Source organism: Macaca fascicularis, chromosome 14 (genome assembly GCF_037993035.2).
Source record: "Macaca fascicularis isolate 582-1 chromosome 14, T2T-MFA8v1.1".
Lineage (NCBI taxonomy): Eukaryota > Metazoa > Chordata > Mammalia > Primates > Cercopithecidae > Macaca > Macaca fascicularis.
Genome location: NC_088388.1, coordinates 17459766 through 17529671, shown reverse-complemented (window position 1 = coordinate 17529671; position 69906 = coordinate 17459766). Strand labels below are relative to the sequence as shown.

Here is a 69906-nt window from a genome sequence, read left to right as displayed (position 1 = left end):
GATTTTTGCACATTGATTTTTTTTTGTTTGTTTTTGTGTTGAGACAGAGTCTCACTCTGTTGCCCAAGCTGGAGTGCACTGGTATGATCTTGGTTCACTGCACCCTCTGCCTCCCAGGGTCAAACAATTCTCCTGCCTCAGCCTCCTGAGTAGCTGGGATTGCAGGCACCTGCCACCATGCCTAGCTAATTTTTATTTTCAGTACAGAAGGGGTTTTTCCATGTTGAGCAGGTTGGTCTTGAACTCTTGACCTCAGGTGATCCGCCTGCCTTGGCCTCCCAAAGTGCTGGGATTACAGATGTGAGCCACCGTGCCCAGTCTTGCACATTGGTTTTATATCCTGAGACTTTGCTGAAGTTATTTATCAGCTTATTGATTTGTGTATGTTGCTTACTCAGCAATCCCATTACTGGATGTGCTTTTGGACTGAGATGATGAGATTTTCTAGATATAGGATTATGTCATCTGCAAACAGGCATAGTTTGACTTCCTCTCTTACTATTTGAATGCCTTTATTTCTTTCTCATGCCTGATTGCCCTGGTCAGAACTTCCAATACTAGGCTGAATATGACTGGTGAGAAAGGGCATCCTTGTCTTGTGCTTCCGATTTTTGCCCATTCAGTATGATGTTGGCTGTGGGTCTGTCACATATGGCTTTTATTATTTTGAAGTACATTGCTTCAATACCTAGTTTATTGGGAGTTGTTAATATAAATTGATGTTGAATTTTATTGAAAGCCTTTCCTGCACATATTGAGATAATCATGCATTTTTTTCTTTAGTTCTGTTTATGTAATTATATTTATTGATGTGTATATGTTGAACCAACCTTGCATCCCAAGGATGAAGCCTACTTGATCATGGTGGATAAGCTTTTTGATATGCTCCTGCATTCAGTTTGCCAGTATTTATGACTCAGTTTAGATTAGAGACTGGTCTGTGTTTATCCAATGTCATGTGCTTTCTACTGAGCTGTCTTGGCTTATATGTAGGTGAATCAGTTGTAACCGGGGTTTTTTACTGGCTTGATGCATTTTGACTTTTCTACCCATGTAATTTACAGCTAATTGAGAGTGACAACGAAGTCACTCTTGTTCACTTGAAGCTGCCTTGGGAAAACTGCGGTTGATTAGATTTAGTTCAACACAGGGTGGAACTACAAATGTATGAACTACAGTGCCAACAGTGGGGTCACATAGATTCCCTGCTCGTTGTTCAAATGACACAGTTGATCTCAATTCCTAAATTTATGAGCCATCTAAAGCCCTTACTTTCCTATCTAATCTAGGCTTTGAACAATAGTTTTTGCTTCAAATTCAATATTATTTCCTGACGATAATCTTTGAATGCTCCACCTCATCCCAGTTTAAGCCATATCCTCATTACACAGATGTGTAGTGCTGTGTCCTTTTTGATAGTCCTTATCACTCTTTTCTTTTTCATAGTTATATTCTTGCATTGTGAGGGCAGACACAATTTCTGGGCTGTTGAGACAGGCACATTTAAACATCAGTTGTGCCACTTACTCTTTTTGCTCTTGTATATTTACTGAGACTCATAGTGCCTCAATTTTCTTATCTGTAAAATAGGAATAATAATAGTACCCATCATAAAGGGTACCCCATATAATGTGTCTAATATAGGGGTTGGTATTTAGCACTCAAGAATTTGTACCGTCATTATTATTGAACAACATTGTGCCTCATACATTTTTGATGTTGAATGAACCTTTGTTGAAAAATAAAAAAGAAATAAAGCATTCATGTTCTGACTGAAGCCAGATGATGATCCTAGATGAATTCTAACCCTTGTCAGAAATGTTTCACTGGCAAGAAGTATAGTTGAAAGAAGAGATAAGCATCTAGTTGCCATTTTGGCAAAGGCCAGTGAAATTAATTGCTCTTTCCTTGAGTAAATTGCTCTTCCCTTGAGTAAACAGCACAGATGTGAGTTTCCCACCTGAATGACACTGGTGTCTCTATATTGTGAGAACTGAAGGAAGTCGAGGAGGGTGCAGCTGTGAAGATTTCTGGGCAGAGCTAATCACAAAGCATTGCATCTCCCTGACATACTTTGGGTCTTCAGATTGGTTCTACTGAAATTTTGGAAGAAGGAAGGCTGAATCCCAAGGACCAAACTATGTGGCTAAGCACTGAGCATTGATGCTCTGAAAAAATACTTGGAAGAATTGGCTACAGGAGATTTCTCATCCAGGAGACCTTTAATCAACTTCTGTCTTGGTAATTGGATTTGTTTTTCTAGTTTTAACAATGGCAGTCTAGTTCTTATGTCCATATCAAGGCTTTCAGATCAGATTCTACTTAAAAATTATAATGCCTCTAAGATTTCTGTGAGTTCCATAGAGGTGTAAAGGGGCTAGAGCTACTGAAATCATCCCACTCTTTCCCAAATCCAAATTCCATTTTAGCACAAAATGAATGTGTTTACTATCTGTGATAATTTATTATCTGAACAAGTTCAGGCCAGAGTGAGGAGTCCTAGACACATGTAAAATTGGTATGTAGGAGAAGTACAGTTTTTCTTCTGTTAAGGTTTACTTCAGGTTTTTTTTTTTTCTTCTGGAAACACTATATATATATATATATATAACAAATTTGCAGTAAGTTTATGGTAAATTAACATGACCATTAATTGCACACACACTAAATTGAAGAAAACCCTGATTAAGTATTGTTGAGTTTGCAAAACATTAATTGATGACAAGTCAATAGTTTATAGCCCTTAATAGTGAGTTGTGTAAACTTTTCCTGAAGAGTTTGTAAGAACAACTTGTGACTTATATAATTGTACGTAGGCCCTTGTTGAGCTTAAGGGTGACAATCAGCAAGTGAGTTTGATAAAAAGTTTAGGTTTCAAGTACAACACTTGTTTGAAATGTTACACCACACCTATTCAATAAACAATCATTCTTAGGTGACTGTGTGTATGTCCATCTTTCTCTTCTTTTTTTTCTGAGACAGAGTCTTGCTTTGTCATCCAGGCTGAAGCACAGTGGCATGATCTTGGCTCACTGTAACCTCTACCTTCTGGTTTCAAGAGATTCTCCTGCCTCAGCCTCCCGAGTAGCTGTGATTACAGGCGTGTGCCACCATGCCCAGCTAATTTTTGTATTTTTAATAGAGATGGGGTTTCACCATGTTGGTCAGGCTGGTCTCAAACTCATAATCTCAAGTGATCCACCTGCCTTAGCCTCCCAAAGTGTTGGGATTATAGGGTGTGAGCCACCTTGCATGGCCCCTCCTCTTTCTTTTGTTCTTTCCTCTTTTTTATTGGTTTCAGCTTTTCTCCTCATCCTATTCCTTCTTTCTCTCTCTCCTCCTTCCTCTTCTCCATCTCTGTTTCTGTCCTGTCTCCTTCTCCCTTTTTTCTTCCCTTCTCTCCCTCTTACTTCCTCTCCCCACACCCTTTTTCTGTAAATGCTTTATAATATCTAATATTGGTCATCATTGTAGATATGAAAATGCATCCTCAAAGCATTTATTTTAATAGTGAAATGGGTTTAATGTTTCCTGGAAATCCTCACACTCAGTCATAAGAGTCAATTTTGGAAGGAGTAAGTTTTCTCTGTATTGAAAAATGGATTTAACTAGTTAATTAATTTATGAAAAAATAGGTTATAAATCCCACAAACAAGTAGGAAGTAAAGAATTATGAAATCATCATGTTAAATATTATTTTAATAGCTTGCTGTATTGTCTTCTTTTTTAATCTGCTGAGTTTTTTGATATTTATTCTTGTTTTCCTTGTTCTGTTTGTCTTCACTTGGTTAGCTTAAGTTTTCAGAATGTTTGACTTTTGGAGATTTAAGAAACGAATTTTAAAGTTTTTTTCAGTGATACTTCCGTGAATCAATAAAATCATATAACGACAATAATAGTAAGTTTAAAATTATGTCATTTTTCACAACAAGCCTGAAATGTATATTTAGTCCTCCTTTTTGGCAGATGAAAAACACTGAAGCACAGATACATAAAATCCATTAATATTTAGTTAACAGTAGTTATGGATTCAGGACTGTAAACAATATATTTGGATTTTAGGTCCGTTTCTCTTTCTTTAGTCTTTTATACATTTCTAATTTCCCCTTTTCCTTTTTCTCTCCTACTCTTTTTTTTTCTTCTCTCTCTCAGTTAATGCTTTATGAGTGTTTATGTTTTTGCCAGCACTAGGGATACAAAAATTAATATGACTAGGTTGTAGTAGGGCAAGACTTTTGCTCCAAGAACCCATAGTGTTGAACACAGAGAGATGATCATGAGGCTATGTGTACTGTAATGGCCATTCAACATGGCCTTTGAGGTTGGACAAATGTAGCAGCACCATTTTCAGCCTTGAGGACACCAAGAAGCTTCCAGATAGGCAACATGGAAAAAGGGATGGCTCAGGAAAGAAAGAAGTTCTCTATGTGCTTGGTCTTTTTGTATGACTTAAAATTGGCAGAGCAAATTGGAATTTTCTCTGCTAAGTATGTGCACCCGTTGTCAGGTGAAGTATATCCATCTTGGTGTACCCGTAAATGGGTTACACATATGGCCACATCATGGAATGGCTCTTGAAACTTGACATTTTGTATTTTTATTTTTATTTTCTGATTGTAAAAGTTACACATTTTTACTGTAGAAAATTAAAAACAAACCAGAAAATTATAAAGAAGAAAATGCATACTATTAATACTTACATTGTCAAATGTCAAATAGAAACAAATAAACAATTGACATGGTTTTGTGTTTGTTTTTACTTATTGTAAAGCTAGAAAACATATGACATCAAAGATATATTTATTCACTAAGTGAAAGCCTTATTGTTGAGGATGAATATGACTTATTTTTCAGAGCAGTCACCTGTCACCTGAACACAGCTGATGATGAGGATGAATAATGTGACTGAGTTTATTCTCCTGGGCTTGACTCGAAATATGGAGCTTCAGAAATTTTCATTTGTTGTGTTTTTGATTGTCTACTCGGTCACCTTGGCAGGCAACCTGCTCATCATCCTTACCATTAGCACCAGCAGGTCCCTGGCATCCCCCATGTACTTTTTCCTGTTTTACTTATCCCTCATGGATGGCTGCTGTTCTTCATGCATGACCCCCAAAATGCTAGCTGATACTCTTTCTGTGAAAAAAACCATTACTTTTAGGGGGTGCATGACTCAAGTCTTTGCTGGGCATCTTTTTGGTTCTGCTGAGATTGTGCTTCTCACGGTGATGGCCTATGACCGCTATGTGGCCATTTGTAAACCCCTGCACTACATGACCATCATGAACCAACAGGTGTGTAGATTCCTTGTGGGAGCAGCCTGGGTTGGAGGCTTTGTTCATGCAACAATTCAGATCCTCTTCACAGTCTGGCTACCCTTCTGTGGCCCAAACATCATAGATCACTTCATGTGTGACTTGATCCCTCTGTTGAAACTCGTCTGCATGGACACTTATACCCTTGGTCTCTTTGTTGCTGGCAACAGTGGATTTGTCTGCCTGTTGAACTTTCTCCTCTTGATTGTGTCTTATGTGGTCATCCTATATAATCTGAAATCTCACAGCTTGGAGGGGAGGCGCAAAGCCCTCTCCACCTGTGTATCTCATATCACTGTAGTCATCTTGTTCTTTGTGCCCTGCATATTTGTGTATCTACGTCCAGCAACCACCTTCTCCATTGACAAAGCGGTAGCTGTGTTTTATACCATGATAACTCCTATGTTAAACCCTTTAATCTACACCCTTAGAAATGCAGAGGTGAAAAATGCTATGAAGATGCTCATGGTTAATATGTAATTTCTCTGCCACTGCTGTGATATGTAATACTCTGATCTGACTGAAGTCTATAAGATTTTTGGGAGCTGGAGCACCTCCTAACATGCTCATTACTGTATTTCTCTCCTCCTGGTTTTCTAATCTCCTTTGGCCCTTTGTCTTTTGGTCCTTGAGGCTGATCCGTTTGTCAGTCTAATTCTATCATGACAAACCCTGTTTCAAGGACCAAAGAGTGACTTTATTATGAATCTGAAATCAACAAAACAGGCAATTAGAGTATGGATAGACAAAATAAAGTGAGAAATTTGTTCAGAAAAGGTAGTATGCTGCAGAGGTAAGAACAGATTCTAGAGTCAGTTTCCCGGGTTTGACTGTGACCTAGGAAAGTTATTTAACTTGTTTATTCTCACATTTTCTTCATTTGTAAAAATATTAATGATAGTATCTCTCTCAAAATGTTGTTGGGACATTTAAAATGGTTAGTATTTGTTAAGTGTTTATAACAGTATGAATGGTAAATATTGCAAAAGTGTTTTTTGTTTGTTTTTTTTGAGACAAGATCTTGCCTTGTCACCCAGGCTGGGATGCAGTGGCATGATCTCAGCTCACTGCAGCCTCGACTTCCCAGGCTCAAGCCATCTTCTCACCTCAGCCTCCCTAGTAGCTGGGGCTATAGGCATGAGCCACCACAGCTGACTTATTTTTGTGTTTTTAGTAGAGATGAGGTTTCACCATCTTGCCTAGGCTAGTGTGGAACTCCTGGGCTCAAGTGACCTGCCCACCTAGGCCTTCCAAAGTGCTGGGATTATAGGAGTCAGCCTAAAAGTATTTTTTAAAAGCCAAACATACTGACTAGTGCTGACCCAACTTCCATTTGGGGCCAATTTTGCCTTATGTCTCCTTCAGAACTAGCAGGATGTTTGTTTTTTTCTGGATCGGGATCTTTATGGGTCTCGCCCTGGTCCTCGTCTCCTTAGATGGAAAAGACACCTTCACGTGTGGCCAATATTATGTCATATCACTGTTTCCTTGGACTTCAGGCAAGGGCATGATTGACTTTTAGGGTGATTCTTTAACCTCTGGAAGTCCTGTTAACAGCAGAGTTTTGGATGATGTGGAAGAATTTGACTGTGGTGTCAATAGAGCTAGGATGGAACTCTATCTCACTAGTTCACGTAACATTGTATGTATTTCACATCTCTCAATATCTTATTTTAATCTTTGTTTATATGTACAATGAAATGGTAGTACATATTTCATAGGGTTATTTTAAGCCTTAGATGAGACACTATGTGCAAAGTGTCTAGGATAGTACTTGTCACTCAGTGGATGCTTAATAAATGTCACTGTTTTTGTTGCCTTTACTTCATCATCAGTGTCTTATTTCTGTCTGCTTTGGAAAAAAACTACATGATTTATAGATATTCAACTGTGTGTAGGTATTATATTAGGAAGTCATGAGGAACTTTCTGATTCCTGAGCGTAAACCTCCCAAAATTAATGCAGGATGGATGAGATTAAGCCTGAACAATTCACCTTAGAAGTCTGTCTCTTTTTGCAGCCAACAGACCCATGAAAAAATGCTCATCATCAGTGGCCATCAGAGAAGTGCAAATCAAAACCACAATGAGATACCATCTTACACCAGTTAGAAAGGTGATCATTAAAAAGTCAGGAAACAACAGATGCTGGAGGGGATGTGGAGAAATAGGAACGCTTTTACACTGTTGGTGGGAGTGTAAACTAGTTCAACCATTGTGGAAGACAGTGTGGCAATTCCTCAAGGATCTAGAACTAGAAATACCATTTGACCCAGCCATCTCATTACTGGGTATATACCTAAAGGATTATAAGTCATGCTACTGTAAAGACACATGCACAGGTATGTTTATTGTGGCACTATTCACAATAGCAAAGACTTGGAACCAACCCAAATGTCCATCGATGATAGACTGGATTAAGAAAATGTGGCACATATACATCATGGAATACTATGAAGCTATAAAAAAGGATGAGTGCATGTCCTTTGCAGGGACATGGATGCAGCTGGGAACCATCATTCTGAGCCAACTATCACAAGGACAGAAAACCAAACACCGCATGTTCCCACTCATAGGTGGGAATTGAACAATGAGAACACTTGGACACAGGACGGGGAATATCACACCCCAGGGCCTGTCATGGAGTGTGGGGTCAGGGTGATGGATAGCATTAGGAGAAATACCTAATGTAAATGATGAATTGATGGGTGCAGCAAACCAACATGGCACATGTATACCTATGTAACAAGCCTGCACGTTGTGCACATGTACCCTAGAACTGGGGGAAAAAAAGTCTGAATGTCTCCAAAATCAAAATCAGGCTAAAGAAGACATAAAAATTTAATAGAATCCTTAAGACAAACAAGAAAGTTATAGCATAATAATCAAAAATTTTAGTAAAGTTTATTAGTATTTACTACAACGTGGTTCATGCTAGAAAGTCATTGTCTTGTTAATCTGCACAAGAGCCTTATGAAATAGATACTGTTTTTCTTGATTTCTAATACAATTGGATGAAGCTGGGAAAATTTAAATAAATTACTTTAGTCACAGAGGAAGCAAATACCTGAGGTAGGATTTAAACTCATGTAGTTTTGCTTTAGAACTTACACTTTTAGGCAGTATGGTATATAACAGAAAAATGACACACATTTGAATAAAGAAAAATTCTAGTCAGGTCAAGGAGCAATAAATAAACATTTTTAAGAAAGAATAAATTTAGAGTGAAAAGGGCTTAAAAAGGTGAAACCTGTGACGTGATCGAGAGCAACTCAGAAGACAGGGTGGGGGTTCCTTCAGAATGGGTGTGAAAAAGATTTTAGTGCAAGAATTTAGTGTTTAACCTATCAGGGTGAGGAACAATGAACTGAAAGTCATAAGTAAAACAGTAGAGAGAAATTTATGTATGTTGAGGGGGAATATTATCTGACCTGATGCAACTTTTTTTTTTTTTTTAAAATTTATTTATTATTATTATACTTTAAGTTGTAGGGTACATGTGCATAACGTGCAGGTTTGTTACATATGTATACTTGTGCCATGTTGCTGTGCTGCACCCATCACCTCGTCATTTACATCAGGTATAACTCCCAATGCAATCCCTCCCCCCCGATGCAACTCTTGTCTTCAATTTCTCTCTTCTCTTTTGACCTTAATATCACCAACTAAATTTATCATATTATAATTAATTCATCTCTAATTAAAATCAGGATGAAGCAAAATCAAGCATATGCATCCAAGCAACCACTTTTCCCAGAAACCTTTGTGTGTGCCTCTGGCAGTTGCTGTTTTTGATGGACTTTTTGGTGTAGTCAACGACATTGATCTCCATTTTGCCTCTATGTGACTATTGTTTTAAAATTAATTTGTTTTTTCCCATGTAAAAAATTCACTTAGTGAAGTTGAGCTAGGTTGATTGGTAAAAGGAAAGCTATTTCACCAATTGTAATTGATGTTTTCATACCTTGTCAGAGTCTGTACAATTGTTTCCCACTCAAATATGTATCTAATCTCATCCAGCACCACTCTCTCACTTGTTCACTGTGCTCCAGCTGTAGTGACCTCATTCTTGCCCTCGGGCCCTTGTACTAGCTCTTCTTTATTCCCCAAATGCTCATCTTCTAGAGCTTCACATGGCTGTGTCCTTGTCATCACTCAGTCTGCAGTTCAATTTGTCCTCCTTAGAGGTATTCTTGATCCATCCGTGTAAAGGCATTCTCTATCTCTTTGAGTTATCTTCTATCACATTACTTTGTTATATTTTATCTACAACATTTTCACCATGCAATTGTCAGATTTAATTTTTTTTTTTTGGTCCATTTTTTCCAGTTAGAATTAAAATCCACGAAAGTAGACGTATTGACTGTTTTGTTCACTATGGCATTTCCAGCACAAGAAATGCCCATGCATTTATTCTATGTCAAGCCTATTCTGTGTCAAGAATGGGCTGTTATGAGCAAATGTAGTTTTCAAAGGGACCCTTGCTAACAAGAATGCTTCTGCAATTGATGGCTTTCCATTCTTGGTGACAAATTGAAATAGAGAATTTTAGATCAGTTTAGTATATCAACCACGCTTCTTAGGTGATGACACAGAATTATCTGTAGCTAGTTTAAGTAAAGGGATTTGTTATATGCAATTAAGTTGTTTAAAGAACATTTGGAAGGGTTAGAATGACAGAGTCTGACATGAATGACCAGGAATAACTTGCAGAAGCACATCTGTTGGGACAGGTGCTACAAAGGAGCCGCTGCCCCTCTGATACCATGGTTATGCTGCCATGGGCACATCTCCACAGGTGCTGCTCTGTTTCTGACCGCAGAATCACTTCGACTTTGTTGACATAGTCAGAACCCAGCCTCAGATAACTAATTTCCAACTCAAAGACTTGCACGGAGGCTCCTGGTTCGTATCTCTCAAGTCACGTGTCTAACCTTCTGGGACTAGCATTGTATAGCATATGATTTGGTAGCAAATCTCAAGCAGCTCTTCTACCTTAATTTGAGATGCTTATTAATGGAAGATTCCCTCAATTGAAAAAGTGCTTCTCACTTTACTTTCATTTTTACATAATATTTCTATTTTTTTGTATACATTTAAGTCATACAACATAATGTTTTGATATACATGTACATGGTGAAACTATTACTACAGGTATGTACTTTTACATATCCATCATCTCACATGGTTATCTTTTTGCGTCTTAAAATTTTTTTTTTTTTTTTTTTTTTGGTAAGAGGACCCAAAACCTCTATTCTGTTAGAAGATTTGCAGTATACTATTGTGAATAGTGCTGCAATAAACATACGTGTGCATGTGTCTTTATAGCAGCATAATTTATAATCCTTTGGGTATATACCCAGTAATGGGATGGCTGGGTCATATGGTACATCTAGTTCTAGATCCTTGAGGAATCGCCATACTGTTTTCCATAATGGTTGAACTAGTTTACAATCCCACCAACAGTGTAAAAGTGTTCCTATTTCTCCACATCCTCTCCAGCACCTGTTGTTTCCTGACTTTTTAATGATTGCCATTCTAACTGGTGTGAGATGGTATCTCATTGTGGTTTTGATTTGCATTTCTCTGATGGCCAGTGATGATGAGCATTTTTTCATGTGTCTGTTGGCTGTATGAATGTCTTCTTTTGAGAAATGTCTGTTCATATCCTTTGCCCACTTTTTGATGGGGTTGTTTGTTTTTTTCTTGTAAATTTGTTTGAGTTCTTTGTAGGTTCTGGATATTAGCCCTTTGTCAGATGAGTAGATTGCAAAAATTTTCTCCCATTCTGTAGGTTGCCTGTTCACTCTGATGGTAGTTTCTTTTGCTGTGCAGAAGCTCTTTAGTTTAATGAGATCCCATTTGTCAATTTTGGCTTTTGCTGCCGTTGCTTTTGGTGTTTTAGACATGAAGTCTTTGCCCATGCCTATGTCCTGAATGGTACTACCTAGGTTTTCCTCTAGGATTTTTATGGTATTAGGTCTAACATTTAAGTCTCTAATCCATCTTGAATTAATTTTCGTATAAGGAGTAAGGAAAGGATCCAGTTTCAGCTTTCTACTTACGGCTAGCCAATTTTCCCAGCACCATTTATTAAATAGGGAATCCTTTCCCCATTTCTTGTTTCTCTCAGGTTTGTCAAAGATCAGATGGCTGTAGATGTGTGGTATTATTTCTGAGGACTCTGTTCTGTTCCATTGGTCTGTATCTCTGTTTTGGTACCAGTACCATGCTGTTTTGGTTACTGTAGCCTTGTAGTATAGTTTGAAGTCAGGTAGCATGATGCCTCCAGCTTTGTTCTTTTGACTTAGGATTGTCTTGGAGATGCGGGCTCTTTTTTGGCTCCATATGAACTTTAACCTACAAAGAACTCAAACAAATTTACAAGAAAAAAACAAACAACCCCATCAAAAAGTGGGCAAAGGATATGAACAGACATTTCTCAAAAGAAGACAATCATACAGCCAACAGACACATGAAAAAATGCTCATCATCACTGGCCATCAGAGAAATGCAAATCAAAACCACAATGAGATACCATCTCACACCAGTTAGAATGGCGATCATTAAAAAGTCAGGAAACAACAGGTGCTGGAGAGGATGTGGAGAAATAGGAACACTTTTACACTGTTGGTGGGATTGTAAACTAGTTCAACCATTATGGAAAACAGTATGGCGATTCCTCAAGGATCTAGAACTAGATGTACCATATGACCCAGCCATCCCATTACTGGGTATATACCCAAAGGATTATAAATTATGCTGCTATAAAGACACATGCACACGTATGTTTATTGCAGCACTATTCACAACAGCAAAGACTTGGAATCAACCCAAATGTCCATCAGTGACAGATTGGATTAAGAAAATGTGGCACATATACACCATGGAATACTATGCAGCCATCAAAAAGGATGAGTTTGTGTCCTTTGTAGGGACGTGGATGCAGCTGGAAACCATCATTCTTAGCAAACTATCACAAGAACAGAAAACCAAACACCGCATGTTCTCACTCATAGGTGGGAACTGAACAATGAGATCACTTGGACTCAGGAAGGGGAACATCACACACAGGGGCCTATCATGGGGAGGTGGGAGGGGGGAGGGATTGCATTGGGAGTTATACCTGATGTAAATGATGAGTTGATGGGTGCAGCACACCAACATGGCACAAGTATACATATGTAACAAACCTGCACGTTATGCACATGTACCCTACAACTTAAAGTATAATATTAAAAAATAAATAAATAAAATTAAAAAAAAAAAAAAAGAGGTGTAACTTTTAGGTGATTAGGTCATGAGAGTTTTGCCCTTGTTAGTTTATACCTTTATAAAAGAGACTTTACATGGTGTTCTTCTCTTTTTTGCCCTCTCAGTAACAAAGCACTATCTTGGAAGCAGAGACTGGGCCCTCACCAGACACCAAATCTTCTGCTACCTAGATCTTGGACTTCCCAGTTTTTAGAGCTGTGAGACATAAACTTCTGTTTTTTATAAATTACTCTGTGGTATTTTGTTACAGCAGCACATGTGAAGTAAGACAAAGACCAAAATAAACAGAAACCCATCTACTGTTTATAGATGGAAGACTTAATATAATTAAGGTGACAATACTAGTAGTCAAGAACATTTAGTAGAAAATGAATTTTCTCTTCAGCAAACGATACTGGGACAACTGGATACCCAAACACAAAAGAATAAATTTGGATCCCTTTCTCTTGCCATATACAAAAATTAATCCGAAATGAATCAAAGATCCAATGTAAAATGTAAAACCATATAACTATTAGAGGAAAACAGAGGGTAAATCATCATGATCTTGGGATTAGACAATGGTCTCTTAAATACAGCCACAAACAAGCAACAAAAGAAAAATAGACAAATTGAACTTTATCAAAATTTAAAACTTTTGTGCCTCAAAGAAAACTATCTAGAAAGTCAAAGTCAATTCACAAAATGGGAGAAAATACTTCCAAATCATATATTTGATAAGGATCTTGTATAAAAATATGTAAAGAACTCTTTACATCTCAAAAATAAAAAGACAAGCAACTCAATTAAAAATGCACAAAGGGAGCGATGTCAAAGATAGAATAGGACGTTCCACATCACATTCCCTCACAGAAACACCAATATACATATCCCATCTGCACATGAAAATACCTTCACAAGAGTTCTAGATCACAGGTGAGAACTTACAGTACCCAAGTGGAATGCACAATCAAGAAAAGATGCGCTGAGTGGGGGAAGAACAGCTTTGCTTTACCGAAGTCACCCATTCCCCAAGCCCATGCCGCACAAGGCTAAGAGAGACCGTCTCTGTCCCAGGGCTCTCCTATGTGGAAAAGAAAAGTGAAGTGAGCATTGGCTTCACTGCAGATGCCTATTCAGGCCTACACCGACAGTCTCAAGTACAAGGCCTATTTGCATGAACTTAAGCACCAGGCTTTCCCCAGAGCCAGAGCAGGTTCCCACAGACCCAGGCTCCTAAACCACCCAGCACTAGGCCAACTCTCTTAGACCAAGGCACAAAACCAGTCCTAATACCAATTAGGCCCTCACTAACTCAAAGCCAGGCTGGCACAAGTAGATAAGTCACCAGGGCTGCACCAGTGTCACACCACCCCTTCACACACTAAAGCTTCAGGCCAGCCTCTTTGCAAGGCCATCTCATGTAGATACAGGAACTAGACCCACCCCACTGCCAGACTGGCCCCAGTTCCAGGTCTGGTCTATGGTTAGACTGCTATGTGGATCTAGGTTCCAGGCCTGCCTCAGTACCAGGCCAGTCCTCATGAAAATAGACTATCGGACCACCTCAGCACCAGGTCAGGAATGCAAACCAGGCACTAGACCAACCCCTATGGATTCAACCTACAAGTCTGCCCCAGTGAGCATCTGTGGAAGGCCAGTACCCATGGACCCTGGCACTAGGCTTAACACAGGTCCAGCTCCACCATGGAGGACTCAGTTTACACCCGACCCGGCTGTCCCTCAAAAATGCAGACTCAAGGCCTGTTCCAGTGCCAGGCCAGCCCACATAAACCCAGGTTCTAAACTCACCCTGGTGGACCCAGGCTCCAGGCTCACACCTGCAGACCCATGTGTCAGGTCTGTTCCCGCTGGACTCTAATTCTAACCCTGTGGAAACAGATAGCAAGGTTATCTGCCTAGAGACCTCCACAGTCAACCTGCCCATAGTGTCTTCAACTGTTGGCTCACATCGGAATTCTAGACAAGCTGATTGGTGAAGGGCTTTCCCAGCAGAAGCCAGACTGTAAAGGCTAGAAGAGATGACAACTTCTTCAAATGCAAAGACACCAAAGCAAGTTTATAAGAATCATGAAGGATCAGACAAACATGGTACCACCAAAGGAAATAAATACATCAACAGTAATTGACCCTAAAGAAATGGAGATATATGAACAGTCTGACAAGGAATTCAAAATAATTGTCTTTAAGTATTCATGGGAATACATGATAACACAGATAAACAACTTTAAAAATTAGGAAAATAATGCATGAACAAAATTAGAAGTTCAATAAAAATATATAAACCATAAAAAGAAATCAAACAAATTCAAGAGAGGAACACAAACAGTGACCTGAAAAATTCAATAGAGAGAGCTGCAAAGCAGACTCAACCAAGCAGGAGAAAGAATCAGCAAGCTTGAAGACAGATCGCTTGAAATTTGTCTCACTCAGAGGGAAAAAAAAAAAAAGAAAAATAAAGTTAAAAAACCCTTTGGTATTTCAGGAACACCATCCTGTATGTCAGCGTAAGTATTATGGGCTACCCAGAGGGAACAGAGAAAGAAAGAGAAGCTAAAAGTATGTTTAAAGAAATGATAATAAAGAAATGGTCCCCAAATGTAGGAAGGGATATAAACATTCAGACCCATGAAGCCCAAAGAACTACAAAAGTGAGGACATAAAAATGTCTTCATCAAAACACAACAGAATCAAATTGCCAAAAGTTAAGGACAAAGAGAGAACTTTGAAAGCATTAAGGAAAAACTGACTTATCACATACAAAGGAATGATAAAACTATTAGCAGATTTGTCAGCAGAAACCTTGCAGGCCAGGAGAGGGTCAGATAATATATTCAAAGTGCTGAAAGAGAAAGAAAGAGAACTGTCAACACAGAATACTCAGCAAAAGTGTTCAGAAATAAAAAAGAAATAAAACTTTCCCAAACATAATCTGAGGGAGTTCATCACCACTGGACCTGCCTTAAAGGGAATACTAAAGGAAATTCTTCATGCTTAAAACAAAAGTGAGCTGAAATGAAAGTACACTAACTAACAACATGAAAACATATGAAAGCATAAACTCATTGGTAAAGATACACTATTCTATCTCTATACTAGCCTAGAAATAAACCCATATACATCTATTAACTCATCTTTAACAAAGGTGCCAAGAACACACAGTAGGAGGAAGAAGAGTCTCTTCAATACATGGTGCTAGAAAAACTGAATATCCACAAACAGAAGAATGAAATTTGACCCTTATCTCACACCATATACCAAAAGCAAATGAAAATGGATTGAGATCTTAAATGCAATACCTGAAACTATAAGGTCAGTAGAAGAAAACAGGAGAAAGAAAATCTTGATTTTGGTCTGGGCAATGATATTTTAATATGATACCAAAAGCACAGGTCACAAAAGCAAAAATAAATGAGTAGTATTGCATCAAATGAAAAGCTTCTTCACAGCAAAGGAAACAATCAACAAACTGAAAAGGCAATCTAGGGAATGAGAGAAAATATTTGCAAACCATGTATATGATTAGGAGTTAATATCCAAAATACAAAAGGAGCACATACCACTCAATAGCAACAAAATTAAAAATGGACAAAGAATGAGAATAAACATTTCTCAAAAGAAAATATATGTGTCCAACCAGTATATGAAAGATACTCAATATCACTTATTATTATAGTAATGCAAATCAAAATCACAATGAAATATCACCTCACACATGTAGGATAGCTATGTCAGAAAAAAAGATAAATGTTAGTGAAGAAGTGGAGGAAAGAAAACCCTTGTGCACAGTTGGCAAGAATGTAAATTGGTACAGCCATTGGGAACACAGTATAGAGGTTTCCCCCAAAATTAGAAAGCTTCTGATCCAGCAATCTCACGTCTGGTTGTATATTCAAAGAAAATGAAATCAGTACCTTGAAAAGATACCTGTATTCCATGTTTATTGGAGTATTATTCACAATACAAAGATATAGTAACAACCTAACTGCCTGTTGGAAACTTAATGGATAAGAAAAGTGATTTTATATATATGTATAAATATTATTCAGCATTAAAAGAAAAGAAATTCTTGAAAAAAACTACTTTAAAGTTCATATGGAACCAAAAAAGAGACCGCATCTCCAAGACAATCCTAAGTCAAAAGAACAAAGCTGGAGTCATCACGCTACCTGACTTCAAACTATACTACAAGTCTACAGTAACCAAAACAGTATGGTACTGGTACCAAAACAGAGACATAGACCAATGGAACAGAACAGAACCCTCAGAAATAATACCACACATCTACAACCATCTGATCTTTGACAAACCTGACAAAAACAAGAAATGGGGAAAGGATTCCCTATTTAATAAATGGTGCTGGGAAAACTGGCTAGCCATATGTAGAAAGCCAAAACTGGAACCCTTCCTTAAACCTTATACAAAAATTAATTCAAGATGGATTAAAGACTTAAATGTCAAACCTAAAACCATAAAAACCCTAGAAGAAAAACCCAAGAAGAAAAACCCTAAAACCATAAAAACCCTAGTAGGCAATACATTCAGGACATAGGGGTGGGCAAAGACTTCATGTCTAAAACACCAAAAGCAATGGCAACAAAAGCCAAAATTGACAAATGGGATCTAATTAAACTAAAGAGCTTCCGCACAGCAAAAGAAACTACCATCAGAGTGAACAGGCAACCTACAGAATGGGAGAAAATTTTTGTAATCTACCTATCTGACAAAGGGCTAACATCCAGAATCTACAAAGAACTTAAACAAGTTTACAAGAAAAAATCAAACAACCCCATCAAAAAGTGGGCAAAGGATATGAACAGACACTTCTCAAAAGAGGACATTTATGCAGCCAACAGACACACGAAAAAATGCTCATCATCACTTGCCATCAGAGAAATGCAAATCAAAACCACAATGAGATACCATCTCACACCAGTTAGAATGGCGATCATTAAAAAGTCAGGAAACAACAGGTGCTAGAGAGGATGTGGAGAAATAGGAACACTTTTACATTGTTGGTGGGACTGTAAAGTAGTCCAACCATTGTGGAAGACAGTGTGGTGATTCCTCAAGGATCTAGAACTAGAAATACCATTTAACCCAGCCATCCCATTACTGGGGATACACCCAAAGGTTTATAAGTCGTGCTGCTATAAAGACACATGCACACGTATGTTTATTGCAGCACTATTCACAATAGCAAAGACTTGGAACCAATCCAAATGTCCATCAATGACAGATTGGATTAAGAAAATGTGTCACATATACACCATGGAATACTATGTAGCCATTAAAAAGGATGAGTTTGCGTCCTTTGTAGGGACATGAATGCAGCTGGAAACCATCATTCTGAGCAAACTATCAAAAGGACAGAAAACCAAACACTGCATGTTCTCACTCATAGGTGGGAATTGAACAATGAGAACACTTGGACACAGGGTGGTGAACACCACACACTGAGGCCTGTTGTGGGGTGGGGAAGGGGGGAGGTATAGCATTAGGAGATATACCCAATGCAAATGATGAGTTAATGGGTACAGCACACCAATATGGCACATGTATACACATGTAACAAACCTGCACATTGTGCCCTTGTACCCTAGAGCTTAAAGTATAATAATAAAAAAAAGAAAAGAAATTCTTCCATTTGCAGAAACATGGATAAATCTGCAGGACATTATGCTAAACAAAATAAGCCAGGCACAAAAAGACAAATATTGCATGTCCTCACTTATATGTAAAAGCTAAAATAATGAAACTCATAGAAACAGTGAATAGGAGGGCGGAGCAAGATGGCCAAATAGGAACAGCTCCAGTCTCCAACTCCCAGCGCGAGCGACACAGAAGACCGGTGATTTCTGCATTTTCAACTGAGGTACTGGGTTCATCTCACTGGGGAGTGCCGGACGATCGGTGCTGGTCAGCTGCTGCAGCCCGACCAGTGAGAGCTGAAGCAGGGCGAGGCATTGCCTCACCTGGGAAGCGCAAGGGGGAAGGGAATCCCTTTTCCTAGCCAGGGGAACTGAGACACACAACACCTGGAAAATCGGGTAACTCCCACCCCAATACTGCGCTTTAAGCAAACAGGCACACCAGGAGATCATATCCCACACCTGGCCGGGAGGGTCCCACACCCACGGAGCCTCCCTCATTGCTAGCACAGCAGTCTGTGATCTACCGGCAAGGCAGCAGCGAGGCTGGGGGAGGGGCGCCCGCCATTGCTGAGGCTTAAGTAGGTAAACAAAGCTGCTGGGAAGCTCGAACTGGGTGGAGCTCACAGCAGCTCAAGGAAACCTGCCTGTCTCTGTAGACTCCACCTCTGGGGACAGGGCAATAACAAACACAGCCAAAACCTCTGCAGACGCAAACGACTCTGTCTGACAGCTTTGAAGAGAGCAGTGGATCTCCCAACACGGAGGTTGAGATCTGAGAAGGGACAGACTCCCTGCTCAAGTGGGTCCCTGACCCCTGAGTAGCCTAACTGGGAGACATCCCCCACTAGGGGCAGTCTGACACCCCACACCTCACAGGGTGGAGTACACCCCTGAGAGGAAGCTTCCAAAGCAAGAATCAGACAGGTACACTCGCTGTTCAGAAATATTCTATCTTCTGCTGCCTCTGCTGCTGATACCCAGGCAAACAGGGTCTGGAGTGGACCTCAAGCAATCTCCAACAGACCGACAGCTGAGGGTCCTGACTGTTAGAAGGAAAACTATCAAACAGGAAGGACACCTACACCAAAACCCCATCAGTACATCACCATCATCAAAGACCAGAGGCAGATAAAACCACAAAGATGGGGAAAAAGCAGGGCAGAAAAGCTGGAAATTCAAAAAATAAGAGCGCATCTCCCCCGGCAAAGGAGCGCAGCTCATCGCCAGCAACGGATCAAAGCTGGACGGAGAATGACTTTGATGAGATGAGAGAAGAAGGCTTCAGTCCATCAAATTTCTCAGAGCTAAAGGAGGAATTACGTACCCAGCGCAAAGAAACTAAAAATCTTGAAAAAAAAGTGGAAGAATTGATGGCTAGAGTAATTAATGCAGAGAAGGTCATAAACGAAATGAAAGAGATGAAAACCATGACATGAGAAATACGTGACAAATGCACAAGCTTCAGTAACCGACTCTATCAACTGGAAGAAAGAGTATCTGCGATTGAGGATCAAATGAATGAAATGAAGCGAGAAGAGAAACCAAAAGAAAAAAGAACAAAAAGAAATGAACAAAGCCTGCAAGAAGTATGGGATTATGTAAAAAGACCAAATCTACGTCTGATTGGGGTGCCTGAAAGTAAGGGGGAGAATGGAACCAAGTTGGAAAACACTCTACAGGATATCATCCAGGAGAACTTCCCCAACCTAGTAGGGCAGGCCAACATTCAAATCCAGGAAATACAGAGAACGCCACAAAGATACTCCTCGAGAAGAGCAACTCCAAGACACATAATTGCCAGATTCACCAAAGTTGAAATGAAGGAAAAAATCTTAAGGGCAGCCAGAGAGAAAGGTCGGGTTACCCACAAAGGGAAGCCCATCAGACTAACAGCAGATCTCTCCGCAGAAACTCTCCAAGCCAGAAGAGAGTGGGGGCCAATATTCAACATTCTTAAAGAAAAGAATTTTAAACCCAGAATTTCATATCCAGCCAAACTAAGTTTCATAAGTGAAGGGGAAATAAAATCCTTTACAGATAAGCAAATGCTTAGAGATTTTGTCACCACTAGGCCTGCCTTACAGGAGACCCTGAAGGAAGCACTAAACATGGAAAGGAACAACCGGTACCAGCCATTGCAAAAACATGCCAAAATGTAAAGACCATCGAGGCTAGGAAGAAACTGCATCAACTAACGAGCAAAATAACCAGTTAATATCATAATGGCAGGATCAAGTTCACACATAACAATCTTAACCTTAAATGTAAATGGACTAAATGCTCCAATTAAAAGACACAGACTGGCAAACTGGATAAAGAGTCAAGACCCATCAGTCTGCTGTATTCAGGAGACCCATCTCACACGCAGAGACATACATAGGCTCAAAATAAAGGGATGGAGGAAGATTTACCAAGCAAATGGAGAACAAAAAAAAGTGGGGGTTGCAATACTAGTCTCTGATAAAACAGACTTTAAACCATCAAAGATCAAAAGAGACAAAGAAGGCCATTACATAATGGTAAAGGGATCAATTCAACAGGAAGAGCTAACTATCCTAAATATATATGAACCCAATACAGGAGCACCCAGATTCATAAAGCAAGTCCTTAGAGACTTACAAAGAGACTTAGACTCCCATACAATAATAATGGGAGACTTCAACACTCCACTGTCAACATTAGACAGATCAACGAGACAGAAAGTTAACAAGGATATCCAGGAATTGAACTCATCTCTGCAGCAAGCAGACCTAATAGACATCTATAGAACTCTCCACCCCAAATCAACAGAATATACATTCTTCTCAGCACCACATCGTACTTACTCCAAAATCGACCACGTAATTGGAAGTAAAACACTCCTCAGCAAATGTACAAGAACAGAAATTATAACAAACTGTCTCTCAGACCACAGTGCAATCAAACTAGAACTCAGGACTAAGAAACTCAATCAAAACCGCTCAACTACATGGAAACTGAACAACCTGCTCCTGAATGACTACTGGGTACATAACGAAATGAAGGCAGAAATAAAGATGTTCTTTGAAACCAATGAGAACAAAGATACAACATACCAGAATCTCTGGGACACATTTAAAGCAGTGTGTAGAGGGAAATTTATAGCACTAAATGCCCACAAGAGAAAGCAGGAAAGATCTAAAATTGACACTCTAACGTCACAATTAAAAGAACTAGAGAAGCAAGAGCAAACACATTAGAAAGCTAGCAGAAGGCTAGAAATAACTAAGATCAGAGCAGAACTGAAGGAGATAGAGACACAAAAAACTCTCCAAAAAATCAATGAATCCAGGAGTTGGTTTTCTGAAAAGATCAACAAAATTGACAGACCACTAGCAAGACTAATAAAGAAGAAAAGAGAGAAGAATCAAATCGATGCAATTAAAAATGATAAAGGGGATATCACCACCAACCCCACAGAAATACAAACCACCATCAGAGAATACTATAAACACCTCTACGCAAATAAACTGGAAAATCTAGAAGAAATGGATAATTTCCTGGACACTTACACTCTTCCAAGACTAAACCAGGAAGAAGTTGAATCCCTGAATAGACCAATAGCAGGCTCTGAAATTGAGGCAATAATTAATAGCCTACCAACCAAAAAAAGTCCAGGACCAGATGGATTCACAGCTGAATTCTACCAGAGGTACAAGGAGGAGTTGGTACCATTCCTTCTGAAACTATTCCAATCAATAGAAAAAGAGGGAATCCTCTCTAACTCATTTTATGAGGCCAACATCATCCTGATACCAAAGCCTGGCAGAGACACAACAAAAAAAGAGAATTTTAGACCAATATCCCTGATGAACATCGATGCAAAAATCCTCAATAAAATACTGGCAAACTGGATTCAGCAACACATCAAAAAGCTTATCCACCATGATCAAGTGGGCTTCATCCCTGGGATGCAAGGCTGGTTCAACACACGCAAATCAATAAACATAATCCAGCATATAAACAGAACCAAAGACAAGAACCACATGATTATCTCAATAGATGCAGAAAAGGCTTTTGACAAAATTCAACAGCCCTTCATGCTAAAAATGCTCAATAAATTCGGTATTGATGGAACGTACCTCAAAATAATAACAGCTATTTATGACAAACCCACAGCCAATATCATACTGAATGGGCAAAAACTGGAAAAATTCCCTTTGAAAACTGGCACAAGACAGGGATGCCCTCTCTCACCACTCCTATTCAACATAGTGTTGGAAGTTCTGGCTAGGGCAATCAGGCAAGAGAAAGAAATCAAGGGTATTCAGTTAGGAAAAGAAGAAGTCAAACTGTCCCTGTTTGCAGATGACATGATTGTATATTTAGAAAACCCCATTGTCTCAGCCCAAAATCTCCTTAAGCTGATAAGCAACTTCAGCAAAGTCTCAGGATACAAAATGAATGTGCAAAAATCACAAGCATTCTTATACACCAGTAACAGACAAACAGAGAGCCAAATCAGGAATGAACTTCCATTCACAATTGCTTCAAAGAGAATAAAATACCTAGGAATCCAACTGACAAGGGATGTAAAGGACCTCTTCAAGGAGAACTACAAACCACTGCTCAGTGAAATAAAAGAGGACACAAACAAATGGAAGAACATACCATGCTCATGGATAGGAAGAATCAATATCGTGAAAATGGCCATACTGCCCAAGGTAATTTATAGATTCAATGCCATCCCCATCAAGCTACCAATGAGTTTCTTCACAGAATTGGAAAAAACTGCTTTAAAGTTCATATGGAACCAAAAAAGAGCCCGCATCTCCAAGACAATCCTAAGTCAAAAGAACAAAGCTGGAGGCATCACGCTACCTGACTTCAAACTATACTACAAGGCTACAGTAACCAAAACAGCATGGTACTGGTACCAAAACAGAGATACAGACCAATGGAACAGAACAGAGTCCTCAGAAATAATACCACACATCTACAGCCATCTGATCTTTGACAAACCTGAGAGAAACAAGAAATGGGGAAAGGATTCCCTATTTAATAAATGGTGCTGGGAAAATTGGCTAGCCGTAAGTAGAAAGCTGAAACTGGATCCTTTCCTTACTCCTTATACGAAAATTAATTCAAGATGGATTAGAGACTTAAATGTTAGACCTAATACCATAAAAATCCTAGAGGAAAACCTAGGTAGTACCATTCAGGACATAGGCATGGGCAAAGACTTCATGTCTAAAACACCAAAAGCAACGGCAGCAAAAGCCAAAATTGACAAATGGGATCTCATTAAACTAAAGAGCTTCTGCACAGCAAAAGAAACTACCATCAGAGTGAACAGGCAACCTACAGAATGGGAGAAAATTTTTGCAATCTACTCATCTGACAAAGGGCTAATATCCAGAACCTACAAAGAACTCAAACAAATTTACAAGAAAAAAACAAACAACCCCATCAAAAAGTGGGCAAAGGATATGAACAGACATTTCTCAAAAGAAGACATTCATACAGCCAACAGACACATGAAAAAATGCTCATCATCACTGGCCATCAGAGAAATGCAAATCAAAACCACATTGAGATACCATCTCACACCAGTTAGAATGGCAATCATTAAAAAGTCAGGAAACAACAGGTGCTGGAGAGGATGTGGAGAAATAGGAACACTTTTACACTGTTGGTGGGATTGTAAACTAGTTCAACCATTATGGAAAACAGTATGGCGATTCCTCAAGGATCTAGAACTAGATGTACCATATGACCCAGCCATCCCATTACTGGGTATATACCCAAAGGATTATAAATTATGCTGCTATAAAGACACATGCATACGTATGTTTATTGCGGCACTATTCACAATAGCAAAGACTTGGAATCAACCCAAATGTCCATCAGTGACAGATTGGATTAAGAAAATGTGGCACATATACACCATGGAATACTATGCAGCCATCAAAAAGGATGAGTTTGCGTCCTTTGTAGGGACATGGATGCAGCTGGAAACCATCATTCTTAGCAAACTATCACAAGAACAGAAAACCAAACACCGCATGTTCTCACTCATAGGTGGGAACTGAACAATGAGATCACTTGGACTCAGGAAGGGGAACATCACACACAGGGGCCTATCATGGGGAGGTGGGAGGGGGGAGGGATTGCATTGGGAGTTATACCTGATGTAAATGATGAGTTGATGGGTGCAGCACACCAACATGGCACAAGTATACATATGTAACAAACCTGCACGTTATGCACATGTACCCTACAACTTAAAGTACAATAATAATAAATAAAAAAAAAAAAAAAAAAAAGAAACAGTGAATAGTACAGGGGTTGTGAGGGGCTAGAGCAGGGAGAAATGGGAATGTTGGTCAAGGTGTATAAAGTTGCATTTATGTAAAATAAGTTGTAGAGCTAAGGTACAGCAAGGTGACTATAGTTATTACTACAGTTTTTTATATAGTACAGTAGATTTAAGAAGGTAGAGCTTAAGTTTCTCACCATACCAATAAAAATGATTAACTATATAAGATGATGAGCATGTTAATTATGTTGATTATGGTGATCATTACCCAATGTATACATATATAAATCATCAAGTAGTACACCTTGAATATAAAAATTTTTTGTCAAATATACCTCAATAAAGTAGGAGGAGGGAAAGAAAAAGAGCATTTGGAATCAAGTCCTTTAAAATGGCTGCCATTAATTTCATGCCCTCAGTGCTCTAGATCTCAAGCAATCAATAACATTTTCCAAAAAAGGTTTTACATTAGATGAAAAAACAGCAGCTCTTTCTGTAGCATGAGTCAACAGGGGAACTACATGAGGTGCCCACTCTGGAATTATGCCACCTTGCCATTTAGGTGGCATTCAGCTTTCTTAGAAACCTGGGTTCAGACAGGAAAAAGGGACTCTCACAGGCTTAAGTTTTAAATATAGAGAATTCAATTCCCCATTCAGGATGGGCATTTTTCAAACATTTCTCTCCAGGATATCTGCTTCTAAGACAAAGTCTTTCCATCAAAGGAGATAATTAATTCCTGGGAGAGAAAGCAACAGCTACGAGACAAGGTCTCTGAATCTTTGTAGAAACCTCTTTAAATACACATGCAGTACAAGGTAAAATGGTTTTTTTGTTTTTGTTGTTGTTGTTGTTCACATCTCCAGAGCAAGATTCATCATGAGCTGAGTGACTCATTTAAATGTATTTCCTCCACACTTTCTTCATCTTGCCCTGAGGGGACCAGAGCCATGTCAAGAAGAGCAGTTTTTTTGTGAAAATGTTCAGAGGCTTTAGGCTAGAAGAAAATATTTAGACTTACAGACTTTCTTAACAACTGTTGATTTGATGTTGAATCACCTGAATAAGCTCTTTTGAAGTGTGAAATACCTTTCACAATTGAAACTTACTTATTCCAAGAAAAGATAGTTTCAAATAAGATTGTGTCTGAACACCCCTAAACATCACTAAGATCATCAAAGACTACTAAGGTAAGTTTTTCAATAGTGCTGAAGCTTACCAAAGATTATTACTTTCTATATATAGGAATCAGTATTTTTCTTTTTTTTTTTTTGTGAATGAAACATTATTTTTTAATTGTATAGATGAGAAAATTGTTTATAGATGAGAAAGTTGTTTTTATTCTATAGTACAAGTCACTGCTGGGAGATTTGAATAGAGTTCTTAAAAATGCAGACTTCAAAGCCCCTTCTGTTAATGTATTATACTAGTTCATTTAGTAGCAACAGAAGATACAAGAGGAAACGTAATCAGTATTTTTCAATACTTTTCAAATAGAGTAATAGAGTCTTGCATTCTCATTCCAATTTTTCAAAAGGTAGTTGGTAAATATCATTAACCCAATTTGACAGTTGAAATATTTGAGGCTTACAGAGATTAAGCAATGTATAGAACCCATCTCTCTGATATCAGGTACCATACTTTTGCCATGAGACACCTTCTTAGTGAGTGAGACAAGTTATGAGGACTAAAACAAAATTTAAACACACTTCACACACACAAAAGACGCAAATATAAATATTAAACGGCAAATCATCAGCTGATTAGTCCAAGCACCAACATGGAGAAACTTTCCTGGGATCACTTGCTATGAATAATATAAATCCCTGTAGCTTCTTGAAAAGGAAAATTGGAGATCTTTCTTCGTGAGCTTAATGCATGGTCAAATGTTTCTCTGTATTATATTGATCACACTGTCAATTTATCGTGCCTCCTAGGCTTATACAGCCATAAAAGTAAATGAAAGTCCTGTGTATGTCCCTAACAGTAGTATATTCATATATGTTCTCCCAATTAATTCTCGTAACAGTATGTGAGGTGAATATTATTCTTATCATTTCATGGATGATAAGATTAAGATGTAAGGTGCCAAGAAATATACCCCAGTTAAAAGAAGTTATAGGTGGAAAAACAAGGATTCTAATCTGGTCTTTCTGATTCTCAAACTAACACCATTAACAACTGTGATGATGGTTTTTCACACTTTGCAGAAGATTCTGGCCAGGGTCCCATGCTTTGGAAGGGGGTTGAGAAGGAATGGATAGTGCTGACATAGAGACTAAGCAAAAACAGCCCTTCAATGAATGTAATACCACATTTTTCTTAATATTTAGGAGTTTCAATATATCATTGTGTCTGTGTGTCTGTCTGCTGATGAAGTTGCTTCATATAAACTTGTCTCTGAAGTAGTATTAATTATAAAAATTATGGCCATATCAAAGGGAAATTACCAGTTCAACATTGTTTATTGTAACAATATAAAGCGTGAGTTAAGACTTTGGAGGGAAAAAATTAACAAGCATAATCTGAAACTTAATATTGGGTCCAGCCTTGATTATCTGCTCAATCTTGGGAGGAACCTTAATTTCTCTGTGCTTCTGTTTCCTAATGAGTAAATAAGTATAAAAAGACAATAGTAACTAATACATAGGTTTTCGGTGAGGATTAAATAAGCAAATGTCTGTAAAAGCACTTGAAACACGCTATGTTCAGTAAATATTAGTTAATATTAACACTATAACTAGTATTAGCCACTGAGACTGTGTCCTCATCTGTAAAATTGATACAATGAGATCATGTGTGCAAAGCACATTCTACAATGTCATGCTCATAGCAATTATTCAAAGGTGTATATTATTAGCTATAATAAAGTTAATAGGACTTAGACAATAGATTGTGAATTCTTTTATAGCAGCTCTTATATTCTTTCTTTACATTTTCATCACAAATGCACTGTTATTCTTATGTCAACTACTCTAAATAGTCTGCTAACTAAGTTCCATTATCTGGATTCCAGTTCCTTACTGGATCTCAGCCCACATCATAAAAAACACACAAAGACCTTCACTAGAGATATATCCCAAGAATTCCCCTTCTTCAGATTCCTCTGTATCGTTTCACTCATACTGTGCGTAACATTTCACATTTCATTATTTTCTTAAAAAAAAAAAAAAAGCAAATTTTGAGCTTTGCATTCATGTGCTTTACATATATATTCTATAATCTTTTCAGGCTTAGTTGCCACTATGTGTGCAATCATTCAACTTTCAGTCCTTTCAGATGATTAAGTATTCACAGATGGTCTCTTGCCTGTGTGCCACGAAAGATTCTTATGTCAAAACTCTTAGCACAGTCTTCACCAGGGAGGCAATGAGTAAACTTCCAAAACTCAAAACATTTTTCCTATCTCAGAAAAAATCCTCAAATCACAACCCAGTAGAACCCAAGAATTTATTATATTACATATTGCAATGGAGAAGTTTAACAAATTTAAAGATGTATTAATAAAAATTGTTTTCTTTTCAGGTAATGTAATTAACCATCATTTGAAATACATGGCGAATAGAAACAATGTGACAGAGTTTATTCTACTGGGGCTTACAGAGAACCCAAAAATGCAGAAAATCATATTTGTTGTGTTTTCTGTCATCTACATCACCACCGTGACAGGAAATGTGCTCACTGTGGTCACCATAATTGCCAGCCCATCATTGAGGTCCCCCATGTACTTTTTCCTGGCCTATCTCTCCTTTATCGATGTCTGCTATTCCTCTGTCAATGCCCCTAAGCTGATCACAGATTCACTCTATGAAAAGAAAACTATCTTATTCAATGGATGTATGATTCAAGTCTTTGGAGAACATTTTTTCGGAGGTGTTGAGGTCATCCTACTTACTGTAATGGCCTATGATTGCTATGTGGCCATCTGCAAGCCCTTGTACTATACCACCATCATGAAGCAGTGTGTGTGTAGCCTACTAGTGGGAGTGTCATGGGTAGGAGGCTTTCTTCATGCAACCATACAGATCCTCTTCATCTTCCAATTACCTTTCTGTGGTCCTAATGTCATAGATCACTTTCTGTGTGATCTAAACCCTCTGCTCAATCTTGCCTGCACTAATACCCACACTCTAGGACTCTTCGTAGCTGCCAACAGTGGGTTCATATGCCTGTTAAACTTTCTCTTGCTCCTAGTCTCCTACGTGGTCATACTGTACTCCTTAAGGACCCACAGCTTAGAGGCAAGGCAGAAAGCCCTCTCTACCTGTGTCTCCCACATCACAGTTGTCATCTTATTCTTTGTGCCCTGCATATTTGTGTACACGAGACCTCCAGCTACTTTACCCATTGATAAAGCAGTTGTTGTATTTTACACTATGATAACTCCTATGTTAAACCCCTTAATCTACACCTTGAGGAATGCTCAGATGAAAAATGCCATTAGGAAATTGTGTAGTAGGAAAGTTATTTCAAGTGTCAAATAAGTGTGACTGGAGCCCAACATGATTCAACTGAGGCAAGGGTCGAAAGGACATTTTGGGTAATGTAAGCAAGGAATACTGATTGGATAAATAAAATAATTAACCACTATGATCAATACATTATGCCTTGAGGGGAGTCAAAATGGGTTCAAGAAAAAGGAGAAAACCTAACCATGTATTATTCTCACAAACTGGGAAAATTCTACTAATTTGGGGCTTAGTTTCACTAGCTTCATCCATATGTATGAAACTCATAGGCCTTCTAATAAATGTAAAATAAGTAATAAAATAAGTATATCTATATTAAATAATAATGTCCATAAAAAACTGAGGGAGGCATTACTCTTATCCCCATTTACCAAAGAGGAAACTGAGAGAAGGGGACAGTGCCAAAATAGAAATATCAAATAGACAGTAACCAGAATCTCACTGATTTCCCAAACCATGTGCTTAACTACCATGATACCCTGCCAGGCAATGATAGAAAGATCAGATCATCATAACAGCTATCATTTATTGAGATAGGGACTATGCCAGACACATTGTATATGTTAGTTCATTAACTAAAAATATAACTTTTTCATTAATAATTGTTTCATTTTTATATATCAAAATTGATGGCCTTTGTTTTCTGAAACATTACGTTATCTAACTACTTCAGGGCTATAAAAGCAAAGAACTATTTAGCATCTGATGGGTAAACAATGAAGTTTATACCATGATTCCAAATGTCCTTGTAGGCTTCAGAACAATTTTGTATTACTTACGTTACTCTTTTTATACTGGTAATCAACCAGAAAGAGTGATGGTTCAAATAAAGAAGATGTTTTGATATCAAGGAGAAATTTCTATGTATTAAATATACAGTTATACTCCATAAAATACTTGCCTGATAGATAACAATAGTTCCTACAAGGTACCATGTCTGGTATACCATAAACATAGAATCAATGAATAAAAGGATTAATGAAAATGAATAAATTCAATAAAATATAAAGCAAAAGTAGTAGTGGAGGCTAGGACAGTTTTTTCTACCTTCAAACTAAGGATTCTGGTTGGACCTCACAGGGAAACTACATTTTTTCACTCTTATTGAAACAATGAGAAAGAAATTGAAACTGCATTCTCAGCATATGAACATATAGTTTATCTTGATATTTTTCCTACCCCCAGTAAGATTTTATTATCTTATGTATATGGGCTCTTTATATTTTTCTATTAATCAGTTTGCTTTTTGGTAACATTTTCATATTAAAAGCTGTTTTGTTTGTTGTTTTTTGCTTTTTGATTTTGACATGCAGTCTCTCTGTTGCCTGGCTAGAGTACAGTGGCACGATCTTGGCTCACCACAACCTCCACCTCCCGGGTTCAAGCAATTCTCCTGTCTCAGCCTCCCGAGTAGCTGGGACTACAGGAACCTGCCACCATGCCTGGCTAGTAGAGATGGGGTTTCACCATGTTGGCCAGGATGGTCTTGATCTGCTGACCTAGTGATCTGCCCACCTCAGCCTCCCAAAGTGCTGGGATTACAGGTGTGAGCCACCACACCCAGTCTAAAAGCTGTTTTTCAAATCATATAGCTACACACAAAGCAGTTTCAGGATAACCGTATTCCACTTATTCCTTGCATTCTTTATTCCTTAATCAACAAATAGTTTTTATCCCCAGGAACGTATCAGGCACATCAATAGTTCCTGGGGCTTAGTGGTGAATAAAGAGAAACCAGGGTCCTCTTTTCACAAAAGTTAGGATCCTCTGAGAGACTTCAAGAAGAGAACAGAGAATTACAACATAATACTATCAATAGTAAGAGCATGGAATTACAGAGTGCTGTGAAAGCATGTTAGAAGGACACACAACAAAGACCTAGGAGATCTAAAAAGAATTCCTAGATGAAAAGACATCAAAAACAGTAGCTGACCAGGCACAGTGGCTCACGCCTGTAATCCCAGCACTTTGGGGGGCCAATGAGGGCAGATTACCTGAGGTCAGGAGTTCGAGAACAGCCTGGCCAACATGGCGAAACCCTGTCTCTACTAAAAATACAAAAATTAGCTGGGCATGGTGGTGCATGTCTGTAGTCACAACTACTTGGGGGGCTGAGGCAGGAGAATCACTTGAACCTAGGAGGCAGACGTCGCAGTGAACCAAGATCTCGCCACTGCACTCCAGCCTGGCTGACAGAGCAAGACTCTGTCTCAAAAAAGAAAAAAAAAAAGGAAGCCAAAGGCAGAAAAGGAATCAGCAGAATGAGTGGGCATAAGGTTGAGCTAAGAGTGCGTCTATGAGAGGGAATAAGTAACAAAGGCCAGAAGATGAGAAAGAGTAAGCAGGAAACCCAAACAATTCAATATGACTGTAATTATCAATTTATCTATTCATTCAACCCCACTGTGTGCCAGAGTAGGACACTGAGATTGTAAAAGGGAAAATACAAGACATAAAGCTGGAAAGTAGAATGTTTTGTAAGATCAAAAAGGGTCTCATAATTGTGTTAAAACTAAATACTAAGTACCACGGAGAACATAGTGAAAGTACTTTTAAACTAGCAAGAAACGTATTTGGATTTGTTTTGGGAATGATAACTCTAGCTACAGTATGGGAAATGGATTGAAGGGTCAAGCCTCCCAAGAGAAGAGCAATTAGGAGGTAATTATAATGATTTAGGTGTGGATAAATGGGGGTCTGAACTTTGGTGACTCCCAAGAGATACCGAGTGTTAGGGACACTGTTGCATCCAACTCAAATGCCCTTTGCCTGGTAAGTGAACTCCTGCCCCACCTGCTATGTCTGGGCTGCTAACAGCTCACAGTACCACCCTTCCCTGGACAATTGCACCACAGAAAAAGGGAGGTGCCACACCCAGAAGATTATGCCCACCGTCAGGGCCCAGCAGTGGCCAATGACTAACAGACATGCAAGTTTAAAAGGTTATTGTATAATACAATGGATCCTCCAGAGCTTCAATGGCTCCAGACTCAAGGCAGACTTCAGTTGAGACCACATCTGAAGCCAGACTCCAGTTGAGATCATGTCCTTTCTTCCCTCTACCATAACTAGCTTCCCTTAACCCCTTTTCCTTATAAGTCACTTTTGTGAAAATTCTCATCTCAGATCTGCATCTAAGAAACCCAAACTAACACAGAGCAATAGAGACAGTTTAACATACATTAACGAATTTTAAGGAAAAGAACTTGATACAGGATGAAGATTAGAGAGAAAAGAGTCATGGATGAAACTCCGTTTCTGCTTCAGAAGGAGGATACTGAGATGGAACAGAGAAAAGATGAACCTGCTTTGCCAGCTGAAGAGGCCTCCCCACCTCTAGTAGAACCTTCCCTTCACCCTTAGTGGAAGAAACCTCTTCACCCCCACTGAAGGTTTAACCTCACATTGCCTAAGGAAATTGTATGTCCTTCCCTGAAGCAGTTTCCCAGCAAAACAATGGTGATTTCCCTCAAGACCCACCTTCATCATCCCTCTTTGCTTCTAGACCATAACTAGACTCAAGGTTAAACTCCGCTGTGTAAGGTTAAGCTGTGGTGTGGCAGATGGCATCTGAACTCACTCCCAGAAGATGATAAACGTTAACTTCAGAACAAATCAAGAAAACTTGATTTGAATGCAGATAAAGCAATGTCCTTCCCTAAAAAGTCTTGAGTTTATCACACAGTTTCAGTCAGGTTAGCTGAAGGTGGATTAGTAAGGGAGTGGGGAAAGAGAAAACAGATGTAGGATTATTCTATTTATCTCTAAGTGCTCATGGAACATACACACAATAGAAAATACGCTGGGCCACAGTACAAGATTCAATACATTTCAAAGGACTAAACCATACAGAACACATATCTGAAAATAGTAGGCTTCAACTAAAAATTTATAACAAAAATATAACTAAACATCCCCCAATTATTTACAAATCAAGCAACACAATTCTAAATTATTCATATATTAAAGAAGTGCCAATGAAAATTTTTTAATGAATTTTAACTGAAAGGCAGTAAAAACAAACAAACAAAAAATACTAGATGCAGCTAAAGAATTGCTCAGATGCTGCTATAAAGACACATGCACACGTATGTTTATTGCAGCACTATTCACAATAGCAAAGACTTGGAATCAACCCAAATGTCTAACAGTGACAGACTGGATTAAGAAAATGTGGCACATATACACCATGGAATACTATGCAGCCATCAAAAAGGATGAGTTTGTGTCCTTTGTAGGGACATGGATGCAGCTGGAAACCATCATTCTCAGCAAACTATCACAAGAACAAAACCAAACACCGCATGTTCTCACTCATAGGTGGGAACTGAACAATGAGATCACTTGGACTCAGGAAGGGGAACATCACACACGGGGGCCTATTATGGGGAGGTGGGAGGGGGGAGGGATTGCATTGGGAGTTATACCTGGTGTAAATGACGAGTTGATGGGTGCTGACGAGTTGATGGGTGCAGCACACCAACATGGCACAAGTATACATATGTAACAAACCTGCACGTTATGCACATGTACCCTAGAACTTAAAGTATAATAAATATATATATATATATATAGCTTTAAATGCAAGTACTAGAAAATAAAAAAGATTAAAGGAAATGAACTAAGCTTTCATCTCCAGAAGCTAGAAATAGTAGAGCAAAATAAATGCATAAAATGTGATATAATATGAATAGAAGACAGATATACTTGAAATAAAATTAATTTAAAAATAGTGAAAATACATAAAGACAAGGGTGGGTTTTGTGTAAAAATTAATAAAACTAATGTCCTTAGCAAAATGGGTTTTAAAATATAAGAAAAAAAACAAATTATGAGAATCGGCAATGAAAAAGCTATGCTGTAGATTCTACAGATCTTAACAAGATAATAAAAGGACATTACAAATGAATTTTGCTAATGTCCTTGCCAGTTAAAAAGAAATGAACCTCTGCTTTGAAAAATACAGCTTTCTATTTTTTGTCATCTAAAAATGTCTGTAAAAACAATATTTCAATTGAATAAATGAAATACGTGCATCCTCCATTTGCAAAGAGTCTTACAAGTTAATAAGAAATCATTCATCTACAAAATGGGCTAAAGACAAGAACAATTTCCAAAGGAAGAAGAATGAATGGTCAATAAACATATGAAAAAACTTTCAACTTCGTCAGTAACCAGAAAAATGCAAATTTAAAATATTTTGTACTAAGCAACTTTCAATTTTTATTGACAAATAATAATTGGACATATTTATGGGATAGTGATGTTTTGATACATATAATATACAGTGATTAATTTGTGGTAATTAGCATATCCATTATCTCAGACATTTATCATTTATTTGGAAAAACACAACTTTCTAAACAAACACACACACATACATACACACACACACACACAAGCAAAACCTGAATAACATACATGTGCTAAATTCGCTCTTGAAAAATTTTCCCCTGACTTCTCCCAAAAATATCAAGATTACATCCCATGTAGCTTTATCAGTGAATTCTACATTTCACTCTTAAAAAATACTACCAATTTTATATCAACATTTTCAGGAATTAGAGAAAATGAAAAAGGGCATTACAAGAAAAAATATCAGATAAATATCTCTCATTAACACAGACAAAAATTCTAAACCCAATATTTAGCAAATAAAATACAGCCATATATAAAAATAATAATGTATCATGAGCAAGTAAGTTTTGTCCCAGGAATGAAATGTTGATTTCACATTCAAAATCAATTCATGGCCACATGTGGTGGCTCATGCCTGTAATCCCAGCACTTTGGGAGGCTGAGGTGGGCAGATCGCTTGATCTTAGGAGTTCAAGACCAGCTGGGGCAAAATACTGAGACCCCCATCTATACCAAAAAAAAAAAAAAAGTTTAATTAGCTTGGTGTGGTGGCATGCGCCATAGTTCTAGCTACTTGGTAGGCTGAGGTGGAAGGATCGCTTGAGCCCAGGAAGTTAGGGCAGCAGTGATTGGTGACTGTGTCACTGCCCTCCAGCCTGGGCAACTAAGTGAGATCCTGTCTCAAAAAAAAAAAAATCAATCCATATAATTCATTGCATGAACAAAATTAAGTAGAAAAAAAAATGTGATCAATTCAATAAATAGAGAAAAAACTTGATAAGATTTAACATACGTTCATGATTTTTAAAAAGTTTAAGAAAACTAGGAATAGAACTTCCGCAGTAGGATAAAGCCTATTAACAAACATCCTACAGACAACAATGTACTTAATGAGGAAATACTAAAAACTTTCTCTGAGAGTCCGGAACAATGCAAAACTATCCATTATAACTACCTCTATTCCACACTGTGCTGGAGAATCTAACCAGGGCAATAAGGCAAAGGAAAGAAATAAGTGGCATTTATAAAAATGACTAGGAAAAATTTTAAACTGTCATTATTTGCATACAACAATTTTGTGTGTGTTGCAAATCAAAATTTATAAACTATTAAAACTAATACATTTATGAGATGCTACATGGTAATAAAAACTTACAATTAAAAAATATGCAACTACAAGATGACTGACTAGATTCAGATGGGGTGTACCTCTTCCACAGAGCAGAACCAAAATATCAAGTAGATATTCATACTTTAAATAGATCGTCTGAGAAAGAGCACTGAATTCAACAAAGAGGCAACAGCAGACACTGAGGGTGAAGGAAGGAAGGAGACATGGGGCTGCCTGTTTGGGGTTGGTAGGAGCCAAGAGCGGCCCCAGACCCAAAGAAGGGGGAAGTGAAGGAACCCCAGAGCTCCACATTCCTGGGGCAGACTTCTAGAATCCTAGCTACAGGAGAGTCCCTCAACCCCCATAGGCCTCCGGACTGGCATAGACAGCTGTCTGGAGATCATGCACAGGTGCTTCTCAAACTTACATGGGGTCTCACAGACTTCCAAGCACTGGGCAGCTGGAGCATGGTGCCATTCTGGGAGCCCATTACCCAAGGATCTCTGTCCTGCCCTGAGGCTGTCCCTGCCACTGCTGGCTGTTGGGCCAGGTAGTGAGAGGGGAGGCCAGGTGCTCTCACGTGCCTCAAGGAGAGGTTCCACTGCTTCTACTGTGGGACTGAGGTCATTTGGACCACGTACCCCATGCCTGCCAGTCTCTCCCAAACCTGCCTGCCTAGCCATTCCTATGGAGAGAGGACCACCCTTCCAAGTGGCAGGCCCACAGTGCAGCCACTGTTGCCCTACCTGAGTGTTCCTCCAGTGGCCAGGGACCAGCTTGCCCTCCCTATCACAGCCAGCACTTGAGTCCAGGGACCCCGAGGACAAGGCTGTTGGCCTGGTCCTATCCCTGCACAATTCAAGCATGTCATCCAGGAGCATGGAGATGAGATCTGTGATCTGCTCTGATGTGATCTGGAGCCCCCACAGTCAGAAGTGAGAGGAGAGTGTGGTGTGGGTTCATGCTGTGGCACAGGAGCTGGGAACCCCTCCCTTCATAGGACCAGACCAGGAAGGGTGTGGCTTGAGAGTCAAGGTTTCTGCCCCAGACAGGGAGTTTCAAGGCCTGGGGAGGCTTTGACATCTGAACCCAGATAGTTTAGGATGGGCCTAGTGGTTCTAGCCAGCTGCTGGTGGCTTGATGCTATAGGGAAACCCATGGGGTTGGAGATTTGGGGGTGGAGCAGATCCCACTGCCACTTCCAGCTGCTGATTCATGGCCACCCCTCCCCCTAGCATGAAGGTACTTCGATGCAGCAGAAGTGCCTCTGCCCCTCTCTGGATGGTTGCCCCAGTAGCCTGAGACCTGACCCCAAACCCCCAGCAGAATCAGCACTTGCACCAGCCTTGGAGAGCCTGGTCCAGGACTTCCCAGACCCAACCATGCCTGGCTTTGCCCCATCCAACCACTGCAGCAGTAGAGCATGGGACAGGGAGCCCTGGGAGTTCCATGGCCCCACCCCTTACATAGGACACCCAAACCTTCTGTAATGAACAAAATCCAAGGAAAAAATCCCACTGCTACCTCTCTCCTGGAAATGCCACCTACTGGCTTGGAAGTCAACCTGCACAGCTTATTAAACTGCCCACACAACTACACGGTGCTCAGCTGGCTCGTATCACAAGTGCCACCTACAGACCTGCAGGTAAAACTAAACAACCCAATACTATCCCTGCTGACAGAAGTGCACAGTGCTGGGGAATAAAATAAGAGACTTCCCCCCGCTGATCTCTGCAGGAGGCAGTGATCCCTCTCACATGCCCAACTGACTGTCGCTACAACCTACAAAAAACAGTATTTGAGAAAACCATTACACTAAGGCTATCTATCATCAAAAAATTCATAGATTTGGCCCCTTGGAAGTACCCAGAAGCTAAAGAGCCCTACACAATATATCCTACAGTGTGGGGAAAAGAAAGAGAGATCAGCCTGTTACTGTGTCTATATAGAAAGAAGTAGACATAAGAGACTCCATTTTGTTCTGTATTTGAGATGCTGTTAATCTGTGACCCTACCCCCAACCTTGTCCTTGCAAGAGACATGTGCTGTGGTGACTCAAGGTTTAATGGATTTTGGGCTGTGCAGGATGTGTCTTTGTTAAACAAGTGCCTGAAGGCAGCTTGCTGGTTAAAAGTCATCACCATTCTCTTAATTTCAACTACCCAGGGACATGTACATGGCCAAAGGTCACAGGGACCTCTGCCTAGGAAAGCTAGGTATTGTCCAAGGTTTCTCCCCATGTGATAGGCTGAAACAATGCTGCTAAAAGGTTTATGGAGATGTTTGCATATGCATCTCAAGGCACAGCATTTTCCTTTAAACTTATTCATGTCACAGAGATTTTTGTTCATATGTCTTACTACTGATTTCCTCCCTACAATGATCCTATTGTCCAGCCACTCCCTTATCTTTCAGATGGTAAAGATAATTATCAATAAATACTAAGGGAACTCAGAGACCGGTGCCGGCGTGGGTCCTCTGTAAGCTGAGTGCCAGTCCCCTGGGCCCACTTTTTCTTTCTCTATACTTTGTCTCTGTGTCTCATTTCTTTTCTCAAGTCTCTCGTTCCACCTAACGAGAAATGCCCACAGGTGTGGAGGGGCAGGCCACCCCTTCACTACAGTCACACCCTTAAGAAAGGAATAAAGTTCCATCCAAACAAAAGTAAATCCAAAAAGGAACCAGCATTGAATTCTGGGACCATAGGAAAAAAGTGTGTTGTGACACACCCAAAAGATCATACTACCTCTCTAGCAATGGACACTGCTCCCACATCCCAGCTGCTCCAGCTTCAGCCACAGCTCAAAGGGATCCTAGCACAGCTCCGGTTGCCACTCTAGAGGGCACAAGCCATAAGCTTTGGCAGCTTCCATGTGGATTAAGTCTACAGATACACAGAGTACAAGAGTGAAGGTGACTTGGCAGCCTCCATTTACATTTCAGAAAATGTGTGAGAAAGCCTAGATGCCCAGGCAGAAGCCTACTGCAAGGGTGGAGCCCTTATAGAGAACCTCTAACAAGGCTCCACACAGAGTCCCTACCAGGGCACTGCCTAGTGGAGGTATAAGAAGGGAGCTGCTGCCTTCCAGAACCCAGACTGGTTGAGCTTGCAACATTAGCATGGAAAAGCCACAGGGCAGAGCAGCCCAAGGCTTTGGGAGCCCACTCCTCACAACAGTGTGTGCTGGATATGGGACATAGAGTCACAGGAGATTATTTGGGAGCTTTAAAGTTTAATGACTGCCTTGCTGGGCTTTGAAATTGCATGGGGCCTATACCCCCTTTCTTTTGGCCGAATGTTTACCCAATGCCTGTACTACTATTGTTTCTTGAAAGTACATAACCCATTTTGATTTTACAGGCTTGTAGATGAAAGAAACTAATCTCCAGATGAGACTTTGGACTTGTACTTTGTACTTTTGAGTTAATACTGGAATGAGTTAAGACTTTGGGGGACTATTGGGAAGGAATGATTGTATTTTGCAGTGTGACAAAAACATGAGATTGAGGGGGACAGGGGTGGAATGATATAGTTTTGATATTTGTCCCCACCCAAATCTCATGTTGAAATATCACCCCCAATGTTGGAGGTGGGGCCTAATGAAAGTTTGGGTCATGGAGGTGGATCCCTCATGACTTAGTGATGTTCTCATGACAGTGAGTGAGTTCCCATGAGACTGGGTTATTTTAAAGTCTGTGGCATCTTCCCCCCACTTTGCTCCTGCTCTGGCTGTATGACATACCTGCTCCCACTTCACCTTCCACCATGAGTAAAAGCTTCCTGAGGCCTCCCCAGAAGTCAAGCAGATGCCAATGCTATGCTTGTACAGCCTGAAGGACTGTGAGTCAATTAAACCTCTTTTCTTTATAAATTACCCTGTCCCCGGTATTCCTTTATAGCAATGTAAGAATGGTCTAACACATTCACCATCATAAAAACTTGCAAAAGTATAAAATTTATGAGTCTCATAAAGCAGTTACACAACTGAAACTACAAAGCCACTAGGTAACAATTACCGTTATGACAGAAACAAAAACATATCAATGTCCACTGTTAATGTAAATGATTAAATTTTCCACTTAAAGGATATAGACTGATGGAAGGGATTAAAAAAAAAACATCCAGGCCGAGCCCGGTGGCTCATGCCTGTAATCCCAGCACTTTGGGAGGCTGAAGCAGGTGGATCACCTGAGGTCAGGAGTTCGAGACCAGCCTGGCCAACATGGTGAAACCCTGTTTCTACTAAAAATACAAAAATTAACTGGGTGTGATGGCACACATCTGTAATCCCAGCTACTCAGGAGACTGAAGTAGGAGAATCGCTCCAGGACAGTCCATAAGGCCCCATTCTATTGAGAATAGAGGAAAGTTTTGCTTTTGTTTTCTGGTCCTGGACTTTGGGAGTGTGTCAGTTTGTTTTGAAACCAAAAGTTGAGAGCAGAAAAGGTGATTCCATGCAAAGTTGCAGTCAGTTCTTCATCGCCTCAGAAGCTGAAGGAGAGAAGATAGTAGCAGAGCCTTCTTCTAGAGTGTCTCTATTCTCCACCTCTGGATGTCATCATACATGAGTGCTTGGCTGAGTGTCACTGATTCTCAATGGCAATGTGGGAAAGCATGGTACCTACTCCAAGTCACACCATTCTGTCTTGGGGTAGAAAGAAAAAATACATACTCTTGAATTCATCATGAGAACATGTCTTCTAGGTAATCATCCTACAGGAAGTCAGTATCTCTGTCACTTTAAATTGCCCAATCTTTGGTAGTTGGAAATTCTGCCATGTAAGTCCCCTGGGTCAGTCATTAATAAAAATCTCACAATCTCCGAGAGTAATCAGACACATGACCTTGAATACCGGCATTCCCCATTCTTCAGAGCAACCATACTACTTAGACCAGACATGGGTTCAGAAAAAAATGTATTCTCTAAACTCCGACCTTTGCCTAAAACCACCCCATATCCTAGGCTAGGCTCAACAATGCCACAATTAGCAAAACAGCCCTACAATGAAGGTTTCCAAATCTTATCCTAAACAATAGCCACAGACATATCTTTAACCCAAGTTCAATTGCATTTCTAAAAGCAGCCACTAATGACGTTTGTGGGTGCCAAGTGAGAGTAAATGAAGGACCTGACTACTGCTTTGCTAAACATTCCAGCAAGGCCAATTACTAATCCTCTGGGTACTTGAAACGTCAATGCATTGCCAAATCCTGAAGTCTGTGAGTCTATTTAAAGATTTCTCTAGAGTGAATGAAGAAAGAATTACAAAAAAGGACCTGTGTGCAAATGATAGCAGCAGAGACAGGAACCAAAAAGATGAAGATGTGTTTGGGAGACACCACTCCTGAGCTTAGTGGGTTTCTAAGAAAATAGAATTGAAAGAAGAACTTGAATCAGAAATAAAAGGAATTCTCTCACCACATTTTTCAGGGACTCAAGAAAGCAAAATTTCATCAGAATAGATTTGAGAAAACAATATCCAATCAGGTGGATTTGATTCATTTATTCATTTTATAGTTGCATTTTCCAAATTTGAAGAATTTTGCATTATTCCTAGTTTTTAATTTGGACTGAATATAGTCCTAAGAGATCTGAAAAATAGATATATTTTGAAAATTGGCTTATACATTCATAGGAAACCCAGGAAGTGAGTAGACACTAAATCCTAGAGATAATGAAGTTTTCTAACTGAAACAGCTTGTTTTCTTAGTAAATTCAGAATGACAATGGAAAGCAAAATAAACTGAAACGTCAGAATTGAGAGAGCCGTCTAGAGAATTCCAGCATCCCACTTGTCAGCTGGTAGAGTCTATTTGTGGCCGTGTTCCACGCCTGCAGGAGAAGAAAGCAGTGACCGCACTCAATCTAAAATGGAGGAATCCACAATCAGCTAGATCCAGGTCAGTGAAAACTAAATCTTTTCTCTCAAATTTTAAGCAGATTAACTTGTTTTAGCCAATTTGTTTTCAGTGAAGTAGTCTTTGTCATTACATACCCGACTTAAAGTTTAGTATTTTTCTCTGAAAATGAATTTGGACACACTGACATAAAAATATCAACAGAAAAGTCTATGCATAATGTGGCCAGACCAGGCCGGGCGCGGTGGCTCACGCCTGTAATCCCAGCACTTTGGGAGACCGAGGCAGGTGGATCACGAGGTCAGGAGATCAAGACCATCCTGGCTAACACGGTGAAACCCCGTCTCTACTAAAAATACAAAAAAAAAATTAGCCGGGCACGATGGTGGGCGCCTGTAGTCCCAGCTACTTGGGAGGCTGAGGCAGGAGAATGGCATGAACCCAGGAGGCAGAGCTTGCAGTGAGCCGAGATCGCGCCACGGCACTTCAGCCTGGGCCACAGAGCGAGACTCCGTCTCAAAAAAAAAAAAAAGTTGCCAGACCAGATGCTGCTAAGAACTACTGAAGTCACTTTTAAAACATTATGGTTAACATTTATGTCTCACTGAATGCACTGATTCTGTAGATTTCTGTTTGTCATGCTTGAAATGTTTTTCCCCTTTCGTGACTTCCATATTGCTACATTGAAGTTAGAATTGGTGAATTAAATCCATTAAGAATGATTAACCAGATAGTCACCATCTACAGAAGCCATGAATAAAGAGGAAGCAACTTAGCAACTGAGTTTTCCTGAAAACCAAAGATATTTTTACTCACCTTTAATGAAGTTCAGAGGTCATGATGCTGACTGATTTCTGTTTCTAGAAATTTTTGAGGAAAACTATGTGGTTACACTTTTGCCAGGGGTTAGGGAAAGAAGGAGAAAAGGGGGAGGAGAAGAAATAAAATATCTTACGCTCTTTTGTAACAACATGTACTTACTCTTGAAGCTCTTGGGATTATTCAAAAATATCTACATTCTTATATATATTCAATGTTTTCAGTTAGCAATATAAATTTCCAGTTGTTTACCAGTTAGCAATGAAAACTACAAGTTCATCTTAATTGACCAAACCTATGCCAAAAGAGAAAACTGCATTATCTCAGGTGACCCTAACATTTCTGTCTTGCCAATAGAAAACTCAGGGAAAAAATCATGACTCATTTAATTCCATTTGTTAAGATGTGAGTGGGGAAATATATCTAATCCAGTGTATAATTCTACATGTGATAAAAATCCAACCAAGAGGAAAATGTATTTATGAAATATCATTAAATTGTATAACTTGGCACCATTTACATAGCCACAATTAAAGATGCAGAAAGAGTGAGCATGAAAAAAAGGGGTGATTTATAGGGATAGATGCAACAGTCAGGGATGTTGAATGAATTATCCTCAATGAGTTGTTATTGCGATAGTTACCCAGCATTCCAAAAGAAAAATATCTCCATTTACAGCTCTGTCTCTATCTGTGTACATGTGCATTTATATGATAGAAAAGGACAACAGATCACAGAACACAGCAGCTTAGATTTAGTAAGGCTTTGCACTTTAGTATCTAATATGCATATTAGTATCTAATATACATACTGGATTCATATACCCATAAATAACCCTAACAAAAGAAAGTATAATTTCAAAACATTTGTTATTGATAAGATTTGTCCTCTCTAAAAATGAAAGAAAGCCGTATGTGAAATTTTAGAGCCAGAAAGGAAGTTTGGAAGTCAATATTTATAACAAGATCTTGTTTTATTGTGGTACTTGTAAGATATTATCACTATTTCATTAATATATGAATTAGGAGAAATCTAATCTTCTGTTCCTCTTTACGACTCTGCAAAACAGCAGAGGTGAGTGGCAAAGTAGCTCCATCACCCCCAAAAACCAGGACTAAAGAGGTGATGAAATATTTTAGTACTGAATTTAAAATATCATCATTCAGAAATACTGTTTTTTTTTTCAGATCAGCCATATACACACAACCTGAGCTATGAAAAACATGAACAATGTATCAGAATTCATCCTGCTGGGCCTCACTCACAATCCAGAACTGCAGAAACTCTTGTTTATTATGTTTTTAATCACCTACTTGATCACATTGGCAGGTAACCTGCTCATCTCAGTCATCATCTTCATCAGCCCAGCCCTGGATTCCCCCATGTACTTTTTTCTGTCCTGTTTGTCCATTATAGATGTTTTCTACTCTTCTTCCATAGCCCCTAAAATGATCTTTGACTTGATCTCTGAAAAGAACACCATATCCTTCAATGGCTGCATGACTCAGCTCTTCGCAGAACATTTCTTTGCGGCTGCTGAGATCATCTTATTAAGTGTCATGGCCTACGACCGCTATGTGGCCATCTGTAAGCCCTTGCACTATGCAACCATCATGAGTCAACCTATGTGTGGATTCCTGATGGGGGTGGCTGGGATTCTGGGATTTGTGCATGGAGGGATCCAGACTTTGTTCATAGCCCAGTTACCATTCTGTGGCCCCAATGTCATCGAGCACTTTATGTGTGATTTAGTACCTCTTCTAGAGCTGGCCTGCACAGACACTCACACCTTGGGGCCTCTGATAGCTGCCAACAGTGGATCATTGTGTTTCCTCATTTCTTCCATGCTGGTTGCTTCCCATGTCATCATCCTGTGCTCCCTAAGGACTCATATCTCTGAAGGGCGTCACAAAGCTCTGTCTAGTTGTACCTCTCATCTCTTTGTTGTCATCTTATTCTTTGTCCCTTGTTCATACCTGTATCTAAGACCTCTAACCTCCTTCCCCACTGACAAAGCTGTGACTGTGTTTTGCACCCTATTTACACCTATGTTGAACCCTTTAATCTACACCCTCAAAAATAAGGAAGTGAAAAATGTCATTGAGAAGCTCTGGAAGCACATAATGAAAACTGATAATAAATAAATCTTATGACACAAACATTTAGGCAACAATATCTGGTGATATTTCATAGAGAGTTATTCTATTTCTTGATCGATTAAACTTGGGACAGTCAATTATCTTATCCTGTCTCCATCAATTTTTATTAGGAGGACATATAGTAGGCTGCGCTGACATATTCATTAAGGCCCAGTAGTAGTGCCAACAGCCCATGATACTTTTAGGAGCCCTTGAAATGCTTAATTTCTTTAAAAGAAGAAGAAGAAAATGAATATAATCTAAGTACAACTGGATTATATTTCTCTTTATACCAATACACTCAGAAAATACAACTTTTAATACTTTTTATGGAGGAAAGAACTTACAAGGGCAAAAGTTTCAAGGGCTCACAAAACTTACATTGTTGTCCTGCTTGTGGGTATGAAACGGATTGACAGCAACATGTTTGACACCTTTCATACCCAGCACTACAGCTAGAATGAAGTTTTATTTTACAAGAGGACAAACAACTATATATGAAAGGGCTAAAAAGAGCATTTTCATGAAAACTTACTTTTAAAAAATTATATCTCCATTCTCTATAGTATACAATATCTACAAAAAGAATTGAAAGTTTTTTTTTTTTTTTTAGACAGAGTCTCACTCTGTCACCCAGGCTAGGGTATAGTGGTATGATCTTAGCTCACTGCAACCTCCACCTCCTGGGTTCAAGCGATTCTCATGCCTCAGCCTCCCAAGTAGCTGGTGTTACAGGTGCACACCACCATGCTCAGCTAATTTTTGTATTTTTAGTAGAGACAGGGTTTCACCATGTTGGCCAGGCTGGTCTCAAACTCCTGAACTCAGGTGATCAACTCACCTTGGCCTCCCAAAGTGCTGGGATTACAGGCGTGCACCACCGCACCCAGCAAGAATGGAAAGTATTATTGACTGGAGCAAAAGAAATAGATTTGATAAATATAACTGATAAAAATAACAATAAAGTTAAGGCAAAAAATATCTGTACATTAAAATCAGGTTTAGACGCCAGCAAAGGAAAAGAAAGCTCTGAAAACTAAACAGCTGTCATAGGAAATTGCCAGAGACATAGAAGTTTGTGTCATGAAACTGGATGACAGTGATCACAAATCTAGATTATAGAAAAGAATCCATACCATGAATGCAATGAAATGCTAAAAGATTCAGATATAGTCAGATGCTTTGAAGTTAGGGATTAAGAACCTTGGATCAAACAGACTTGATTTCTCACCTGGTCACCGCAGTAATTAGCCTTATCAATGTAAGCAAATCTTTTAACCTCTCTACCTGTTCCTTCATCAGTAAAAGGAAAATAACATTACATTTTTTTTCAATTATGATAATTAAATGATTTAAATTGAAACCATGAGTCAGCTGAAAAGTCATAAAAATTGCTCCAACACTGAATACCCTTCAGGGATGTCACCAGAGTCTAAGGTGTGCAGCGAACTGCAGTTCCTGACAAACGATAACAAGAACATCACTACTCTTCTTCAGTCCCCACAGGCACAGCAGGATTCAGTGTCTGTCTCAGATCACTGCATTTCAAAATCTAACATTAATGTCATCCATTTACACATACAGACAGCACAACAGTAGGTTGTTTTCTTACCTAGGACACTTACTGGAGCCAGCAACCAGGTCTTTGGAAATTAAAGTCTATCCCATCACTTACTTTCTCTTCTGTTCTGAGATGAAAATACTCTTCAATGTCTCTGCAGTTACAAATGAGAGAGCTGGTGGGAGCCACTGGGAGATGCCTGAGCAGAACTAAGTTTAGAAGCTCTGATGAATGAAAGATCCCATCCTGTTCTGGTCCTCTGAAAGAAGAGTCAGTGCCAGGGACCAGAAGATCTGTCTCTGTACTGAGCTCGTGGTTCCTGTGGGAGAGCCCAGAAACATGTTTTCAGGAGAGCATTTCCGACTCATGGAGTTGCACATCACCAGATATGGACATTATCTGTGTTCTCAGGACTTTATATCAGGTCACATCTTGCATACAATGCCTTTTTAAAAATAAATGCATTGTCATAATTTCCTATCAGTGCCTATTTTGTAAATACATGCAAGCAACAGTACGTTTTTTAAAAGTAAATGTATCCTTTTAAAATGTAGTTGTGTATCATTTGACCCAGCAATCCCATTACTGGGTATATAACCAAAGGATTATAAATCATGCTACTATAAAGACACATGCACACGTATGTTTATTGTGGCAGTATTCACAACAGCAAAGACTTGGAGCCAACCCAAATGCCCATCAGTGATAGGCTGGATAAAGAAAATGTGGCATATATACACCGTGGAATACTATGCAGCCATAAAAAAAGGATGAGTTCATGTCCTTTGCAGGGACATGGGTGAAGCTGGAAACCATCATTCTCAGCAAACTAACACAGGAACAGGAAACCAAACACCGCATGTTTTCACCCATAAGTGGGAGTTGAATGATGAGAACACATGGACACAGGGAGAGGAACATCACACACTGGGGCCTGTTGGGGGGCGGGGAGCTAGGGGAGGGATAGCATTAGGAGAAATACCTAATGTAGATGACGGGTTGATGAGTGCAGCAAACCACCATGGCACATGTATACCTATGTAACAGACCTGCACATTCTGCACATGTATCCCAGAACTTAAAGTACAATTTTTTAAAATGTAGTTGTAGTTCCCAAGAAAAACAGAATGAGAAATAAGATAATATAAAAACAAGAATAATGCCAATTGTGATAATGATTATAACTAATTTTTATTAAGCACTGTCTGTGAATAAAGTCCTGACCTAAGCACTCACTTTATGTTTTATATGTATTGGAAGCAGTGAATTTCTTTTTTTAGCATTTTATCTGACAGATAAAATTGCATATATTTATCATGTACAACATGATGTTTTAAAATATGTGTACTTTCTGGAATTGAGGTGGATCAGCAGGACTTGCTTTCCGAGCACCAGTCACAACCCTGCTGGTCAAAGCAGGATGCAGTAAAGAAACTGACTGAAATCAGCTAAAACCAAGATGGCAATGAAAGCGACTTCTGGTCACTCTCGTTGCTCATTATACTCTAACTATAAAGCATTGGCATGCTAAAAGACACTCCCAACAGTGCCCTGACAGTTTATAAATGCCATGGCAATGCCCAGAAGTTACTTTATATGGTTTAAAATAGGAGGAACCCTAGGTTCTGGAAACTCTCCACCTCTTTTCCAGAAAATTCGTGAATAACCACCCACTACTTACCATAATTAAGGAGTAGCTATAAATATACCTAGCCAGCAAGCAACGAGCACTACTCTGCCTATGGAAAACCTTGCTCTGTCTATGGAAAAGCCATTTTCTTGTCCTTTGTTGCTCTAATAAATTTACTTTGTTTGTTCTGAATTCTTTCTGGCACAAAGCCAAGAAACTTCCCAGGCTAAGCCACAGTTGGGGGGTTCATCTGCATCATCTTTCCTGGTGACTACAAAGGGACCAATAATGTGAAGGGACTAACGAGCTGAAGGGATCTGAGGGAGACATTTACCTGAACCCCAAATTAAGACCAATTGGCACCATTTGGCCTTCATGGATGGGAGAGTGTCCCCTTTGTTCACCCTCCTATTCAGACGATTGTTTCTATTCAGGCCTTTTTGTTTCTTTTGTTATTTTGAGAGGTCCCTCATTGCACTCTGGATTTTTTTACATTCCCTCTTGGATTGTAGGTTAGAGTCCCACCCTACAGGCAGTCTTGGTCTTTGTCATATCACCATTTTCAGCGGCCTCCTCTAGTCCCTCTTTTTCCTCAACCAAAATGCTTTCTTCCCTTTTTTGTGGAATTCAGACTATGAGAATCCTGTCACCCTATTTTTTGGGGGTGGGGATTAAAAAAACTAAGAATTTTATTGGCACAAATTACTGGTTTCTATCCCATATTTTCTCAACTATCATTTTTTATTTTGTATTTTTTACTTTAAGTTCTGGGATACATGTGCAGAACGTGCAGGTTTGTTACATAGGTATACATGTGCCATGCTGGTTTGCTGCATCCATCAACCCATCATCTAGGTTTAAAGCCCCACATGCATTAGGTATTTTTCCTAATGTTCTCCCTCCCCTTTCCCCCCAACCCCCAACAGGCCCTGGTTTGTTATGTTCCCCTACCTGTGTCTATGTGTTCTTATTGTTCAACTCCCACTTATGAGTAAGAACATGAGGTGTTTGGTTGTCCATTCCTGTGTTAGTTTGCTGAGAATGATGGTTTCCAGCTTCATTCATGCAAAGGAGATGAACTCATTCTTTTTTGCTGTCACCCTATTTTCACCTCTCCTTCTATACTTTGCTTATTACAACACCTCTTTTCTTGTATTCCATTTGCCAGTGGATGCAGTCATCACTCTACTGCTCACTCATATCTCATAATTCACTTTCATCACACCCTGCTAACTGTACTTACACCCTCTTTGCAGGAACTGGTGACAACTTCCCCACTGACCTTTCTTGAGAAAAAAAGGTGAGAATTTAAAAGGGAAAATAACCGGGCTCTCACTAGACTTAGAGAAACTTCTGTAGAGATCCTCATTAGACACAGGGACGATGGTGAGCATCCCAAAAAACTCACCACTAGGGTGCCTTTTAGGCAATTGGAGCAAATTCATATTGACAGCTTCAAGAGAAAGAAATTCATTTCCTGCTGCAATACCATTTGGGTCCAATACAAATTGGAAAACCAAGAAATTTGGCCTAAAAATGGTTCTTTACATTATAATACTATTTTACAGTTGGACTTATTCTGTGAAAAGGAAGGAAAATGGACAGAGGCCCCTTATGTACAGGTGTTTACAGCCCTTAAACAGAACCCTCACTTAAGGGAGAGCTGCAGGATGTGTCTGGCTCATGTTACTTCCGGATACCAAGAAACTGCACTTCCTAGATGATACCCTCCTAGATGCTCTCCCTAGGAGGCCCACATGCCCCCTGGAGCCTCCTCAGTTCCCTGATTCTGAGGGGAGTCCACTAGTTCTCCAGTACAGGATTTCACCTAAGGTCATCAGACATCCCTCCCGCTTAGCCAGTTAGGCCCAACCTATACCCCCTGCTGCTTGAGGAAATAAGCCCAACCAGTACCACCAGGAGTGAGGCCCCATATCAGCCCCTAAAATTGAACCTGTGTCCATTGCAAGAGGTAGCTGACAGATATAGGGGAACAATCAGTGTACATGTGCCTCCTTTTGTGTCTGATTGGATTTTATGCAAGGAGAAATTTGGCCCATTTTTGGAGGATCCAGGGAAGTTTACAGAGGAGTTTGTTAAATTGACCGTATACTTTGACTTAACTTGACAAGACTTGCAAATATTATTGTCCACCTGCTGTACCATAAGATAGAAACAAAGGATTCTGGGTACTGCCCATGAATACGCAGATGGAGTAACTGCTTGAAACAAAAGCCATGCCATTTATCACGTGGAGGGAGATGCAGTTCCAGACCTGGACCTCAGTGGGATTGCCAGAGGGGTTCCCAAGATTTCAAATGCAGAAATCACATGGTAACTTATTTAAGAGAAGGTATGGAAAAGTGTATGGTTAAGCCAGTTATGACGAGGTTACAGAAGTAACTCGGGGAAAGAAGAACATTCTGCTCTGTTTCAGGACAGTATGGCTGAGGCACTCAGGAAAGACACAAATGCAGACCAGACTCCTGGGAAGGGCAAGCTCTCGTAGGTGTGCATTTTATTACTGGATCTGCCCTTGACTTAGGAGGATACTACAAAAGGCAGAAATGGGACCTCAAACACCCAAGAGCCAACTCTTAAACACGGCCTTTGGAGTTGACAACAATAGGGGCAAGGCAGAGGAGGTGAAGAAAATCCAAAGAAATAGCCAAAAAGCACAATTGTTAGTGGCTGTCTTAAACTCCGTGCCACTTCAGGATTACCCATTCTGAGAAAGTGTCACGAAATCGGCCTCTGGAATGTCCAGGTGAGAGTCCCTGACTTGCTGTCCCCTGAGCCAGTGTGTTTTCTGTAAGCAAGAGGGCCATTGGGAAAGGGACTTCCTCAGGCTCTGGAGAAAGCCTCGGCCACCCACCCTCATAAAGGCTGAGAGAACAGAGGATTGAATGGGCCCGAAGTCCTCCATGGTTTCCACTGGACATCTTGCCATCTCCACAGAGGAGCCTTGGCTAACTCCTGATTTGGTAGGTAAGAAGACTGAGTTCTTATTGGGTAAGAGTTCTGACCCATTTCTCAGGGCCAGTGTCTTCCTGCTCTTATACCATAACAGAGATTAATGTCCAAGAATTAGGAGATTCACCCACTGCCTTGGTTACAATGTGCGGGACCATAGGTTTTAAACCTGAGTGCCCTATGTCTTTACTGGGAAGAGACTTACATTCCCAATTACAGGCCACAGTTCAATTTGAGGAGCCTTATGATAAGGCAATGGCCCACGAAGAGCTCTAAGTGCATAACTTAATACAGACAGATAAATAAAAGACCTCGCTTCCACTGCATGTTACTTTTCAAGTAGACCCCTCTGGGAAATAGAAGTTGCTGGTAGAGCTGTTAATGTACCCTCAGTCCAGGTTACCTTGAAGCCCAATATTGGTTACCCATGGAAGAAACAATATCCATGAGACCTGAAGCACAATCGGTCATACAACCCCTGATAGCAAAATTTCTAAAGTATGGACTACTACAACCCTGGCAGTCCCCATGTAACACCCCCATCCTGTCTGTAAAGAAAGAAAATGGGGAATACAGATTTAAGACCCGAGGACAGTTAATGAGGTAGTAGTCTCTGTCTACCCAATAGTTCCTAACCCTTACACAATATTGACCCAAGTCTCTGAAGATGCTAATTGGTTCACAGTATTAGATTTAAATGTGCTTTCTTTTACATACCTTTACACCCAGATCTCCCAGTATATTTTTGCTTTTGAATGGACTGATCCCAACCTTCATGCTATATCTCAGTTTACCTGGACTGTCTGTCTTAGGGACAGTCTCATCTCTTTGGGAATGCATTGACAAAATAATTAAGGGAATTATAGTTAAAGAATGGATCCATTTTACAATATGTAGATGACCTATTAATTTCCAGCCCTACTAGGGAATATTCTGATAAAAGTACAATTCAGGTCCTTCATTTTGGGAGAAAACAAGGGTATTGTGTATCCCCCACCCCAAACACAAGGCCTAGATTTCTGTTCAACATGTTAAACACTTGGGATACATGTTCCCTCCTGGGACAAGGACCCTAGCCCAGAAACAAAAAGAGACCATCCTGGCACTTCAGCCCCTTCAGAGTAAGAAATAGTTAAGAACCTTTGTGGGAATAACTGGATTATGCTGGATTTGGATTCCTGAGTTGGGGCTCATAGCAAAACCACTCTATGAAGGTCTAAAAGGGAATGATCATGAGCCTTTGATCTGGGATGGAACCTGCCAACAGGCATTTCTAACCTTGAAAGAAAAGATGGGAACAGCCCCTGCTTTGGGACTCTCAAACTTAGAAAAACCTTTCACCCTCTATATGGCTGAAAAACAAGGGACAACTTTGGGTGTTCTAACTCCAAGGCTCGGGAATAATCCTAGATGAGTGGCTGCTCTAAACAGCTGGAACAGGTGGTAGCTGGATGGCCATGATTCTTGCAAGCTATGGCCACCATCACTCTATTGGCAGAAACAGTCAGTAAGTTTACCTTGGAGCACCATTTAGATGTTATGACCTCCCCATCAAGTACGGAAGGTTCTAGAGGCAAAAGGACATCAATGGCTAATAGGAGGCCAGTTACTTAAATATCAGGCCCTTCTGCTTGACATCCCCAGATGTTACCTTTAAAGTATGTTAAGTTTTAAACCTTGCTACCCTGTTCCCAGACTCCACATCCCAAGAAACAGATCCCCAATTCATCCACTCGTATGTGAAAACCATGAAACAGACCTACTCTAGCAGGTCTGACCTTAAAGATGAGCCCCTGATAGCTTTGATGTTTTGTGGTCTACAGACAGGAGTAGCTTTATTCGTAAAGGAGTAGTAAAGAAGGCAGGTAATGCTATAGTTAACCAAGAAGAAGTTATTAAGGCCAAAGCTTTACCGCCCCAGACTTCTGCTCAAAAAGTGGAATTAATTGCTCTAATAAGGACCCTCCAACTGGGAAAAGAGTCAATATTATTTACTCACTCTAAATATGGGTTCCTGATGCTCCATGCTCATGCTGCCTTGTAGAAAGAAAGAGGACTAACATCTAAGGGGTTCCCCATGAAACATCACAGAGCTCTTAGAACTTTTAGATACTGTCCAGCTCCCAAAAGAAATAGCAGCTATTCATTGCAGGGGACACAAAAAGGGAGACATGTCTATTATTAGAGGAAATGCTCTGGCAGACAGAGCAGGCAAGGCCACTGCTACAAGAAGATCAGTGCCACTGGCCACTGCACTAATGCCTATACTCCACCCATGTCAGCAGAATCATACTATGCACCTGAGGAAATGAAACGAACAGAAAGAAAGGCTTACAAAAAGAGTCCCTCATGGTAGTTGCTAGAAAGCAGTAAACTTTCTCCCCAAGGCTGAGCAATGGAAAATAATTAAGCATTTCCCTAACTCCTCACATTTGGGATGGAATTCTCTCTTCAAATCGGTTTCCCAAATATTCTTGGAGAAGGGACTGTTCCTGACTGAAAAAGGGGTCACCAGGGCCTGTGAACTCTGTGCCCATAATAACCCAGGAAGCCACCTACTCAAACCTTTATAACATCAAGGAATCCTGGGGAAGACTGGCAAATAGACTTCACTCAGACTGCCTTACAGAGTACTACAATACTCGCTAGTACTTACAGCCATTTTCACCAGGTGGATAAAACTTTTCCCGCAAGGACAGAAAAAGTATTGGAAGGGTCCAAATTCTTACTTAAAGAATTTCATCCCAAGGTTTGAATTACCAAAAAGCTTCTTGCAAAGTGCTAATGGACCCTCCTTCATAGGGAAGGTGACCCCGCAGGTTTCCTCCATCTTGGGCATTGGGCATTACCTGTCGTCGTCGTTCCTCCTGGAGGTTTCAATCCTCTGGTAAGGTAGAAAGAGCCAACCATGCTTTTAAAAGGACATTAGCAAAACTCTGTTGGGACACCTGAGAGGCCTGAGTTTTTCTCCAATCCATAGCCCTCTTGTGCATAAGGAGGGCTCCAAGAGGAACCCTAAAACTTAGTCCATTTGAAATAACCTATGGAAGGCCCTTTTTAACTTCAGATTTCCTGTTTGATGAGGAGACACCTAGAACGCTCACTCATATGATCAACTTAGGCCAGTTTCGAAAGGCCTTTCAAGAATATGGAAATAAAGCATTTCCCTTTCCCACAAAGGAAAAGAATAAGTCCCCTCTTGAATCCGGGACTTAGTCTTACTGAAAACCTGGAAAGAAGGGAGGCTTCCCCAAGGATCTATTACGACCAAAATAAAAAGCCCCTATCAGGTGTTGTTAAATACCCCCGTGCTGCTGTGAAACTTCAGGGAGTCACTAGTTGGGTACACCTGTGTAGGATTAAACTTATTTTCTCATGAGTCCCTGCAGGTGTGACAGAAGAACACCACCTACACTTGTGAACCGCGAGAAGATTTAAAGCTGTTGTTTCACAATCACACAGATAAGTAGCATGACAAGGAAAAGTATGTGCAGTAATAAACCACACCTGTTGTTCTTATGGTAACAATTCAGAGTTAGGTGAACTGCATGCTCAAGGCCTTCCACCCTCCTGCAACTCTTTAAAATTAAGGAAGAGTGTATAATCTCTGAGGGGAAAATGAAGTCGATCAGCAGGGCTTGTGTTCCAAGCACCAGTCACAACCTCAGCTATGAAGCACAGCTGGTCAAAGCCCTAATTTTGGGGTTTGCCTGCATCAGAATGGTTAAATCAAGCAAATTAACATATGCATTACCTCACAGTTATCCTTTTTGTGGTGAAAACACTGAAAATCTACCCTCTTAGCATTTTTTAAGAATACAGGATATCGTTATCTACTATAGTCACCATGCTGTACAATAGATGTCTTGAACTTATTCCTCCCATCTAACTGAAGTTTTGTGTCCTTTGACCTACACCATGAAGGCAGCAATTTGTGACCTTAAGTTATTTCTGTGCTTACCTGTTTAAGCCTCAAAGCACGGAATTTACCTCTGTCTAAACTATTTCATTATTTGAACATAATTGTGACCCTACTCACAGTAAACTGTCAGTACCAACAAAACAATGATATTGTATTTATAATTATGATGGCTATTTTTAATTTACTTGAGTGTTTATTATGTGCAAAGCACTTTGTATTCTTTCTGTTATTTGTTAATAATTCTCACTGCCGCTCAATGAACATGATAACCTTGATATTCCCATTTCATAAATTAAGAAACCAAGAGACAGAAAGGTTAATTATAGTGTTCAAGGTTAAGTAGCTAAAATTTGGGTTAGAGAGAATTCTGGTCTAAGCCTGTCCAACCCAAACCCTTCATGCTTTGCCAAATTCTGTTCTGCTTCCACTTAATATAAACAAACAAGTTAGTTGTCTTAAATGTCTTATATTTACATTGAAATTGTCTTCTTGAAACTCTTTGGCCTTCTTTTTTTTAATAAAAGAGAGGGAGAGGGAAATAGAGAAGAAAAGGGAGGAGGAGGAGAAAGAATGGGAGGAAAAGAGAAGAAAAGGTGATGAGGACTAGAAGAATATCTACCAAAATGCTGATAGTGATTATCTCTAGGTAATGGGCTAAAAAGTCGATTTCTACAAGTGTGTTGGAAGATGTATGTTGACCATCTTTATTTTCCTATTTTCTAAATTTGCTAAAACAAATATGGATTATGAAGGAAAGACATTTTACATGGTCTCTAAAATGAAGATACAACTATCTTGGTAAACAAGATTAGTAATAATATTTAATTACTAGAAAACTACTCAGAATATTTACCCATGTGTTTAATCTAGCAAGTTGAAACTTTTCAAAGGTAAGCAATATTTATAAGTTAATGGGGATGTCATTCATCATAATTTGGACAATAAAAATAGGGGTGCACTAGTATTAGTCTTTTTGCTATTTGATATTTTAACTGTACCGAAAATCAGGGTACTTTAAATTATAACTAAAATAAGTGTACTTTTCTAAAAAGTCTTTTGAGATAAAATAGTAGCAAGCTGGCCAAAAGACACGCTATTTTTTAGCGATCCACGTGGTGATTTCATATTTCTTAGTTAATTAAATAATACTTTTATCATCTAATAGCAGAAATGAATGGGTGCAGAATTCAAGGTCTCAGTGATAGCTAACTATTATTAATTAGCTTCCCTAAATGTGACAAAGTGAAAGAAGGCAACATTTCTTTTGCCAAAAATTGTGCAATTATCATTTTTTATTAGACACAGAGTTATGGGGATGAAACAAGAAATATTTCCTGATAATCTCCCAAATGTTGTGGAAACTAATTTCTTGGAGATGAATTTTGTGCTTTTTGCGACTTTTTTAACTTTTAGTTTAGATTCAGGGGTACATGTGCAGGTTTGTTAAATAGGTATTGTCGGGGTTTGGTGTACAGATTATTTCATCACCCAGGTAATAAGCATGGCATAGTACCTAATAGGTGGCTTTTCAATCCTCACCCTCCTTCCGCCCTCTACCCTCTAGTAGTTCTTGGTGTCTGTTGTTCCCTCCGTTGTGGCCCTGTGTATTCAGTGTTTAGCTCCCATTTATAAGTGAGAAAGTGTGGTTTTGGTTTTCTGTTCCTGCGCTAGTTCACTTAGGATGATGGCGTCTCGCAGATTAATTTTGAATATTTCTTCCTATAACAGAGAAATTTCTTTTCATGTGAATTTGTAGGTTGTTTTTTCTTAGTGTAAAAAGTGAATATGTTGTAACATGAGGAATTACAGACCATTTGTCCAACAGAGGGTAAGTTTAATATAAATTATGGGAGCCTACAATCTTAAAAGGTGAAGCTTTGGAAGGGATATGGTGGAGTTTGTAAAACCAGGGAAAAGATGGAATGCAAGTGGACCTACATTTTAGATTCCAGAATTTGAAATGAGAAGGCTTAGGTAAAATAAAAAGAAATGCCATGTTGTATTACTCAACAACAACAAAAATTACTCTAAAGGCAGCATGTATTTCAAGCCTAAAAGAGATAGAAAAACAAAAGAAAGCAATTTCTTTATAGAAGGTTAGGAAAGGGTTGAGGTGGACATGGTGATTTCAAATAAGCATGTTAGGAGTTCACCACGTGCCAGAAACTGCATTAAGAACTTTAGAGAGATTATCTAATCTAATTGTCACAATAACACTTTGAGACGTGTATTATCATTACTTTTTATTTCCCCAGCTTTATTGAGGTATATAGGTGATGCCTTGAAAAAGAAAGAAATTCTGTCATTTGCGGCGAGGTATATGGACCTGGAAGACATTATGCTAAGTGAAATAAGTGAGACACAGATAGACAAATACTGCATGACCTCACTTATACGTGGAATCTAAAATATCTTTACTTTTATTTTATAGACAGGCATCAGAGGTTTCTAGAAATCTCATCACTTTACTCAAGGTCATACCACTAGCAAGCATAGAAAATAAGATTCAATACTATGCAGCCATAAAAAGGAACGAGATCATGTCCTTTGCAGGAACGTGGATGGAGCTGGAAGCCATTATCTTCAGCAAACTAACTCAGGAACAGAAAACCAAACACCGCATGTTCTCACTTATAAGTGGGAGCTGAACGATGAGAACACGTGGACACAGGGAGGGGAACAACACTCACTGGGGCCTGTTGGGGGAGGGTGGGGAGGGAGAGCATTAGAGAAAAGAGCTAATGCATACTGGGCTTAATACCTAGGTGATGGGTTGATAGGTGCAGCAAACCACCATGGCACACGTTTACCTATGTAACAAACCTGCACATCCTGCACATGTACCCTGGAACTTTTTAAAAATTAACTAAAGAAAATAAGATTCAAACTCAGATTATTCTGCCTCCAGAGCCAAACTCCTAACCTCTCTGCTATAGTGTATCAGCGAGATTGCTGATGTCACACAGAGTAACGAAAAGAAATAGAAGCCAGGCCTGGATACGGAAGAGCCTGCTATATATGGCTAAGTGTTAAGTAACATTTTGTCTCGTGTTTCTACAACTCAATTAATTATCACACAGACTCAAATGATGTCAACATGGATTGCTACTTAAAGATCTGGATGATGGATCAAAAATAACTCATTTGAAACTTTGGTTTAGGCAATTCAAAACTAGATAATGTTGATTAATTGACTAACCACATCAGTAAACAGAGTTTCCTCATTTCTAAAATAGGAATAATAATCATTCATACCATGTATATTTCATATAGTAGTTTTATAATCAAATTACACAATTCAAGTGAAAATACTAAATAAACAATAAAAGTCAATGAAGGCTGGGCATGGTGGCTCATGCCTGTAATCCCAGCACTTTGAAAGGCCGAGGTGGGCACTTGAAGCCAGGAGTTCAAGACCAGCCTGGCCAACATGGAAAAACTCCATCTCTACTAAAAATACAAAAATGAGCTGGACATGGTGACAGGTGCCTGTAATCTCAGCTACACAGGAGGCTGTAGCACAAGAATCACTTGAAGCCAGGAGGTGGAGGTTGCAGTGAGCTGAGATCGTGCCACTGCACTCCAGCCTGCGTGATTTTTTTTTTGAGACTCCGTACCAAAAAACAAAGTCAGTGAAGATGAACTAATGCTTAAGATGGAATACAATTATACATGATAGAAAAAAGTAAGGCTTGGTTTGTTTCACTTACAAAAATAAAGTTATTTTTATTTCCTGCTTTACCACTCATTATTCACCTGCAATTTCTTACCATGTAAAGAGCTTTCTGATGGCATTTTTTACCTCTTCATTTCTCAGGGTATAGATGAGTGGATTCAACATAGGTGTCAGAATACCGTAAAATAATGCCATGCTTTTGTCTATAGATAAAGTAGAAAATAGATGCATATAAGTAAATATACAAGGTACAAAGAACAAGGCAACAACAGTGAAGTGGGTACCATCAAGATTGGCAAAAATGTTACGAAGTTTTGGCTGTGCCATGTGTTGAACAAGAATGTACCTCATCAGAATCTCCTATACATTGCTGTAGGGAGTGAATATTGGTACAATTGCTTTCAAAAGCAATTTGGCATATTTTTGGAAAAGTCGAACATTTGCATACCTTTCAACATAGCAATTCAGTCCCTGGGTATATGCCCCAGGAAAACTTTTCCACACAGACAAGAATGCTCATAACAGCCCTCATACAGCTGAATATGGAAACAGCCCAGGTATATTTAAAAAAGAGTAGTAAAATAATTATGGCATATTCACCCAATGAAATCTTGTGCAATAGTAAAAATGATGAAATACAATGACATGCAACAACAAGGATGAAATATTATGTTTTTGAAATATTTTTGAAATATTATGTTAAGATAGCAAATCAGAAGACTACAAATGTATAACACCATTTTTATAAAATTAGAAATAAGAAAAATTAAGCAATATATGGGTTAGGTATATATACACATATGTTAAAGCTATTTTCATAAAGTAAGGAAGTCGTAAACCAAACGAGAATATTGGTTAAGGCAAAGAAATAAAATAGAGAAGACACATATGACACAAGTTATTAGGAATGTTCTTAAATTGATAAGTTCATAGATGATCATTAAATAATTATGAATAATTATGTTTTATAACATATTAATATATAATTTTATTATTTATTACATATTACATATATTAAATAATACACATATTATTTGTATCAAATATTTTTAACTAATAATATTTTTAAATCTTTTATGAAAGAAATCAGCCATGGGGTACCCTCTCACCTCTAGCCTACCTTCCTTTTCTGCCTTCACTGTGGACACTTTCACCTTCCAAGGAGGAGGAGTTCAGAGTCCCTTCCCCAATACCATACCTACCACCACATCCTTTCTCTGCTCTCTCTCCAACCACAGCAGAATAAGTAAAATTTATAATAACAATTACATCTTGTTTGTGTTTATAACTAAAAAGTCCTCCAGGAAAACTCAGTACTGAAGGGTAAATGTACTGACAGAGTGGCTGAATGAACAGTCAATGAGCTTCATCTACTGGTAACTTTCAGAATACCTGTAGTAGGAACATTAAAATGGAGCTGTCTCTTAGAGAGGAAGAGTAGTGAAAAACACAATTAAATCTTCTTAATTTGATGTTTTTCCCTCTTGTGATAGTTGTGTCAAGTCCATAAATCTATGGGAACTATATGCAATATTTTCTTTTTATAAAATCACCTAAAAATAATTCTAAGGAAATATGTGAATAAAATGAGGAAAAAATAAGATTGACCCAGATTTCACGTAATCTATATTCCTGAACAAAATAGAATCATAGGATATCTGAGCTGAAGGTCCTTAGAGATTCAAAACAATCTCCTTAATTGTATGCATCAGGAAATGGGAGCCCTGAGAACTTGGATGGAGGTGGGGATAGCCCTGCAACTGGAACCCTGTTTCCTGACTTTCCATCTAGTGTAATTTCCACGGTATCATACAGCAGCCTCTTCTCTTAATGCCAAGTTCTCATACCTTAGGCAGCTCCTCCTATAGTATTTACCCAGTCTTCTCACTTGTAGCTGAAACTCAGATGACTTTTTCCCCTGAAATACATGATCTACTTCCTCCAACCCAAGTTCTCCCTTTTCCCTCCCCAGCATGAAGCAGGAAGAAACATCTGCCATATCAAGCATACCTATGATTCCACACCCTAAAATGGCTCCTGAGTTGGTCAATCTTCTATAAACAGAAGTCTAGGCAAAGAGTGGGATTCCTGAGGAATTGCTTTCCGGTCACCTCTGATCTGACAAATCCATGATGTAAGTGCTTCAATTTCCTCAAAGAAAAGAGTAGAGGCAAGGCATGGTGACTCACCCCTGCAATACCAGCATTTTGGGAGGCTGAGGCAGGCAGATCACTTGAGGTCAGGAGTTCAGGACCAGCCTGGCCAACATGGTGAAACTCCGTCTCTACTAAAACTACAAAAATTAGCAGGACGTTGGTGGCACGTGCCTGTAGTCCCAGCTACTAGGGAGGCTGAGGCATGAGAATTACTTGAGCCTGGGAGGTGGAGGTTGCAGTGAGCTGAGATTGTGCCATATATACCTGTCTTCATCTACATAAATATATATACATACATGCATGCCTGCATACATGTGTAAGACATACATACTACTATCACTCTACTTTAAAATACTGTATGAAAGCAGTAGTGAAAGAGCATTAAACTAGCAATCAGTAGTCTTTGTGTGTGGCCTATGTACATAGTTTAGCCTGTCTGTACCTCCGCTTATCTTTAAACCTGAATAACCATTCATGTTCCCACATTGCTCCAAGGAGTTTTATAAGGGGATTATTTATTCAACACAGATTAAGCTGGTGCATGAAAAATTCTGAGAATATTATGCTTTCAAGGTATCAAATGCTATTTTATTGCTATTATTTTTTCATAATCAAGATCAACATTTGCATTTGTGTTAGTTCAGCATCAGATGGTACTAATGAGTCCTCCTTACTACCACCACTCTCACCCAACCCTCATCACATTCCTGGTGATTATACCTCATTCATTAAGTTGTTGAAAGGATTAAAGAAGTTAATACAATTAAAACATTTAGAACAGTGTCTGCAGATTGGAAGAATTCAGTAAGGGTCAGCTTTTATCACACATTAAAATACAAACTCCATGAGAACAAGGAGTTTTGCCTGCTTTCTTTTGTGCTGTATTTCTAGCCCCAGGAATATCACCCAGCAAATGCTAAGTGTTCAATAAACACTTTTGGAGTAAATGAAATAATCTGATAGTTTGGTTACAAGCGCTTTGAGGGAAAGGCAGGGATAGAGCGGTGAATAGGAAGAGAAAGGGGAATTGAAGATTTAAAAACAGCTAGCAGCCACCATTGAACAACAGACTTTGATGTAGGTCTTTACAAAGTCTTATAGGTCCTCTCACAGCCTTCTGAAGCTGGTATTGTCAATGTCTCCTTCTGTAAATACGGAAATTGAGGCCCAATGAGGTTAAATGACCCATTAATGTTTAAGAGATACCCAATCCAGCTCTTCTAATTGCATCCTGTACAAACTTGGCTCCCTCTAGCGGCAAAATGGAGCAAAGCAACAGCGGTTAAAGAGGGCTGCAGTCCGCTGTTGGGCTGGAGAGAGGAATCAGCACCCCTGAAAGAAGTGCTGACAATTTGTTTTGTTCTTCCTGGCTCTTCTCTTCATCATCCCAAGTCATCATCACCACCATTCCTTGGTCCTTCAAAAGTTCCTGGTCTTTCCTGCTTGGTGTCCATTTTGTCACACTTTATCAAGAGGTCCTGAGGTGGGAAAAACCCTGAAAGCTGACTTAGGGACCTGTGTTCCAGTCCTCGCCCTGCTCTGGAGTTAAAGTGTAAGTTTCAGTAAATCCCTCGACCGCTCCACATTATTTATTTACTTATTTATTTATTTACTTATTTATCAGCCTGCTGAGAGTATGGAGGGATAAGAGTAAAGTGGCTCTTTACTCTTAAAAGAAAAATGAATTTCACTGAGCACTGTGTTAGCCAAAACAAATGAATTATGTAGTGATTTTATTCATTTATCAATGAGATACCTGGACTTCCCAGACACTCCCTCATTCACAGGCCCTCACAAGTTTCTTGAATGAGCTCTTAAATGTCACACTAAGAACCTTCTGGACTGTACTCTCCTTGAGGGAAAGATTATATCTTACTTTCATTTGTATTCTCACTCACTGTAAACATTCAATAAATATTTAATGAATAAAGGATTGAAAGAATATGTGGGGTTATTATAACAACAAGAGCTAGGAGGATAATTGCCATTGCAAACATCAGACTGGAAATACAAAGGCTGTGTTAGATGCTACAAGATGGAAAGTCTCCCAATTTCCTGGCTGGATTGAGATTCTCTGGAGTGTCACTTCTCCCCTAAGTTCTTCTTGATGCTAAACAGCTTCCTCATGGCATTTTTCACCTCATTGTTCCTTAGCGTATAGATCAAAGGGTTCAGCAAAGGTGGCATCACAATGTTAAAGAGGATGATAAGTTTGTCAGCAGCCAGGGTGGTGGAGGGACGAATGTACATGAACATGGGGGGCATGAGAACCAAAAGGACAGTGATTATGTGTGAGCCACACGTGGAGAGAGCCTTACGCCGGCCCTCAGATGACTGGTTTCTTAGCTTCGGTAAGATGATAACATAGGAAATGAGAAGGATAAAGAAGGAGACTAAAGAAATCATACCACTGTTGGCCACCACAATGAGACCCACCATGTAGGTGTCTGCACAGGCCAACTTGAGCAGGGGATGAACACCACAGAAGAAGTTGTCTATCTCATTGGGCCCACAAAACGGCAGCTGAACCGTGAGGAGGGTCTGCAGGATGGAATGCAGGAAGCCAGCTAACCAGGAGGCCCCCGCTAGCAGGCTACACTTCCGGCGATCCATGATGGCTGTGTAGTGCAGGGGCCTACAGATGGCCACATAGCGGTCATAAGCCATGGCTGTAAGGAGGAAGATCTCAGTGCCACCAAAGAAGTGGGCAGAAAAGAGCTGGGTCATGCAGCCATTGAAGGATGTGAAGCATCTTATGCTCCACAAAAGTGTCAGCAATCATCTTGGGTATGGTAGCAGATGGATAACATACGTCAGCAAAAGACAAGTGGCTCAGGAAGAAATACATGGGAGACTTCAGAGTCTTGCTAGCATTGATGGTGATGATAACCAGAAGGTTCCCCAGGACAGTGAGCACATGAAAGAGGAAGAATACCGCAAAGCATGCATGCTGCATCTCTCTGCTCTCAAAAAGGCCAAATAAAACCAACTCAGTCACGTTGTTCTTGGCACCCATGGATTATCTGCCCCGATGACCGACAAAGTGGCTGGCTGGCTCTGCAAAGACATAGATTATGAGATATAAGAAAGTTGTATGAGATACGACCAAGATTATGGAGTAAAAAAGATACTAGCCTTCATCCCCATCACCAAAAAAAATAAAATTTTTATATATATATATAGAGAGAGAGAGAGAGAGAAAGAGAGAGAGAGACAGAGAGAGCGCGCTATCCACAAACCAAAATAGCTCTGAGAGGGCTCAAGGGCCCATTAAAGAATCTGTAGCAATACAGAGGAGCAAAAACATGGAGAATAACCACACAGAAAGGATAGCTAGTGATATCTACATACTCGAGATGCCAGGAGATGGTTAGGAACAAAGAGGAAAGGCTGAGGCAATTAGAATCAGTAGAAACCTTGCAAGCCAGAAGGGATTGGGGTCCTATCTTCAGCCTCATAAAACAAAATAATTGTCAGCCAAGGATTTTGTATCCAGCAACCTAAGCTTCATAAATGTAGAAAAGATAGTCTATTTCAGACAAACAAATGCTGAGAGAATTTGCCACTACTCAGCTAGAACTATACAAAATGTTAAAATGAGGGGAGGGGCCAAGATGGCCAAATAGAAACAGCTCTGGTCTGCAGCTCCCATCAAGGCCATCACAGAAGGCAGGTGATTGCATTTCCAACTGAGGTACGCAGTTCATCTCACTGGGACTGGTTAGGCAGTGGGTGCGACCCACTGAGAGTGAGCAGAAGCAGAGTGGGGCATCATTTCACCCAGGAGGTGGACAGAGGCAGGGGACCTCCCTCCCCCAGTCAAGAGTAGTGGTGAGGGACTGTGTTACCTAACCAGGGTACTATGCTTTTCCCCAGATTTTTGCAATCCGGAGATCAGGAGATTCCCTTGTGAACCTACACCACTAGGGCCCTGGATTTCAAGCACAAAACTGGGCAGCTGTTTGGGTAGGCACTGAGCTACAGGAGTGAAAAACAGTGGCACAAGGAACTCCAGTAAGAGAGGACAACCGTCCACTCCCCTGGAAAGGGGGCTGAAGCCAGGAAGCCAAGAAGTCTCACTCAGCAGGTCCCCCTCCCATGGAGCCCAGCAAGCTAAGACCACCGGTCTGAAATTCTTACTGCCAGCACAGCAGTCTGGAGTTGGCCTGGGATGATCAAGTTTGGTTGGGGGAGGGGCAGCCACCATTACTGTGGCTTTAGTAGGCAGTTTCTCCCTGATAGTGCTAAGGAGACCGGGAGGTTTGGACTGGATCGAATTCACCACAATATAGCAAAGTGGCTGTGGCCAGACTGCTTCTTTAGATTCCTCATCACTGGACAGGGCATCTCTACAGGAAATACAGGAGCTCCAGTCGTGCTTACAGACAAAACTCTCATCTCCCTGGGACAGAGCACCTGGGTGAGGGATGGCTGTGGTTGCAGGTTCAGCCGACTTCATCTTTCCTGCCTGTTGGCTCGGAAGAGAATGGCAGATCCTGACAAAGGGGATTCTCCCAGCACAGTGCACCAGTTGTGCTAAGGGACGGACTGTCTCCTCAAGTGGGTCCCTGACCCCCATGCCTACTGACTTGGAGAGATCTCCCAACAGGGGTTGACAGACACCTCATGCAGAAGACCTCTGACTGGCATCAGGTCGCTGCCTCTCTGGGATGAAACCTCCAGAGGAGGTCGAGACCATCCTGGCTAACCCGGTGAAACCCCGTCTCTACTAAAAAATACAAAAAACTACCGGGTGAGGTGGCGGGCGCCTGTAGTCCCAGCTACTCAGATGGCTGAGGCAGGAGAATGGTGTAAACCCAGGAGGCGGAGCTTGCAGTGAGCTGAGATCCGGCCACTGCACTCCAGCCTGGGTGACAGAGCGAGACTCTGTCTCAGAAAAAAAAAAAAAAAAAAAGAAGAAGAAGAAGAAAACCGTATATGCATGGGCTTATTTCTTGACTTTCTATTCCGTTCCTTTGGTCTATGTGTCTGTTTTTATGTCCATACTGTTTTTATAACCATACTGATTTGATGATAATAGCTTTGTGACATAATTTTTATTTTTTATTTATTTTATTTTATTTTCTTTGAAACAGAGTTTTGCTCTGTCACCCAGGCTGGAGTGCAGTGATGTAATCATGGCTGACTGCAGCCTGCACCTCCCAGGTTCAAGAGATTCTTGAGTCTCAGCCTCCCAAGTAGTTAGGATTACAGGTGTGTGCCACTACACCTGGCTAATTTTTGTATCTTTTTTAGTAGAGAAGAGGTTTTACCGTATTAGCCAGGCTGGTCTCAAACTCTTGGTCTCAAGTGATGCACCTGCCTCAGACTTCCAAAGTGCTGGGATTATAGGTGTGAGCCACCACACCCAGGTGCTTTGTGACATAATTTTTAATCAGGAAGTGTGATGCCTCCAAGTTCTTTTCCCTCAAGATTGCTTTGGCTACTTGAAGTCTTCTGTGGTTCCATTTGAATTTTATTTATTTATTTAAAAAAGTCTAAACTTTAAAAAATGTCACTGGAATTTTTACATGATTACAATGGTACAGGTTACATTGAATCTGTATATCACTTTGGATGGTATGGACATTTTAGCAATATTGATTTTTTCTATCCTTGAACATGAAATACCTTTTCATTTGTCTATGACCTACCATGCTGAAGATACCCAATCTCTGATTTCAGAAGGAAAGCTGGGTTGAAACTAAATAGTACTCTCATTGTTTTTTAAATAAACCAAAAAATATATTGTTCACTATTGTGTATTAGGCACTGTGTAAGCACTTTACACACCTTATATCATATTATCATCGTAACCTCATGAATTATATATTCTCTTCATTTTAGGGAAGCAATGAGACTTATAGATACTCAAAATAACTTTTTAAAGTTATAACATTGTAAGTAAGAAGGCTAACTCTGATAATCTGTCTCCAACTTAAATTCCTGTTTAAAATCTGTAGTCACCTATGTCCAAAATGGTAAAATCATTTCATATTGTCTCATCTTTCTATCTGAACTTTGGCTCCAAATGTAGGCTCACTTATCCTCAGGCACGTATGAGCTTCCTTTCCCTGATTGCTTGTCAGGTGGTTGTTGTTTTAAACACTAAATTTTATTTTTTAGTGTCACAGAATTTGAGCAGGTAGTACAAAGAGTTCCTATATAACTTCTGTACCTACACATGCATAGTATCCTCTACTATCAACATTCCACACACCACAGTGGTACACTTTTACAACAATAAACCTATATTGATACACCTGTATAACTCAAAGTTCTTAGTTTACACTAGGATTTGCTCTTGGTACCGTATGTTCTATGAGCTTGGAAAAATACATAATGACGTGTATCCACTGTTACAGTATCATGAAGAATAGAGTAACTAACCTAAAAATCCTCAGTGCTCAAGACTTGGAACCAACCCAAATGCCCATCAATGATAGACTGGATAAAGAAAATGTGGCACATATACACCATGGGATACTATGCAGCCATAAAAAAACATGAGTTCATGTCCTTTTCAGGGACATGGATGAAACTGGAAGCCATCATTCTGAGCAGAGTAACACAGGAACAGAAAACCAAACGCCACATGTTCTCACTCATAAGTGAGAGTTGAACAATGAGAAAACAGGAACACAACACAGGGAGGGGAACATCACACACTGGAGCCTTTCAGTCCATGGGGGGCAAGGGAAGGGACAGCATTAGGACAAATACCTAATGCACATGGGGCTTAAAACCTAGATGATGGGTTGATGGGTGCAGCAAACCACCATAGCACATGTATACCTATGTAACAAACCTGTACGTTCTGCACATGTATCCCAGAACTTAAAAATAAAAAGCCTCCGTGCTCCACTTATTCATCCCTCCTTCCTCCATAAACCCTAATATCCACTGATATTTTTACTGTCTCCATAGTTTTGCCTTTTCCAGAATGGCATATAGTTGGAAATATACAATATGTAACCTTTTCAAATGGGCATTTTCACTCAGTGATATGTATTTTGTTTTCTCCATGTGTTTTCATGGCTTGGTAGTTCATTTCTTTTTAGTACTGAATAGTATTTCATTGTCTGGATATGCACATTTATTTATCCACTTACCTACTAAAGCACATCTTCATGGCCTCCAAGTTTTGGCAATTATGAATAAAGCTGCTAGAAACATTTATGTGGCCGGGCGCGGTGGCTCAAGCCTGTAATCCCAGCACTTTGGGAGGCCGAGACGGGCGGATCATGAGGTCAGGAGATCGAGACCATCCTGGTTAACACGGTGAAACCCCGTCTCTACTAAAAAATACAAAAAACTAGCTGGGCGAGGTGGCGGGCGCCTGTAGTCCCAGCTACTCGGGAGGCTGAGGCAGGAGAATGGCGTGAACCCGCGAGGCAGAGCTTGCAGTGAGCTGAGATCCGGCTACTGCACTCCAGCCCGGGTGACAGAGCGAGACTCCGTCTCAAAAAAAAAAAAAAAAAAAAAAAAAAAAGAAACATTTATGTGTGAGTTTTTGGGTGGGCATAAATTTTCATCTTATTAGAGTAAATATCAAAAATCCCAACTGCCTGATTGTATGATAACAGTACATTTAGTTTTATAAGAAATTGCCAAAGTGTCTGACATCATTTGTCTATTGTATGATCTATTTGTCTATTTCTTCACCAATACTACATTATCTTGATTGCTATACCTCTATAGTAAGTCTTGAAGTTGGGTAGTATGAGTTCTCCAACTTTGTTCTTTCCCTCAGTATCACATTAGCTATTCTTGGTTTTTTGCCTTTCCATATAAGTTTTAGAATTAGTTTGTCAATATTTACAAAATACCTTGCACTGGCATTAAAATGAATATATAGATCAAGTTGGGAAGAATAGACATCTTGATAATATTGAGTCTTCCTGTCCATGAATATGAAATATTTTTTCATTTATTTAGTTTTTTGATTTGTTTTTTCCTTTTTTTTCTTTGAGACGGAGTTTCACTCTTGTCATCCAGGCTGGAGTGCAATGGTGTGATCTTGGCTCACCACAACCTGTGCCTCCCGGGTTCAAGTGATTCTCCTGCCTCAGCCTCCCGAGTAGCTGGGATTATAGGCATGTGCTACAACACCTGACTAATTTTGTATTTTTTCTTAGCGGAGAGGGGGTTTCTCCATGTTGGTCAGGCTGGTCTCAAACTCCCGACTTCAGGTGATCTGCCTGCCTCAGCCTCCCAAAGTGCTGGGATTAAAACTGCGCCTGGCCTTGATTTGTTAATTAGAGCTTTGTAGTTTTTCTCACTTGTACACATTTTGTTAGATTTATACCTAAGTATTTCATTTTTTTAGAATGCTAAAGTAAATTATATTGTGTTTTGAATTTTAGATTATACTTGTTCATCGCTGGTATATAGAAAAGTGATTGACTTTTGTGCCTTAACCTTGTATCCTGCCACTCTGCTCTAATTATTAGTTCCGGTATTTTTTTGTTGATTTAAAAAATTTTCTACATATATGATCATGTAATCTACAGACATTGACAGTTTTATTTCTTCCTGTCAGTATACTTTTTATTTATTTTTCTTGTCTTATTACATTAGCTAGGATTTCCAGGACAATGTTGACAAGAAATGATGAGGAAAGACATTCTTGCCTTTTTCCTCATCTTAGTAGGAAAGCTTCAAGTTTCTCACCACTAAGTGTCATGCTAGTTGTAGATTCTTAGTTTACAGATTTTTTTTTTAGAATCATAAAAGAAAAAATAGGTGTTAGATTTTTTCTTCAGATGCTTTTTCTGCATCTATTAATATGGTAATTTGATTTCCCTTTAACATTTGGTGCAAGGGATTATGTTAATTGATTTCTGAATGTTGATCCCACCCTGCATACCTACACTAAATTGTACACCAGGATCTACTGAGATTTAGTCCAGATATGCAGGATGGAATCAACATTAAAAAATACCTGGACTAAATCTCAGCTGATCCTGGTGTGCAATTCTCTTTATATATTGTTGAATTTAATCTGCTAATATTTTGTTGAGGATTTTTGCATCTATGTTAATGAGAGATATTAGAAGTTTTCTTTTGTTGTAATGTCTTTGTTCTTGGGAATAGGGTAAGGCTGGCTTCATTGAATGAGTTAGGAAGACTTCTTTCCTCTTCCAGTTTCTAAAAGAGATTTAGAGAAATGGTATAATGTCTTCCTTAAATGTTTGGTAGAATTTACCAGTGAACCTGTCTGACCTGGAGCTTTATGTTTTGGAAGGTGCTATAGACTGAATGTTTGTGTCACCCTGAAATTCTTGTATTAAAATTCTAACCCCCTATGTAATGGTATTAGGAGGTGGAATCTCTGAGCAGAGACTAGGCCATCAGGGTGGAGCCCTTATAAATGGGATTAATACCCTTATAAGAGGCCCTTAGAGAAGGCTATGATTGGGTATTTCATTTACTCCAAACAGGTTAGGCTCTAATAAAACCCCAGCAAGTTAGGGTGTGGCTAACAATAGGTTCTTCTGAGGGCAGACCTTGTTAAGAAGAACAGAATACTGTGGATATTTAAAAATGTTTTTCTCCATCTCCAGGAAGATGAATTTATCACTTATTTCCCTACTTTGCCATAGCAATTATTTTCCTTTTATCTAATACTTGATTTTTTTCCCATTGGATAAATTTTTAAAAAATGTTATTTAACATATGGACAGGACTTTTTCTAACATTTTCTATGAGTA

The 69906-nt window shown here is 39.6% G+C and overlaps 4 protein-coding genes across 6 annotated transcripts; 3 read left to right on the top strand and 1 right to left on the bottom strand.

Moving 5' to 3' along the window:
* Positions 1-4883: 4883 nt before the first annotated feature.
* On the top strand, positions 4884-5795 carry LOC102129610 (olfactory receptor 4C12-like). The gene has a single exon (XM_005577909.4). It carries the CDS (start codon positions 4884-4886, stop codon positions 5793-5795), a length of 912 nt encoding a protein of 303 aa, XP_005577966.3.
* Positions 5796-28074: 22279 nt separating this feature from the next.
* On the top strand, positions 28075-29004 carry LOC135967235 (olfactory receptor 4C13-like). Its single transcript, XM_065529697.1, has one exon. The coding sequence runs from the start codon at positions 28075-28077 to the stop codon at positions 29002-29004; it is 930 nt and encodes a 309-aa protein (XP_065385769.1).
* A 12313-nt stretch (positions 29005-41317) lies between these two features.
* On the top strand, positions 41318-46463 carry LOC102128840 (olfactory receptor 4C45). 3 transcript variants are annotated; one of them, XR_006692331.3, is made up of 3 exons: positions 41318-41360; positions 43325-43466; positions 45997-46463. XR_006692331.3 is itself a non-coding variant. In XM_015434725.4 (2 exons), the coding sequence occupies exon 2, from the start codon at positions 43352-43354 to the stop codon at positions 44279-44281; it is 930 nt and encodes a 309-aa protein (XP_015290211.3). In that variant the 5' UTR covers positions 41318-41360; positions 43325-43351; the 3' UTR covers positions 44282-44699. The 3 variants fall into 3 exon arrangements, 1 of the variants encoding a protein (XP_015290211.3); XR_006692332.3 differs by lacking the exon at positions 43325-43466; XM_015434725.4 differs by lacking the exon at positions 45997-46463 and having other exon boundaries at positions 43325-44699.
* A 15812-nt stretch (positions 46464-62275) lies between these two features.
* Positions 62276-63246, bottom strand: LOC107127339 (olfactory receptor 4S1-like). Its single transcript, XM_015435261.3, is given in 2 exon segments — positions 62276-62938; positions 62940-63246. Coding segments are annotated over 2 exon segments (933 nt in total). The 5' UTR covers positions 63210-63246.
* Between the last annotated feature and the right edge of the window lie 6660 nt (positions 63247-69906).

Coding starts and splice junctions, on each gene's coding strand:
- LOC102128840 (XM_015434725.4), top strand. CDS start 43,352: ATGAAAAACATGAACAATGTATCAGAATTCATCCTGCTGGGCCTCACT.
- LOC102129610 (XM_005577909.4), top strand. CDS start 4,884: ATGATGAGGATGAATAATGTGACTGAGTTTATTCTCCTGGGCTTGACT.
- LOC135967235 (XM_065529697.1), top strand. CDS start 28,075: ATGGCGAATAGAAACAATGTGACAGAGTTTATTCTACTGGGGCTTACA.